The sequence below is a fragment of the Giraffa tippelskirchi genome, chromosome Y, assembly GCF_054371585.1.
Source record: "Giraffa tippelskirchi isolate mGirTip1 chromosome Y, T2T-mGirTip1v1.2.pri, whole genome shotgun sequence".
NCBI classification, from domain to species: domain Eukaryota; kingdom Metazoa; phylum Chordata; class Mammalia; order Artiodactyla; family Giraffidae; genus Giraffa; species Giraffa tippelskirchi.
The window spans coordinates 7,871,843-7,943,541 of record NC_137290.1 but is presented as its reverse complement, the minus strand read 5'-3'; the positions used below and the strand labels follow the sequence as shown (position 1 = coordinate 7,943,541).

The 71,699-nt window shown below is 50.7% G+C and overlaps 1 protein-coding gene across 1 annotated transcript; it reads right to left on the bottom strand.

Moving 5' to 3' along the window:
• Window positions 1–47,145: 47,145 nt before the first annotated feature.
• On the bottom strand, window positions 47,146–65,146 carry LOC145537672 (zinc finger imprinted 2-like). Its single transcript, XM_081568524.1, has 7 exons — window positions 65,115–65,146; window positions 61,782–61,941; window positions 55,706–55,795; window positions 55,048–55,095; window positions 51,550–51,676; window positions 51,263–51,355; window positions 47,146–49,832 (listed from the first exon to the last, which is right to left on the bottom strand). Exons 1-7 carry the CDS (start codon window positions 65,144–65,146, stop codon window positions 48,949–48,951), a joined length of 1,434 nt encoding a protein of 477 aa, XP_081424650.1. The 3' UTR covers window positions 47,146–48,948.
• Between the last annotated feature and the right edge of the window lie 6,553 nt (window positions 65,147–71,699).

Genomic DNA, 71,699 nt, shown 5'->3' with positions numbered 1-71,699 from the left:
AGAGCCAAATCAACAAAGATTTATTAGCATGTGTTTTGTCTAGTGTGAGACACAGGGAAGCACCCAGAGGTGAGTGCCTCAAAGAGGGGCCAGGATTTGCAGTCTACGTACCTATCTTACTTACGGGCTTCCCTGGTGGCTGAGACATTCAAGAATCTCTCCCTGGGGAGACACTGGCTGGCGGGGGAGGCTGGGGGCTGTTGCTCAGGTCTGTGCTGTGGATCAGCTTCAGGTGTACAGCGAAGGGCCTCAGTCAGACAGATAACGTGAATCCATTCTCAGAAAGGCCATTTTGATACCTGGCCCAGAGGTGGCAAACATGAGTTCCTTTTTCCCTCCCTTGGACACACCAAACCCAGACTGCCAGGAGGCTGGTGAAAGGAGTCCCTCCCCGGACTCCCTGGGGAGAGGAGACCGGCAGGTCCTGCAGGAGGGAGACCTGCGAGCACGTGAGCCCAGGCCCTCGTCTCCCCCTCGGGCCTCATTCCTCCCGAAAGCAGGGCGACATCGTTTCCGAAGGCCCGCGAGGATTTCCCCAGTCGTGACTTCGCATTCATCTCAGGAGGCTGTGCCTCTAGGTGACTTGAAACCCTGCACTGAACACCACCGTGAAGCGGATGGCATTGCTGAAACCAGGAGTCCCTAGTCCCTGTTTAAAAATACACACGTGGCAGCTGACGCCTGACGTAGGTTTTGCACCCGCTCTGCTTCCCCCGCCACCCTGTTTTCTGCTCCTCAGGGGGTTCAGCTCAAGGATTCAGGGTCCCGCTTTGGGTGACTGCACCTGGAACATCTCCGGCGGGAGTTAGAATGCAGCCGCAGTTCCTTGGCCGCCAATGCCTTTGCTGCCCCCTCCCGGCTTGGGAACAGAAACAGTGTGGCGCTGCGCCCACCCCCGCTGCGACGCCCTGCGGGACGTCAGAGCCGCCTCTGCTTCTTTGATACCTAGTTGCAACAGTGAAAACTTCTTCCTGAGTCCGTGTCACTCAGGCTTCGCCTGGGGCACGGGGCTGAAGACCCTGCTGGCTAATGCAGGAGACGCGGGCTTGGTCCCCGGGTGGGGAAGATCCCCCGGAGGAGGGCATGGCCACCCGCTCCAGTGTGCCTGCCTGGAGGAGCCCCTGGGCAGAGGAGCCTGGGGGGCTGCAGTCCACGGGGGTCACACAGAGTGGCACACGACTGAGCGACTACACGGCAATTGTATGGTTCTTAGGGGATGAGGGGCGGAAGACCTCGTCCACCACCCGCTCCGCGGGGTCTCCGAGTGCCTGCTGTGGCCCCGGGCCTGAAGCCCGCGCTGCCCGCTGGCCGGGAAAACACAGCCGCGAGGGCCCCTCCGCGCCGGGCGCCGCGGGCCCGGCCCCCGCCTCCCGCCGCTAGGTGGCAGCAGGCCTCCGCGGGAGCCCAGGCGGCCGGCGCGCCAGACCGGCCGAGAGACGCGGGCCTTCCCGCGCGCCCGCCCAGCCGGCCGGCCCCTCGAGACCACCCCGCACCCGCAGACGCGCTCCCAGGGCGCCCCCTCGCCTTCGCTCTGCGCCTGCAAGCGCCTCCCCCTGCATCCCCGGTCCGCTCGGCCCCCCAGCCCTGAGCACCGTCCCCTACCCTTCAGAGCCGCGGCGCGGGACTGCCCCCCCGCTGCCCCCAGCCCGGCTGTGACTTGGCACGGGTGCCCAGGGGCACGGAGTCGGGGTGGGGTGGGGCTTGGCGCAGTGCTGGACCGGGGCGTCCCGCGTGGGGCGGGGGTCCTCCAAACGTGCCTGCGAGCCGCCAGGGCAAAAGCGCGGAAGGAGCGGCTCAAGACCCCCCGCGCGCCCCGAGTCCACACGGGTGCTCAGATCGAGCGCTTAAAACTGCCTGCAGCAAGTTTGTGGTCATCAGGGTCGGAGGACTGGAAATTCTGGCCTCACACCCCCTCTGTGAGCCTAGCGTCCTGGCACCCCTGACTCCCTGGCGGGGGGGTTCCCCCTGGTACCCAAGCCCCGCCCCTCCCTCCCCTCCCCCACCTGGTCCCCGCCCGGGCCCAGGGCTTCCAGGAGCCGGGACGTGGGCTTGCCAGGGAAGAACCGTGTTCTACTGCCGAGCTGCAGAGACACAAGGGCCTGGACGCCCGGGGGTGGGGCCGGGAGGCCCGGGGGCTGAGGTCCCACCCTGCAGACTCACCAAATGCACAGTGACGCCCAGGCTCGCGCGGACCCCTCTCCCAAACACCCACACACTCACTCGTGCTCACAATGGCCCACTCGCAAAACCCCCAAGATGGTGGCAAGCGACAGTCTTTTGCAATGGGCGCGCACTTGCCGAAACACACCCCGCCTGGCCTGTGTGTGAAGGACACGCCTTGCCCTTAAGGACGGACTCTGGTCAGACCTTCATCCAGAGGATTCCTGGCCCCAAAGCTGAGAAATGCTCTAGACATCTGGGTAGCTGGCCCTTCGGGACCCTTAATGAATGGACCTGTTAGGAGCATGCTTTCTACATATGCAGGTATGTATATAAAGTTTATATGCATATATATATATATACATATATATATATATATATATATATATATATATATATATACAGGATGCCTGGGGAATGTTACTGCCGAAGCTGAAGCTCCAGTACTGTGGCCACCTGATGTGAGGACCTGACTCATTGGAAAAGACCCTGATGCTGGGAAAGATTGAAGGCAGGAGGAGAAGGGGATTGGAGGGGATGCGACGGTCGGATGGCATTACTGACTCAAGGCACACGAGTCTGAGTAAACGCTGGCCGCTGGTGGTGGACGGGGAGGCCTGACGTGCCTGGGGGTCGCAAAGACTCGGACATGACCGAGCAACCGAGCTGAACTGAAGATCTAATAAATACCCAAATCCATAGAAAAGCTGAACGTTCACATGGGTTGTAGAACGCATCCCACTCAGTCTACTGGAGGCCTCCTTAAGCGCAGAGCGTTGTTCACGGGGGCCTGGGTGACTAGGGGGCCGGCCTGGGCATCCCAGGCTGCTGGAAACAGCGTCTTCCGCCTCTCACCCATGGATCCCCTGTCCTGAAACTGCGATCAAATGCTGCCAGGCACCCTCCGGGGACAGACAACCACTCCCAGCTGAGACCCAGTGGGCAGAGCGCTGTGCAGCATATGCTTTTGTACAGTGTGATCGTCTAGTGCATGTCTTTGAACATGTATGAGCCCGAGCACATACACAGACACACACCACATCTGCAGGGCCGAGAGCCTAGGGATTGAGAATGTTGCTGCTGCTGCTGCTAAGTCGCTTCAGTCGTGTCTGACTCTGTGCGACCCCATAGACGGCAGCCCAGCAGGCCCCGCCGTCCCTGGGATTCTCCAGACAAGAACACTGGAGTGAGTTGCCATTTCCTTCTCCAACGTATGAAAGTGAAAAGTGAAAGTGAAGTCGCCCAGTCCTGTGCGACTCCTCCCGAGCCTGTTGAGCGGCCGATAGACAGCACCCTGACCTCCGGTAAGGAGAAGGCGGCACAGGAGATGGAATTCAATCAGGTCGCAAACGATTCAATCAACCAAGCCTCCATAATGAAACGCTAACACAGACCCGGGACCCCCATAATGAAACACTAAGAGAGACTCGGGACCCTCAATGCTTGAATGAGCCTCCCTGGAGACACTCCTGGAGGTGCAGGAAGAGGAGGCGCCCCGAGGACCACAAAGCGCAGTGCATCTCTGCATTGGAGCATCGCAGCGACTTCTCTGGTGGGCCCGAGATGGGGCCTCCCCGCTCCCAGTGCAGGGGGCCCGGGTTCCATCCCTGCTCAGGGAACTAGATCCCACGTGCTGCCACTGAGAGTTTGCCTTCTGCCACTTGGACCGGGCGCAGCCAAAGGAATAAAAATTGCTATTAATGTATATATTCATATATATACTATTACATTGTGAGCATGGGGCTTCTCTGAATTCGGTGAGCCCCTCTAGTGAATAGCAGAACTTGAGGGAATGGAGGAATCCCAAGCTTGTAGCCAATTGATCAGAAGTGTCGGCAGCCTGGGAATCCGCAGAAAACTTGTCTGGTATCTAGAGAGAGGGGAGTGTTCTGCCCTCCCCCAAATAAGTTAGGTTGATAGACCCCAACTTCTGTGAAAGGAACTGAGGCAAGACAGGTGAATGAGAGCCAAATCAACAAAGATTTATTAGCATGTGTTTTGTCTAGTGTGAGACACAGGGAAGCACCCAGAGGTGAGTGCCTCAAAGAGGGGCCAGGATTTGCAGTCTACGTACCTATCTTACTTACGGGCTTCCCTGGTGGCTGAGACATTCAAGAATCTCTCCCTGGGGAGACACTGGCTGGCGGGGGAGGCTGGGGGCTGTTGCTCAGGTCTGTGCTGTGGATCAGCTTCAGGTGTACAGCGAAGGGCCTCAGTCAGACAGATAACGTGAATCCATTCTCAGAAAGGCCATTTTGATACCTGGCCCAGAGGTGGCAAACATGAGTTCCTTTTTCCCTCCCTTGGACACACCAAACCCAGACTGCCAGGAGGCTGGTGAAAGGAGTCCCTCCCCGGACTCCCTGGGGAGAGGAGACCGGCAGGTCCTGCAGGAGGGAGACCTGCGAGCACGTGAGCCCAGGCCCTCGTCTCCCCCTCGGGCCTCATTCCTCCCGAAAGCAGGGCGACATCGTTTCCGAAGGCCCGCGAGGATTTCCCCAGTCGTGACTTCGCATTCATCTCAGGAGGCTGTGCCTCTAGGTGACTTGAAACCCTGCACTGAACACCACCGTGAAGCGGATGGCATTGCTGAAACCAGGAGTCCCTAGTCCCTGTTTAAAAATACACACGTGGCAGCTGACGCCTGACGTAGGTTTTGCACCCGCTCTGCTTCCCCCGCCACCCTGTTTTCTGCTCCTCAGGGGGTTCAGCTCAAGGATTCAGGGTCCCGCTTTGGGTGACTGCACCTGGAACATCTCCGGCGGGAGTTAGAATGCAGCCGCAGTTCCTTGGCCGCCAATGCCTTTGCTGCCCCCTCCCGGCTTGGGAACAGAAACAGTGTGGCGCTGCGCCCACCCCCGCTGCGACGCCCTGCGGGACGTCAGAGCCGCCTCTGCTTCTTTGATACCTAGTTGCAACAGTGAAAACTTCTTCCTGAGTCCGTGTCACTCAGGCTTCGCCTGGGGCACGGGGCTGAAGACCCTGCTGGCTAATGCAGGAGACGCGGGCTTGGTCCCCGGGTGGGGAAGATCCCCCGGAGGAGGGCATGGCCACCCGCTCCAGTGTGCCTGCCTGGAGGAGCCCCTGGGCAGAGGAGCCTGGGGGGCTGCAGTCCACGGGGGTCGCACAGAGTGGCACACGACTGAGCGACTACACGGCAATTGTATGGTTCTTAGGGGATGAGGGGCGGAAGACCTCGTCCACCACCCGCTCCGCGGGGTCTCCGAGTGCCTGCTGTGGCCCCGGGCCTGAAGCCCGCGCTGCCCGCTGGCCGGGAAAACACAGCCGCGAGGGCCCCTCCGCGCCGGGCGCCGCGGGCCCGGCCCCCGCCTCCCGCCGCTAGGTGGCAGCAGGCCTCCGCGGGAGCCCAGGCGGCCGGCGCGCCAGACCGGCCGAGAGACGCGGGCCTTCCCGCGCGCCCGCCCAGCCGGCCGGCCCCTCGAGACCACCCCGCACCCGCAGACGCGCTCCCAGGGCGCCCCCTCGCCTTCGCTCTGCGCCTGCAAGCGCCTCCCCCTGCATCCCCGGTCCGCTCGGCCCCCCAGCCCTGAGCACCGTCCCCTACCCTTCAGAGCCGCGGCGCGGGACTGCCCCCCCGCTGCCCCCAGCCCGGCTGTGACTTGGCACGGGTGCCCAGGGGCACGGAGTCGGGGTGGGGTGGGGCTTGGCGCAGTGCTGGACCGGGGCGTCCCGCGTGGGGCGGGGGTCCTCCAAACGTGCCTGCGAGCCGCCAGGGCAAAAGCGCGGAAGGAGCGGCTCAAGACCCCCCGCGCGCCCCGAGTCCACACGGGTGCTCAGATCGAGCGCTTAAAACTGCCTGCAGCAAGTTTGTGGTCATCAGGGTCGGAGGACTGGAAATTCTGGCCTCACACCCCCTCTGTGAGCCTAGCGTCCTGGCACCCCTGACTCCCTGGCGGGGGGGTTCCCCCTGGTACCCAAGCCCCGCCCCTCCCTCCCCTCCCCCACCTGGTCCCCGCCCGGGCCCAGGGCTTCCAGGAGCCGGGACGTGGGCTTGCCAGGGAAGAACCGTGTTCTACTGCCGAGCTGCAGAGACACAAGGGCCTGGACGCCCGGGGGTGGGGCCGGGAGGCCCGGGGGCTGAGGTCCCACCCTGCAGACTCACCAAATGCACAGTGACGCCCAGGCTCGCGCGGACCCCTCTCCCAAACACCCACACACTCACTCGTGCTCACAATGGCCCACTCGCAAAACCCCCAAGATGGTGGCAAGCGACAGTCTTTTGCAATGGGCGCGCACTTGCCGAAACACACCCCGCCTGGCCTGTGTGTGAAGGACACGCCTTGCCCTTAAGGACGGACTCTGGTCAGACCTTCATCCAGAGGATTCCTGGCCCCAAAGCTGAGAAATGCTCTAGACATCTGGGTAGCTGGCCCTTCGGGACCCTTAATGAATGGACCTGTTAGGAGCATGCTTTCTACATATGCAGGTATGTATATAAAGTTTATATGCATATATATATATATACATATATATATATATATATATATATATATATATATATATATATATACAGGATGCCTGGGGAATGTTACTGCCGAAGCTGAAGCTCCAGTACTGTGGCCACCTGATGTGAGGACCTGACTCATTGGAAAAGACCCTGATGCTGGGAAAGATTGAAGGCAGGAGGAGAAGGGGATTGGAGGGGATGCGACGGTCGGATGGCATTACTGACTCAAGGCACACGAGTCTGAGTAAACGCTGGCCGCTGGTGGTGGACGGGGAGGCCTGACGTGCCTGGGGGTCGCAAAGACTCGGACATGACCGAGCAACCGAGCTGAACTGAAGATCTAATAAATACCCAAATCCATAGAAAAGCTGAACGTTCACATGGGTTGTAGAACGCATCCCACTCAGTCTACTGGAGGCCTCCTTAAGCGCAGAGCGTTGTTCACGGGGGCCTGGGTGACTAGGGGGCCGGCCTGGGCATCCCAGGCTGCTGGAAACAGCGTCTTCCGCCTCTCACCCATGGATCCCCTGTCCTGAAACTGCGATCAAATGCTGCCAGGCACCCTCCGGGGACAGACAACCACTCCCAGCTGAGACCCAGTGGGCAGAGCGCTGTGCAGCATATGCTTTTGTACAGTGTGATCGTCTAGTGCATGTCTTTGAACATGTATGAGCCCGAGCACATACACAGACACACACCACATCTGCAGGGCCGAGAGCCTAGGGATTGAGAATGTTGCTGCTGCTGCTGCTAAGTCGCTTCAGTCGTGTCTGACTCTGTGCGACCCCATAGACGGCAGCCCAGCAGGCCCCGCCGTCCCTGGGATTCTCCAGACAAGAACACTGGAGTGAGTTGCCATTTCCTTCTCCAACGTATGAAAGTGAAAAGTGAAAGTGAAGTCGCCCAGTCCTGTGCGACTCCTCCCGAGCCTGTTGAGCGGCCGATAGACAGCACCCTGACCTCCGGTAAGGAGAAGGCGGCACAGGAGATGGAATTCAATCATGTCGCAAACGATTCAATCAACCAAGCCTCCATAATGAAACGCTAACACAGACCCGGGACCCCCATAATGAAACACTAAGAGAGACTCGGGACCCTCAATGCTTGAATGAGCCTCCCTGGAGACACTCCTGGAGGTGCAGGAAGAGGAGGCGCCCCGAGGACCACAAAGCGCAGTGCATCTCTGCATTGGAGCATCGCAGCGACTTCTCTGGTGGGCCCGAGATGGGGCCTCCCCGCTCCCAGTGCAGGGGGCCCGGGTTCCATCCCTGCTCAGGGAACTAGATCCCACGTGCTGCCACTGAGAGTTTGCCTTCTGCCACTTGGACCGGGCGCAGCCAAAGGAATAAAAATTGCTATTAATGTATATATTCATATATATACTATTACATTGTGAGCATGGGGCTTCTCTGAATTCGGTGAGCCCCTCTAGTGAATAGCAGAACTTGAGGGAATGGAGGAATCCCAAGCTTGTAGCCAATTGATCAGAAGTGTCGGCAGCCTGGGAATCCGCAGAAAACTTGTCTGGTATCTAGAGAGAGGGGAGTGTTCTGCCCTCCCCCAAATAAGTTAGGTTGATAGACCCCAACTTCTGTGAAAGGAACTGAGGCAAGACAGGTGAATGAGAGCCAAATCAACAAAGATTTATTAGCATGTGTTTTGTCTAGTGTGAGACACAGGGAAGCACCCAGAGGTGAGTGCCTCAAAGAGGGGCCAGGATTTGCAGTCTACGTACCTATCTTACTTACGGGCTTCCCTGGTGGCTGAGACATTCAAGAATCTCTCCCTGGGGAGACACTGGCTGGCGGGGGAGGCTGGGGGCTGTTGCTCAGGTCTGTGCTGTGGATCAGCTTCAGGTGTACAGCGAAGGGCCTCAGTCAGACAGATAACGTGAATCCATTCTCAGAAAGGCCATTTTGATACCTGGCCCAGAGGTGGCAAACATGAGTTCCTTTTTCCCTCCCTTGGACACACCAAACCCAGACTGCCAGGAGGCTGGTGAAAGGAGTCCCTCCCCGGACTCCCTGGGGAGAGGAGACCGGCAGGTCCTGCAGGAGGGAGACCTGCGAGCACGTGAGCCCAGGCCCTCGTCTCCCCCTCGGGCCTCATTCCTCCCGAAAGCAGGGCGACATCGTTTCCGAAGGCCCGCGAGGATTTCCCCAGTCGTGACTTCGCATTCATCTCAGGAGGCTGTGCCTCTAGGTGACTTGAAACCCTGCACTGAACACCACCGTGAAGCGGATGGCATTGCTGAAACCAGGAGTCCCTAGTCCCTGTTTAAAAATACACACGTGGCAGCTGACGCCTGACGTAGGTTTTGCACCCGCTCTGCTTCCCCCGCCACCCTGTTTTCTGCTCCTCAGGGGGTTCAGCTCAAGGATTCAGGGTCCCGCTTTGGGTGACTGCACCTGGAACATCTCCGGCGGGAGTTAGAATGCAGCCGCAGTTCCTTGGCCGCCAATGCCTTTGCTGCCCCCTCCCGGCTTGGGAACAGAAAGAGTGTGGCGCTGCGCCCACCCCCGCTGCGACGCCCTGCGGGACGTCAGAGCCGCCTCTGCTTCTTTGATACCTAGTTGCAACAGTGAAAACTTCTTCCTGAGTCCGTGTCACTCAGGCTTCGCCTGGGGCACGGGGCTGAAGACCCTGCTGGCTAATGCAGGAGACGCGGGCTTGGTCCCCGGGTGGGGAAGATCCCCCGGAGGAGGGCATGGCCACCCGCTCCAGTGTGCCTGCCTGGAGGAGCCCCTGGGCAGAGGAGCCTGGGGGGCTGCAGTCCACGGGGGTCACACAGAGTGGCACACGACTGAGCGACTACACGGCAATTGTATGGTTCTTAGGGGATGAGGGGCGGAAGACCTCGTCCACCACCCGCTCCGCGGGGTCTCCGAGTGCCTGCTGTGGCCCCGGGCCTGAAGCCCGCGCTGCCCGCTGGCCGGGAAAACACAGCCGCGAGGGCCCCTCCGCGCCGGGCGCCGCGGGCCCGGCCCCCGCCTCCCGCCGCTAGGTGGCAGCAGGCCTCCGCGGGAGCCCAGGCGGCCGGCGCGCCAGACCGGCCGAGAGACGCGGGCCTTCCCGCGCGCCCGCCCAGCCGGCCGGCCCCTCGAGACCACCCCGCACCCGCAGACGCGCTCCCAGGGCGCCCCCTCGCCTTCGCTCTGCGCCTGCAAGCGCCTCCCCCTGCATCCCCGGTCCGCTCGGCCCCCCAGCCCTGAGCACCGTCCCCTACCCTTCAGAGCCGCGGCGCGGGACTGCCCCCCCGCTGCCCCCAGCCCGGCTGTGACTTGGCACGGGTGCCCAGGGGCACGGAGTCGGGGTGGGGTGGGGCTTGGCGCAGTGCTGGACCGGGGCGTCCCGCGTGGGGCGGGGGTCCTCCAAACGTGCCTGCGAGCCGCCAGGGCAAAAGCGCGGAAGGAGCGGCTCAAGACCCCCCGCGCGCCCCGAGTCCACACGGGTGCTCAGATCGAGCGCTTAAAACTGCCTGCAGCAAGTTTGTGGTCATCAGGGTCGGAGGACTGGAAATTCTGGCCTCACACCCCCTCTGTGAGCCTAGCGTCCTGGCACCCCTGACTCCCTGGCGGGGGGGTTCCCCCTGGTACCCAAGCCCCGCCCCTCCCTCCCCTCCCCCACCTGGTCCCCGCCCGGGCCCAGGGCTTCCAGGAGCCGGGACGTGGGCTTGCCAGGGAAGAACCGTGTTCTACTGCCGAGCTGCAGAGACACAAGGGCCTGGACGCCCGGGGGTGGGGCCGGGAGGCCCGGGGGCTGAGGTCCCACCCTGCAGACTCACCAAATGCACAGTGACGCCCAGGCTCGCGCGGACCCCTCTCCCAAACACCCACACACTCACTCGTGCTCACAATGGCCCACTCGCAAAACCCCCAAGATGGTGGCAAGCGACAGTCTTTTGCAATGGGCGCGCACTTGCCGAAACACACCCCGCCTGGCCTGTGTGTGAAGGACACGCCTTGCCCTTAAGGACGGACTCTGGTCAGACCTTCATCCAGAGGATTCCTGGCCCCAAAGCTGAGAAATGCTCTAGACATCTGGGTAGCTGGCCCTTCGGGACCCTTAATGAATGGACCTGTTAGGAGCATGCTTTCTACATATGCAGGTATGTATATAAAGTTTATATGCATATATATATATATACATATATATATATATATATATATATATATACAGGATGCCTGGGGAATGTTACTGCCGAAGCTGAAGCTCCAGTACTGTGGCCACCTGATGTGAGGACCTGACTCATTGGAAAAGACCCTGATGCTGGGAAAGATTGAAGGCAGGAGGAGAAGGGGATTGGAGGGGATGCGACGGTCGGATGGCATTACTGACTCAAGGCACACGAGTCTGAGTAAACGCTGGCCGCTGGTGGTGGACGGGGAGGCCTGACGTGCCTGGGGGTCGCAAAGACTCGGACATGACCGAGCAACCGAGCTGAACTGAAGATCTAATAAATACCCAAATCCATAGAAAAGCTGAACGTTCACATGGGTTGTAGAACGCATCCCACTCAGTCTACTGGAGGCCTCCTTAAGCGCAGAGCGTTGTTCACGGGGGCCTGGGTGACTAGGGGGCCGGCCTGGGCATCCCAGGCTGCTGGAAACAGCGTCTTCCGCCTCTCACCCATGGATCCCCTGTCCTGAAACTGCGATCAAATGCTGCCAGGCACCCTCCGGGGACAGACAACCACTCCCAGCTGAGACCCAGTGGGCAGAGCGCTGTGCAGCATATGCTTTTGTACAGTGTGATCGTCTAGTGCATGTCTTTGAACATGTATGAGCCCGAGCACATACACAGACACACACCACATCTGCAGGGCCGAGAGCCTAGGGATTGAGAATGTTGCTGCTGCTGCTGCTAAGTCGCTTCAGTCGTGTCTGACTCTGTGCGACCCCATAGACGGCAGCCCAGCAGGCCCCGCCGTCCCTGGGATTCTCCAGACAAGAACACTGGAGTGAGTTGCCATTTCCTTCTCCAACGTATGAAAGTGAAAAGTGAAAGTGAAGTCGCCCAGTCCTGTGCGACTCCTCCCGAGCCTGTTGAGCGGCCGATAGACAGCACCCTGACCTCCGGTAAGGAGAAGGCGGCACAGGAGATGGAATTCAATCAGGTCGCAAACGATTCAATCAACCAAGCCTCCATAATGAAACGCTAACACAGACCCGGGACCCCCATAATGAAACACTAAGAGAGACTCGGGACCCTCAATGCTTGAATGAGCCTCCCTGGAGACACTCCTGGAGGTGCAGGAAGAGGAGGCGCCCCGAGGACCACAAAGCGCAGTGCATCTCTGCATTGGAGCATCGCAGCGACTTCTCTGGTGGGCCCGAGATGGGGCCTCCCCGCTCCCAGTGCAGGGGGCCCGGGTTCCATCCCTGCTCAGGGAACTAGATCCCACGTGCTGCCACTGAGAGTTTGCCTTCTGCCACTTGGACCGGGCGCAGCCAAAGGAATAAAAATTGCTATTAATGTATATATTCATATATATACTATTACATTGTGAGCATGGGGCTTCTCTGAATTCGGTGAGCCCCTCTAGTGAATAGCAGAACTTGAGGGAATGGAGGAATCCCAAGCTTGTAGCCAATTGATCAGAAGTGTCGGCAGCCTGGGAATCCGCAGAAAACTTGTCTGGTATCTAGAGAGAGGGGAGTGTTCTGCCCTCCCCCAAATAAGTTAGGTTGATAGACCCCAACTTCTGTGAAAGGAACTGAGGCAAGACAGGTGAATGAGAGCCAAATCAACAAAGATTTATTAGCATGTGTTTTGTCTAGTGTGAGACACAGGGAAGCACCCAGAGGTGAGTGCCTCAAAGAGGGGCCAGGATTTGCAGTCTACGTACCTATCTTACTTACGGGCTTCCCTGGTGGCTGAGACATTCAAGAATCTCTCCCTGGGGAGACACTGGCTGGCGGGGGAGGCTGGGGGCTGTTGCTCAGGTCTGTGCTGTGGATCAGCTTCAGGTGTACAGCGAAGGGCCTCAGTCAGACAGATAACGTGAATCCATTCTCAGAAAGGCCATTTTGATACCTGGCCCAGAGGTGGCAAACATGAGTTCCTTTTTCCCTCCCTTGGACACACCAAACCCAGACTGCCAGGAGGCTGGTGAAAGGAGTCCCTCCCCGGACTCCCTGGGGAGAGGAGACCGGCAGGTCCTGCAGGAGGGAGACCTGCGAGCACGTGAGCCCAGGCCCTCGTCTCCCCCTCGGGCCTCATTCCTCCCGAAAGCAGGGCGACATCGTTTCCGAAGGCCCGCGAGGATTTCCCCAGTCGTGACTTCGCATTCATCTCAGGAGGCTGTGCCTCTAGGTGACTTGAAACCCTGCACTGAACACCACCGTGAAGCGGATGGCATTGCTGAAACCAGGAGTCCCTAGTCCCTGTTTAAAAATACACACGTGGCAGCTGACGCCTGACGTAGGTTTTGCACCCGCTCTGCTTCCCCCGCCACCCTGTTTTCTGCTCCTCAGGGGGTTCAGCTCAAGGATTCAGGGTCCCGCTTTGGGTGACTGCACCTGGAACATCTCCGGCGGGAGTTAGAATGCAGCCGCAGTTCCTTGGCCGCCAATGCCTTTGCTGCCCCCTCCCGGCTTGGGAACAGAAAGAGTGTGGCGCTGCGCCCACCCCCGCTGCGACGCCCTGCGGGACGTCAGAGCCGCCTCTGCTTCTTTGATACCTAGTTGCAACAGTGAAAACTTCTTCCTGAGTCCGTGTCACTCAGGCTTCGCCTGGGGCACGGGGCTGAAGACCCTGCTGGCTAATGCAGGAGACGCGGGCTTGGTCCCCGGGTGGGGAAGATCCCCCGGAGGAGGGCATGGCCACCCGCTCCAGTGTGCCTGCCTGGAGGAGCCCCTGGGCAGAGGAGCCTGGGGGGCTGCAGTCCACGGGGGTCGCACAGAGTGGCACACGACTGAGCGACTACACGGCAATTGTATGGTTCTTAGGGGATGAGGGGCGGAAGACCTCGTCCACCACCCGCTCCGCGGGGTCTCCGAGTGCCTGCTGTGGCCCCGGGCCTGAAGCCCGCGCTGCCCGCTGGCCGGGAAAACACAGCCGCGAGGGCCCCTCCGCGCCGGGCGCCGCGGGCCCGGCCCCCGCCTCCCGCCGCTAGGTGGCAGCAGGCCTCCGCGGGAGCCCAGGCGGCCGGCGCGCCAGACCGGCCGAGAGACGCGGGCCTTCCCGCGCGCCCGCCCAGCCGGCCGGCCCCTCGAGACCACCCCGCACCCGCAGACGCGCTCCCAGGGCGCCCCCTCGCCTTCGCTCTGCGCCTGCAAGCGCCTCCCCCTGCATCCCCGGTCCGCTCGGCCCCCCAGCCCTGAGCACCGTCCCCTACCCTTCAGAGCCGCGGCGCGGGACTGCCCCCCCGCTGCCCCCAGCCCGGCTGTGACTTGGCACGGGTGCCCAGGGGCACGGAGTCGGGGTGGGGTGGGGCTTGGCGCAGTGCTGGACCGGGGCGTCCCGCGTGGGGCGGGGGTCCTCCAAACGTGCCTGCGAGCCGCCAGGGCAAAAGCGCGGAAGGAGCGGCTCAAGACCCCCCGCGCGCCCCGAGTCCACACGGGTGCTCAGATCGAGCGCTTAAAACTGCCTGCAGCAAGTTTGTGGTCATCAGGGTCGGAGGACTGGAAATTCTGGCCTCACACCCCCTCTGTGAGCCTAGCGTCCTGGCACCCCTGACTCCCTGGCGGGGGGGTTCCCCCTGGTACCCAAGCCCCGCCCCTCCCTCCCCTCCCCCACCTGGTCCCCGCCCGGGCCCAGGGCTTCCAGGAGCCGGGACGTGGGCTTGCCAGGGAAGAACCGTGTTCTACTGCCGAGCTGCAGAGACACAAGGGCCTGGACGCCCGGGGGTGGGGCCGGGAGGCCCGGGGGCTGAGGTCCCACCCTGCAGACTCACCAAATGCACAGTGACGCCCAGGCTCGCGCGGACCCCTCTCCCAAACACCCACACACTCACTCGTGCTCACAATGGCCCACTCGCAAAACCCCCAAGATGGTGGCAAGCGACAGTCTTTTGCAATGGGCGCGCACTTGCCGAAACACACCCCGCCTGGCCTGTGTGTGAAGGACACGCCTTGCCCTTAAGGACGGACTCTGGTCAGACCTTCATCCAGAGGATTCCTGGCCCCAAAGCTGAGAAATGCTCTAGACATCTGGGTAGCTGGCCCTTCGGGACCCTTAATGAATGGACCTGTTAGGAGCATGCTTTCTACATATGCAGGTATGTATATAAAGTTTATATGCATATATATATATATACATATATATATATATACAGGATGCCTGGGGAATGTTACTGCCGAAGCTGAAGCTCCAGTACTGTGGCCACCTGATGTGAGGACCTGACTCATTGGAAAAGACCCTGATGCTGGGAAAGATTGAAGGCAGGAGGAGAAGGGGATTGGAGGGGATGCGACGGTCGGATGGCATTACTGACTCAAGGCACACGAGTCTGAGTAAACGCTGGCCGCTGGTGGTGGACGGGGAGGCCTGACGTGCCTGGGGGTCGCAAAGACTCGGACATGACCGAGCAACCGAGCTGAACTGAAGATCTAATAAATACCCAAATCCATAGAAAAGCTGAACGTTCACATGGGTTGTAGAACGCATCCCACTCAGTCTACTGGAGGCCTCCTTAAGCGCAGAGCGTTGTTCACGGGGGCCTGGGTGACTAGGGGGCCGGCCTGGGCATCCCAGGCTGCTGGAAACAGCGTCTTCCGCCTCTCACCCATGGATCCCCTGTCCTGAAACTGCGATCAAATGCTGCCAGGCACCCTCCGGGGACAGACAACCACTCCCAGCTGAGACCCAGTGGGCAGAGCGCTGTGCAGCATATGCTTTTGTACAGTGTGATCGTCTAGTGCATGTCTTTGAACATGTATGAGCCCGAGCACATACACAGACACACACCACATCTGCAGGGCCGAGAGCCTAGGGATTGAGAATGTTGCTGCTGCTGCTGCTAAGTCGCTTCAGTCGTGTCTGACTCTGTGCGACCCCATAGACGGCAGCCCAGCAGGCCCCGCCGTCCCTGGGATTCTCCAGACAAGAACACTGGAGTGAGTTGCCATTTCCTTCTCCAACGTATGAAAGTGAAAAGTGAAAGTGAAGTCGCCCAGTCCTGTGCGACTCCTCCCGAGCCTGTTGAGCGGCCGATAGACAGCACCCTGACCTCCGGTAAGGAGAAGGCGGCACAGGAGATGGAATTCAATCAGGTCGCAAACGATTCAATCAACCAAGCCTCCATAATGAAACGCTAACACAGACCCGGGACCCCCATAATGAAACACTAAGAGAGACTCGGGACCCTCAATGCTTGAATGAGCCTCCCTGGAGACACTCCTGGAGGTGCAGGAAGAGGAGGCGCCCCGAGGACCACAAAGCGCAGTGCATCTCTGCATTGGAGCATCGCAGCGACTTCTCTGGTGGGCCCGAGATGGGGCCTCCCCGCTCCCAGTGCAGGGGGCCCGGGTTCCATCCCTGCTCAGGGAACTAGATCCCACGTGCTGCCACTGAGAGTTTGCCTTCTGCCACTTGGACCGGGCGCAGCCAAAGGAATAAAAATTGCTATTAATGTATATATTCATATATATACTATTACATTGTGAGCATGGGGCTTCTCTGAATTCGGTGAGCCCCTCTAGTGAATAGCAGAACTTGAGGGAATGGAGGAATCCCAAGCTTGTAGCCAATTGATCAGAAGTGTCGGCAGCCTGGGAATCCGCAGAAAACTTGTCTGGTATCTAGAGAGAGGGGAGTGTTCTGCCCTCCCCCAAATAAGTTAGGTTGATAGACCCCAACTTCTGTGAAAGGAACTGAGGCAAGACAGGTGAATGAGAGCCAAATCAACAAAGATTTATTAGCATGTGTTTTGTCTAGTGTGAGACACAGGGAAGCACCCAGAGGTGAGTGCCTCAAAGAGGGGCCAGGATTTGCAGTCTACGTACCTATCTTACTTACGGGCTTCCCTGGTGGCTGAGACATTCAAGAATCTCTCCCTGGGGAGACACTGGCTGGCGGGGGAGGCTGGGGGCTGTTGCTCAGGTCTGTGCTGTGGATCAGCTTCAGGTGTACAGCGAAGGGCCTCAGTCAGACAGATAACGTGAATCCATTCTCAGAAAGGCCATTTTGATACCTGGCCCAGAGGTGGCAAACATGAGTTCCTTTTTCCCTCCCTTGGACACACCAAACCCAGACTGCCAGGAGGCTGGTGAAAGGAGTCCCTCCCCGGACTCCCTGGGGAGAGGAGACCGGCAGGTCCTGCAGGAGGGAGACCTGCGAGCACGTGAGCCCAGGCCCTCGTCTCCCCCTCGGGCCTCATTCCTCCCGAAAGCAGGGCGACATCGTTTCCGAAGGCCCGCGAGGATTTCCCCAGTCGTGACTTCGCATTCATCTCAGGAGGCTGTGCCTCTAGGTGACTTGAAACCCTGCACTGAACACCACCGTGAAGCGGATGGCATTGCTGAAACCAGGAGTCCCTAGTCCCTGTTTAAAAATACACACGTGGCAGCTGACGCCTGACGTAGGTTTTGCACCCGCTCTGCTTCCCCCGCCACCCTGTTTTCTGCTCCTCAGGGGGTTCAGCTCAAGGATTCAGGGTCCCGCTTTGGGTGACTGCACCTGGAACATCTCCGGCGGGAGTTAGAATGCAGCCGCAGTTCCTTGGCCGCCAATGCCTTTGCTGCCCCCTCCCGGCTTGGGAACAGAAAGAGTGTGGCGCTGCGCCCACCCCCGCTGCGACGCCCTGCGGGACGTCAGAGCCGCCTCTGCTTCTTTGATACCTAGTTGCAACAGTGAAAACTTCTTCCTGAGTCCGTGTCACTCAGGCTTCGCCTGGGGCACGGGGCTGAAGACCCTGCTGGCTAATGCAGGAGACGCGGGCTTGGTCCCCGGGTGGGGAAGATCCCCCGGAGGAGGGCATGGCCACCCGCTCCAGTGTGCCTGCCTGGAGGAGCCCCTGGGCAGAGGAGCCTGGGGGGCTGCAGTCCACGGGGGTCGCACAGAGTGGCACACGACTGAGCGACTACACGGCAATTGTATGGTTCTTAGGGGATGAGGGGCGGAAGACCTCGTCCACCACCCGCTCCGCGGGGTCTCCGAGTGCCTGCTGTGGCCCCGGGCCTGAAGCCCGCGCTGCCCGCTGGCCGGGAAAACACAGCCGCGAGGGCCCCTCCGCGCCGGGCGCCGCGGGCCCGGCCCCCGCCTCCCGCCGCTAGGTGGCAGCAGGCCTCCGCGGGAGCCCAGGCGGCCGGCGCGCCAGACCGGCCGAGAGACGCGGGCCTTCCCGCGCGCCCGCCCAGCCGGCCGGCCCCTCGAGACCACCCCGCACCCGCAGACGCGCTCCCAGGGCGCCCCCTCGCCTTCGCTCTGCGCCTGCAAGCGCCTCCCCCTGCATCCCCGGTCCGCTCGGCCCCCCAGCCCTGAGCACCGTCCCCTACCCTTCAGAGCCGCGGCGCGGGACTGCCCCCCCGCTGCCCCCAGCCCGGCTGTGACTTGGCACGGGTGCCCAGGGGCACGGAGTCGGGGTGGGGTGGGGCTTGGCGCAGTGCTGGACCGGGGCGTCCCGCGTGGGGCGGGGGTCCTCCAAACGTGCCTGCGAGCCGCCAGGGCAAAAGCGCGGAAGGAGCGGCTCAAGACCCCCCGCGCGCCCCGAGTCCACACGGGTGCTCAGATCGAGCGCTTAAAACTGCCTGCAGCAAGTTTGTGGTCATCAGGGTCGGAGGACTGGAAATTCTGGCCTCACACCCCCTCTGTGAGCCTAGCGTCCTGGCACCCCTGACTCCCTGGCGGGGGGGTTCCCCCTGGTACCCAAGCCCCGCCCCTCCCTCCCCTCCCCCACCTGGTCCCCGCCCGGGCCCAGGGCTTCCAGGAGCCGGGACGTGGGCTTGCCAGGGAAGAACCGTGTTCTACTGCCGAGCTGCAGAGACACAAGGGCCTGGACGCCCGGGGGTGGGGCCGGGAGGCCCGGGGGCTGAGGTCCCACCCTGCAGACTCACCAAATGCACAGTGACGCCCAGGCTCGCGCGGACCCCTCTCCCAAACACCCACACACTCACTCGTGCTCACAATGGCCCACTCGCAAAACCCCCAAGATGGTGGCAAGCGACAGTCTTTTGCAATGGGCGCGCACTTGCCGAAACACACCCCGCCTGGCCTGTGTGTGAAGGACACGCCTTGCCCTTAAGGACGGACTCTGGTCAGACCTTCATCCAGAGGATTCCTGGCCCCAAAGCTGAGAAATGCTCTAGACATCTGGGTAGCTGGCCCTTCGGGACCCTTAATGAATGGACCTGTTAGGAGCATGCTTTCTACATATGCAGGTATGTATATAAAGTTTATATGCATATATATATATATACATATATATATATATATATATATATATATACAGGATGCCTGGGGAATGTTACTGCCGAAGCTGAAGCTCCAGTACTGTGGCCACCTGATGTGAGGACCTGACTCATTGGAAAAGACCCTGATGCTGGGAAAGATTGAAGGCAGGAGGAGAAGGGGATTGGAGGGGATGCGACGGTCGGATGGCATTACTGACTCAAGGCACACGAGTCTGAGTAAACGCTGGCCGCTGGTGGTGGACGGGGAGGCCTGACGTGCCTGGGGGTCGCAAAGACTCGGACATGACCGAGCAACCGAGCTGAACTGAAGATCTAATAAATACCCAAATCCATAGAAAAGCTGAACGTTCACATGGGTTGTAGAACGCATCCCACTCAGTCTACTGGAGGCCTCCTTAAGCGCAGAGCGTTGTTCACGGGGGCCTGGGTGACTAGGGGGCCGGCCTGGGCATCCCAGGCTGCTGGAAACAGCGTCTTCCGCCTCTCACCCATGGATCCCCTGTCCTGAAACTGCGATCAAATGCTGCCAGGCACCCTCCGGGGACAGACAACCACTCCCAGCTGAGACCCAGTGGGCAGAGCGCTGTGCAGCATATGCTTTTGTACAGTGTGATCGTCTAGTGCATGTCTTTGAACATGTATGAGCCCGAGCACATACACAGACACACACCACATCTGCAGGGCCGAGAGCCTAGGGATTGAGAATGTTGCTGCTGCTGCTGCTAAGTCGCTTCAGTCGTGTCTGACTCTGTGCGACCCCATAGACGGCAGCCCAGCAGGCCCCGCCGTCCCTGGGATTCTCCAGACAAGAACACTGGAGTGAGTTGCCATTTCCTTCTCCAACGTATGAAAGTGAAAAGTGAAAGTGAAGTCGCCCAGTCCTGTGCGACTCCTCCCGAGCCTGTTGAGCGGCCGATAGACAGCACCCTGACCTCCGGTAAGGAGAAGGCGGCACAGGAGATGGAATTCAATCATGTCGCAAACGATTCAATCAACCAAGCCTCCATAATGAAACGCTAACACAGACCCGGGACCCCCATAATGAAACACTAAGAGAGACTCGGGACCCTCAATGCTTGAATGAGCCTCCCTGGAGACACTCCTGGAGGTGCAGGAAGAGGAGGCGCCCCGAGGACCACAAAGCGCAGTGCATCTCTGCATTGGAGCATCGCAGCGACTTCTCTGGTGGGCCCGAGATGGGGCCTCCCCGCTCCCAGTGCAGGGGGCCCGGGTTCCATCCCTGCTCAGGGAACTAGATCCCACGTGCTGCCACTGAGAGTTTGCCTTCTGCCACTTGGACCGGGCGCAGCCAAAGGAATAAAAATTGCTATTAATGTATATATTCATATATATACTATTACATTGTGAGCATGGGGCTTCTCTGAATTCGGTGAGCCCCTCTAGTGAATAGCAGAACTTGAGGGAATGGAGGAATCCCAAGCTTGTAGCCAATTGATCAGAAGTGTCGGCAGCCTGGGAATCCGCAGAAAACTTGTCTGGTATCTAGAGAGAGGGGAGTGTTCTGCCCTCCCCCAAATAAGTTAGGTTGATAGACCCCAACTTCTGTGAAAGGAACTGAGGCAAGACAGGTGAATGAGAGCCAAATCAACAAAGATTTATTAGCATGTGTTTTGTCTAGTGTGAGACACAGGGAAGCACCCAGAGGTGAGTGCCTCAAAGAGGGGCCAGGATTTGCAGTCTACGTACCTATCTTACTTACGGGCTTCCCTGGTGGCTGAGACATTCAAGAATCTCTCCCTGGGGAGACACTGGCTGGCGGGGGAGGCTGGGGGCTGTTGCTCAGGTCTGTGCTGTGGATCAGCTTCAGGTGTACAGCGAAGGGCCTCAGTCAGACAGATAACGTGAATCCATTCTCAGAAAGGCCATTTTGATACCTGGCCCAGAGGTGGCAAACATGAGTTCCTTTTTCCCTCCCTTGGACACACCAAACCCAGACTGCCAGGAGGCTGGTGAAAGGAGTCCCTCCCCGGACTCCCTGGGGAGAGGAGACCGGCAGGTCCTGCAGGAGGGAGACCTGCGAGCACGTGAGCCCAGGCCCTCGTCTCCCCCTCGGGCCTCATTCCTCCCGAAAGCAGGGCGACATCGTTTCCGAAGGCCCGCGAGGATTTCCCCAGTCGTGACTTCGCATTCATCTCAGGAGGCTGTGCCTCTAGGTGACTTGAAACCCTGCACTGAACACCACCGTGAAGCGGATGGCATTGCTGAAACCAGGAGTCCCTAGTCCCTGTTTAAAAATACACACGTGGCAGCTGACGCCTGACGTAGGTTTTGCACCCGCTCTGCTTCCCCCGCCACCCTGTTTTCTGCTCCTCAGGGGGTTCAGCTCAAGGATTCAGGGTCCCGCTTTGGGTGACTGCACCTGGAACATCTCCGGCGGGAGTTAGAATGCAGCCGCAGTTCCTTGGCCGCCAATGCCTTTGCTGCCCCCTCCCGGCTTGGGAACAGAAAGAGTGTGGCGCTGCGCCCACCCCCGCTGCGACGCCCTGCGGGACGTCAGAGCCGCCTCTGCTTCTTTGATACCTAGTTGCAACAGTGAAAACTTCTTCCTGAGTCCGTGTCACTCAGGCTTCGCCTGGGGCACGGGGCTGAAGACCCTGCTGGCTAATGCAGGAGACGCGGGCTTGGTCCCCGGGTGGGGAAGATCCCCCGGAGGAGGGCATGGCCACCCGCTCCAGTGTGCCTGCCTGGAGGAGCCCCTGGGCAGAGGAGCCTGGGGGGCTGCAGTCCACGGGGGTCACACAGAGTGGCACACGACTGAGCGACTACACGGCAATTGTATGGTTCTTAGGGGATGAGGGGCGGAAGACCTCGTCCACCACCCGCTCCGCGGGGTCTCCGAGTGCCTGCTGTGGCCCCGGGCCTGAAGCCCGCGCTGCCCGCTGGCCGGGAAAACACAGCCGCGAGGGCCCCTCCGCGCCGGGCGCCGCGGGCCCGGCCCCCGCCTCCCGCCGCTAGGTGGCAGCAGGCCTCCGCGGGAGCCCAGGCGGCCGGCGCGCCAGACCGGCCGAGAGACGCGGGCCTTCCCGCGCGCCCGCCCAGCCGGCCGGCCCCTCGAGACCACCCCGCACCCGCAGACGCGCTCCCAGGGCGCCCCCTCGCCTTCGCTCTGCGCCTGCAAGCGCCTCCCCCTGCATCCCCGGTCCGCTCGGCCCCCCAGCCCTGAGCACCGTCCCCTACCCTTCAGAGCCGCGGCGCGGGACTGCCCCCCCGCTGCCCCCAGCCCGGCTGTGACTTGGCACGGGTGCCCAGGGGCACGGAGTCGGGGTGGGGTGGGGCTTGGCGCAGTGCTGGACCGGGGCGTCCCGCGTGGGGCGGGGGTCCTCCAAACGTGCCTGCGAGCCGCCAGGGCAAAAGCGCGGAAGGAGCGGCTCAAGACCCCCCGCGCGCCCCGAGTCCACACGGGTGCTCAGATCGAGCGCTTAAAACTGCCTGCAGCAAGTTTGTGGTCATCAGGGTCGGAGGACTGGAAATTCTGGCCTCACACCCCCTCTGTGAGCCTAGCGTCCTGGCACCCCTGACTCCCTGGCGGGGGGGTTCCCCCTGGTACCCAAGCCCCGCCCCTCCCTCCCCTCCCCCACCTGGTCCCCGCCCGGGCCCAGGGCTTCCAGGAGCCGGGACGTGGGCTTGCCAGGGAAGAACCGTGTTCTACTGCCGAGCTGCAGAGACACAAGGGCCTGGACGCCCGGGGGTGGGGCCGGGAGGCCCGGGGGCTGAGGTCCCACCCTGCAGACTCACCAAATGCACAGTGACGCCCAGGCTCGCGCGGACCCCTCTCCCAAACACCCACACACTCACTCGTGCTCACAATGGCCCACTCGCAAAACCCCCAAGATGGTGGCAAGCGACAGTCTTTTGCAATGGGCGCGCACTTGCCGAAACACACCCCGCCTGGCCTGTGTGTGAAGGACACGCCTTGCCCTTAAGGACGGACTCTGGTCAGACCTTCATCCAGAGGATTCCTGGCCCCAAAGCTGAGAAATGCTCTAGACATCTGGGTAGCTGGCCCTTCGGGACCCTTAATGAATGGACCTGTTAGGAGCATGCTTTCTACATATGCAGGTATGTATATAAAGTTTATATGCATATATATATATATACATATATATATATATATATATATATATATACAGGATGCCTGGGGAATGTTACTGCCGAAGCTGAAGCTCCAGTACTGTGGCCACCTGATGTGAGGACCTGACTCATTGGAAAAGACCCTGATGCTGGGAAAGATTGAAGGCAGGAGGAGAAGGGGATTGGAGGGGATGCGACGGTCGGATGGCATTACTGACTCAAGGCACACGAGTCTGAGTAAACGCTGGCCGCTGGTGGTGGACGGGGAGGCCTGACGTGCCTGGGGGTCGCAAAGACTCGGACATGACCGAGCAACCGAGCTGAACTGAAGATCTAATAAATACCCAAATCCATAGAAAAGCTGAACGTTCACGTGGGTTGTAGAACGCATCCCACTCAGTCTACTGGAGGCCTCCTTAAGCGCAGAGCGTTGTTCACGGGGGCCTGGGTGACTAGGGGGCCGGCCTGGGCATCCCAGGCTGCTGGAAACAGCGTCTTCCGCCTCTCACCCATGGATCCCCTGTCCTGAAACTGCGATCAAATGCTGCCAGGCACCCTCCGGGGACAGACAACCACTCCCAGCTGAGACCCAGTGGGCAGAGCGCTGTGCAGCATATGCTTTTGTACAGTGTGATCGTCTAGTGCATGTCTTTGAACATGTATGAGCCCGAGCACATACACAGACACACACCACATCTGCAGGGCCGAGAGCCTAGGGATTGAGAATGTTGCTGCTGCTGCTGCTAAGTCGCTTCAGTCGTGTCTGACTCTGTGCGACCCCATAGACGGCAGCCCAGCAGGCCCCGCCGTCCCTGGGATTCTCCAGACAAGAACACTGGAGTGAGTTGCCATTTCCTTCTCCAACGTATGAAAGTGAAAAGTGAAAGTGAAGTCGCCCAGTCCTGTGCGACTCCTCCCGAGCCTGTTGAGCGGCCGATAGACAGCACCCTGACCTCCGGTAAGGAGAAGGCGGCACAGGAGATGGAATTCAATCATGTCGCAAACGATTCAATCAACCAAGCCTCCATAATGAAACGCTAACACAGACCCGGGACCCCCATAATGAAACACTAAGAGAGACTCGGGACCCTCAATGCTTGAATGAGCCTCCCTGGAGACACTCCTGGAGGTGCAGGAAGAGGAGGCGCCCCGAGGACCACAAAGCGCAGTGCATCTCTGCATTGGAGCATCGCAGCGACTTCTCTGGTGGGCCCGAGATGGGGCCTCCCCGCTCCCAGTGCAGGGGGCCCGGGTTCCATCCCTGCTCAGGGAACTAGATCCCACGTGCTGCCACTGAGAGTTTGCCTTCTGCCACTTGGACCGGGCGCAGCCAAAGGAATAAAAATTGCTATTAATGTATATATTCATATATATACTATTACATTGTGAGCACGGCGCTTCTCTGAATTCGGCGAGCCCCTCTAGTGAATAGCAGAACTTGAGGGAATGGAGGAATCCCAAGCTTGTAGCCAATTGATCAGAAGTGTCGGCAGCCTGGGAATCCGCAGAAAACTTGTCTGGTGTCTAGAGAGAGGGGAGTGTTCTGCCCTCCCCCAAATAAGTTAGGTAGATAGACCCCAACTTCTGTGAAAGGAACTGAGGCAAGACAGGTGAATGAGAGCCAAATCAACAAAGATTTATTAGCATGTGTTTTGTCTAGTGTGAGACACAGGGAAGCACCCAGAGGTGAGTGCCTCAAAGAGGGGCCAGGATTTGCAGTCTACGTACCTACCTTACTTACGGGCTTCCCTGGTGGCTGAGACATTCAAGAATCTCTCCCTGGGGAGAGACTGGCTGGCGGGGGAGGCTGGGGGCTGTTGCTCAGGTCTGTGCTGTGGATCAGCTTCAGGTGTACAGCGAAGGGCCTCAGTCAGACAGATAACGTGAATCCATTCTCAGAAAGGCCATTTTGATACCTGGCCCAGAGGTGGCAAACATGAGTTCCTTTTTCCCTCCCTTGGACACACCAAACCCAGACTGCCAGGAGGCTGGTGAAAGGAGTCCCTCCCCGGACTCCCTGGGGAGAGGAGACCGGCAGGTCCTGCAGGAGGGAGACCTGCGAGCACGTGAGCCCAGGCCCTCGTCTCCCCCTCGGGCCTCATTCCTCCCGAAAGCAGGGCGACATCGTTTCCGAAGGCCCGCGAGGATTTCCCCAGTCGTGACTTCGCATTCATCTCAGGAGGCTGTGCCTCTAGGTGACTTGAAACCCTGCACTGAACACCACCGTGAAGCGGATGGCATTGCTGAAACCAGGAGTCCCTAGTCCCTGTTTAAAAATACACACGTGGCAGCTGACGCCTGACGTAGGTTTTGCACCCGCTCTGCTTCCCCCGCCACCCTGTTTTCTGCTCCTCAGGGGGTTCAGCTCAAGGATTCAGGGTCCCGCTTTGGGTGACTGCACCTGGAACATCTCCGGCGGGAGTTAGAATGCAGCCGGTTGTCATGGAGCCTGGCAAGGACAGGGGTAGGGCTCGTGATACCTGGGACTTACCCCCTCTACAACTAGAAAACCTGTGACATAAAGTGCTGGGGGCAGGAAGCTGCAGCTTGGCTAAGTGGGAATCAAAAGGGTCTCAGGAGTCTGGCATACAGCAGGCACTCAGTAATTGCACTCCTGGGGCATTCCCAGGGCTGTCTTTCAGCTCCTTCCCAGGGCTACCAGGCAGTCTGACCGAGGGTTTCAGACAGGCCCTCCCCTCCCTGTCCTCGGGGCCATCCAGGTCCACATCAGGACTGTGGTCAATGGGAGGGGCCGAGCCCCAGACCCCCCAGCACAGCCCGGGGGAGGGTCCGGCCCTGCAGGGAGGCTTCTCTGCACAGGCTCAGTGTTGGGTCCTCACCTCTGGCCAGCATTGCCCTGGGCAGGACTTGGGCCAGCATGTCTGGGGGTGAGAACTGGGGGGATTCCAGCCTGCCAGTCACTGGCTGAGAGAGCTCAAGGTTTACCAACAGCACAAGAAAGCACAGCACACTGAGATTTGAGTTTCAGACACACAGATCGTTTTTTAGAATAACTATCTCCAAACACTGCATGGGTCGTGTCCTACATGACATAAAAATTCATTTTGTGTTTATTCTGCTAAACTGTGTTTCAGTATTGGCATGTCCCATGGACTAATTTCGATGTACTTGTACTAAAAGGTAATTCATTGTTCACCTGAAATTTCAATTTAAGTATTTATCATGTGTTTTACCTGGGATGCCCCAGTTTGGGGGTATTTAACCTCTTGTGCTGTCAGCTTTCCCATCCACAACATGAGCAGAATGATGAAACGTGAGGATTACATAGAATTAAATGCATGTCAAGTGTTGAGAACACAGTCTGACCCAGACTCAGGCAGTCCCGTGTCGGATCCAACTCTATCGCTGTTGGTGGCGGGGGGTGGGTCAGGAGGCCTCCCCCCCACCGTCTCCCACGCACCTTCCCTGGATCACTGTCTCTAACCCTGGGACCCTCCAGCCTGACCTCTGACCTCTGATCTCTCCCTCATCAGTCCAGGGCCTCGTTCTGGGCCAGGCTGTCTGGGGGAGAGAAACCCTGCGGGAGGGAAAAGGCCCCTGGGTCACCAAGCAGCTGAGGCACAGGGACAAGGTGCTGGTCAGTAGGGCATGTGGGCTTCAGAACTGGGGCAGCCCTCCAGGACCCTCAGAGCTGGGACAACCCCCCAGGAACTGGGAGACCCCCTCCGGTCCTCTCACGCACTCTGGCTCTCCATGACGTGCTCCAGGCATCTGGGGCACCAGGTGCACCCAGAAGTTTATTGGAAAGAACCGAGAGCCGCAGGCAGACACACTGCCCTGCAGCCCCAGAGGGGAAGACATAAGAGCTGTGTGCCCACCGTCCCCTCCGGCTGAGCCTGGCCCCCCAGCCCCGGCGCCTCCCCCGGCGGCCGCCCCTCTGACACAAACTGCCCTGTGCCCACCGTCCCCGCCCACTGACCCCGGCCCACGCGGGCCTGGCCCCTCCCCCAGAGGCTGCCCCTCAGAGAGGCACCCTGACCCCCAAAACCAGACACGACCCCCCAAAGTCCCTGGAGGTCGCCAAGCCCATTTCCGACGGCTGTAGTTAGCAGCACATCATCACAGCCATCCTCCGAGGACCTCCGTATGCCTCCAGAAGTTTCTCTGTCCCTATTTGTCCCAACAGGCTCCCCCCAGAGACAATTTCTCAATCTTCTCTTTGGTCAGGGCTGTGCCTGGACCCGTGATTCCCACTGACCTCTCCTGTGTCCTGCACAAAGTCCCGCCTCCTCCCCCAAACTAACAAGTCCACAGGTCTGTCCCTTGCGCTCCCTAAAACCTGGGGACCAGGACCCAGTTCCCCCTCCGCTGTCCTGCGGGTGGTCACCGCCATCCCCTCTTGCAGATACCCCAGCCTCCTCTGACCACTGCAGTCATGGCTCCTCCTGGTGACCCCAGAAACACTCAGACTTGGGAGGGGCCGGGAGGCTCAGAAGGTGAGATGGCCCTCAGGGAGGCCTGGTTCCTCAAGGGGTGCCACCGCCCTCCCCATTGGGTCTCAGTGGCCCCCAGGTCGCGCCCCTGCACTCCACTCCCCAGGAGGCCCCTGCATATCCTCCCCGGGTGCCCCTACCCCATGCTCCCCGCGGAGACCCTGCAGCACCATCCTGCCTGAATGTGAAAGGTGGAGACCCTTCAGGACCGTGGCCAAGGAACTGACCTCGAGACTATCATTGCGACCTGGGTCTTCCACCCTGGGCGTAGACGGGATGGGTCCCAGTGCCTTTGCTTGACGCCCGGACAGGGCTGGCTCTGGGGATGCCCGCGGAGCCTGTGGACAAACGCGAGAGAATGAATGCGGCTGGATTGCCCAGTCACACAAGGCCCCCGTCCCCGCCCCAACCCCAAGATATTAAGTCAAGAGGTTAACAGGGTCTCTGACACCTGCACAGGCGCCTGAATGTTCACTGCAATTCCATTATTCGTGGGGAGGGTCCCGGGCCTCTTCCTCCAGGAAGACCCCCAGCCTGCCAGCATCACTGTCCCTCCTATGAGCTGTCCCTACTGGACCTCAGCGCCTGGCCCCTTGCCCAGCGCCGTTCCCCCACTGTGGGGCCAGGCCTTCCTGGGAAAGGCACAGAGGCTCAAGCTTCAGAGACCCAGGGGTGGGGGTCCTGCAGGATTACAGACACACAGTGACTCCCTCCCGTGAGCTGACCCCCTGCTCGGGACTCACAGGGGGACACTCTCAACAACTCCCAGCCACACCCCTGGCCCCAGAGTCCCACGAGTGCAAATAAAGACGCACTTTGCACTTGTAGATCCTGAAACACACGCAAATGGGCAGTAACACATCGTGAGGTTCAGGAACGCTCAGGCACGCATGCGCACACACACACACACACAGACGTGCAGATACACACAGCTTCAAATACTGGGCACTTCCAGGCACACACACTCAGGACACACATATTTGCACAATTCAATCTGAAAGGACACTCTATGGGACACCCAGACCACCTCTGTCTGACACCCCAGGCTCAACCCCCAGTCTCACCTGGGGACCCATCCCCCAGAGGCCTCCCCTCCCAGACCACCCCCACCCCTACCCGCAGGTTCACTCGCCTTTACACTCTCTCCAGATGGTGTTTTTAAACCTGACAATCACTCCTTTGGACTTACAGGCTTGGTAAACAGTGAAACCTACTAGGAAATCAAATCACACAGATAAGCAGAGAGAAACCCTGGTGTGTCTCTTTCAGACACCCTCGGAGACACACAGCCGTGCACACAGACACACACATACCCACACCCACACCACAGTCACAGACATTCCTGGAAAATCAGAGTCACCCCTTCAGCTCGCGGGCCTTTTGGAAACGCTAAGACCCGCTCACAGATCCACACACACAAACGTTCAGGTTTAGGTTCGTGGAGCTTGAAAGAGCAGACAATCCGGGCAGATACACACACAGACACACGCATGAACGGACTTGCAGAAACACCTATTTTCAAACAGACACTTTGGACACGGGGACATAAAGACACAGACGCCTTGGCAGACACGTTTGCAAAGCCGGAATCGGCTTCCAGACACAGGATCGCCTAGGGCTGGACCCGGGGCCCGACGCCCGGTCTCCCCCAGAGGTCGCCCCCCTCAGATGCGCGTCCCCGGCGCGCTCCAGGCACCCGGCGGCCGCAGGCGCGGGCGCGGAGACACACGAGGCTCCATAACGCTCTGGCAAGCACGCTTCTCGCCAGCTTGCTCTGGTGCCCCCGAAAGGCTCCGGAGGGGTTGCACGCCCCTCCGCACTCCCCCAGGCCCCCGTCTAGGCTCCCCCGAGTCAGCCTCCTGAGCTGCCTCCGGCCGTTCCGGAAGGAGGCCCCGGCCCTGCCGCCTCCCCAGAGCGCCTCGTCCCCCACGGGAGCCGCGCGGCCCGCAGACCCGCGCTCCTACCTCCTGGCGTCTTCGGGCCGGGCGCCTGCTCCTCCTGCACCTGCCCAGGGAGGAGGCCCAGCCAGGCCTTCACCCACAAGGCCCAGTCCTCCTCGCTGCCCTCCAGCCTGCTCTCTTCCCGGCGGCCCGAGGAGCCCTCGGACCACGAATCGCCCGCCTCGCGCCTCAGAAGGGTCTGAGGACTGCGGCCGCCCTCGGGGAGCCGCGGGCTCCTCGGGGGGCTCCTCGGCGCGCGCGCCCGCGCCCCGCCGCCGGAACGCACCCGCACCTCAGGGCGGGCCGCCTCCGCCCTCCCCGCGGCGACCCCGCAGCGCCAGCCCGCGGCCCGCCGCCCGCCGCCCTTCGCCCGCCGCCCCGCACTGCACACTCGCCCGGACGGCGCAGACCCTTCGGAACCCCGGCAGCGAGTCGGCTCTGGGCTGCCCAGAGGCACAGAGTCGGGGCGGGCCGGCCCCGGGCCGCTTCCTGGCGTCCCGCGGGGGCGGTGAGGGCGGTGGGTTCCCGGAAAACCCGCCTGGGGACACCCTGGACAAAAGCACGGAAGGAGCGGCTCCAGACCAACGACCCCGCCCGGGCCCACAGGGACTCAGATCGGGTGGGTACAACAGTGCTCAAAACAGACAGCAAGTGCTAGTGCTGGCTGTGGTTTTATTACCAGGGTTGGAGGGTTGGAAATGTTGCTCTCATACCTGCTCTGTGAGCCCAGCGTCCCTGGAATATTGTCTCCCTGGTGGGGGGTCCACCTGGGCCCCCCGCCCCCAGCGCCCCTTCCCCTCCCCGACCTCGACCCAGCCTGGGCCCATGTCTTCCAGGAGGCAGGTGGGGTTGACAGGGAAGAACCAAGAACCGTGTTATACTGCCGGGCCCAGGTCTTCCAGGAGGCAGGTGGGGTTGACAGGGAAGAACCAAGAACCGTGTTATACTGCCGAGCCACGGAGACCCAAGGGTCTGGATGCCTGGGGGTCGGGGGGGGGGCACTGATGTCTGGGACCTGGGGGCCTGCCCTGTGCCTACTTCAGATACACAGTGACCCCCAAGGCACACCCGCACACTCACTGCTGCTCACAGGGGCCTACTCTCAAACCCCCAAGATGTGTTTCTCCTCCATGGACCAGAATCTCCTCCCCTCTTTTTTGATATGCAGATAATTAGAATGAGGAAGTTATCTTGGGTATTGACCATGCAGTAGGCACCAACCCAGTGTCTTTACACATGTCGATCCCCTTAATGCTCACGACCACGTGGCCAATTCTGTTATTCTGTCTCTTTCTGAGATAAGAGAACAGAGGCACAGAGTTCCTGTCGCTTGCTTCAGGTCACACAGATCATAAGGAGCCAAGCCAGGATTCAAATCCAAGGAGGCTGACTCTAGAGACTGTGCCAACAGGACTTAGCAGTTAAACAACAACAACAAGCCTCTGTATCAGACTCCTTTGGTGGCAAGCAACAGAAACCCTGATTCAGGGCCTTTGCACTGGCTGTTTCCTCCCCCTGCAGCGCCCTTCCCCCAGGGTTTTTCTGTTGTTGATTCAATCAGCATCTTTTCCAGTTCTTCCTTGCATGCAGGTATTGTTGACTTCACCGCTTATGAGATATTTATGACAGTTCTTTGGTGCTGGCTGACTTTAAGATTATCACCAGTTTGCAGCCCTCTGTTACTTAGGAAAGCACCCACCCATTCCTGAGAAGTCAAATGATCACCCATCAGCTTCAGCACTTCAACAATTTAGAAGATTATAGAGCGAGTTTTCTCTTTAAGATAATACATGCATTTCACAAGAATCCCAAGTCGTAACAAGGTGTATTCATTAAAACAAACAAACAAAAAGCCTCTCTCTCTCTACCTTCTACTTTTGAAGTTTTAATTTTGTGGATATTTATAATCTATTCATCTTGAGAAATTTCTTTCAAAAGTTTTGCCTTCAAAAACCAGATTCCAGGGGTACAAGCACATAACCTTCCGACTGATTAAAGGAAAAGCAGGAGAGTCAGTGAGGCGGTGAAACCCCTGGAACTCCTGTGCATTGTTATGAAGTGTGAATTGGTGCTGCTCTTTAGAAGAGAAAACTGGTGGTTGGCATAACTGCACATATGCATGTCCAACCCCAACAACCCCATTCTTGGGTATATTCCCAGTAGAAATGTGTATTAAGCTAACAGAGGGTGTGTACGAAGATGTTTCACGACACCTCTCACACTGTTGGTGGGAATATAAACTGGTGCCGTCACTCTAGAGAACAGTGTGGAGGTTCCTTACAAACTAAAAATAAAGCTATCGTATGAGCCAGCAATCCCACTCCCAGGCATGTACCTGAAGAAAACTCTACTAGGAAAAGACCCATTCATCCTTATGTTCTGAGCAGCACTGTTTACAACAGCCAAGACATGGAAGAAACCTCAGGGTCCATCAGCAGACGAACGGATGAAGAAGAAGTGGTACATATACACAACGGAGTATCACTAAGCCATCAAAAAGAATGAAATTATTCCATTTGCAGCAACATGGATAGACCTCGAGATTATCATACTGAGAGAAGTCAGGCAGAGAAAGACAAATATCTTATAATATAACATATAGATGGAATCTCATAAAAATGAACTTAGAAGAAACAGAAACAGACTTGCAGACATAGAAAACACACTTATACTTACTGAAAGGGAAAGGGGTTGGGGAAGGGATAAATTAGGCCTTTGGGATTAGCAGATACAAACTGCTATATACAAAAATACATAAGGTCCTGCTGCATAGCCCAGGGAGCTCTATCTGATATCCTGTAATGAAAACCAATCTGAACATTCATATTTCTATCCGAATTACTTTGCTGTGCACCAGAAACTAATACAACATTGTCGTAAATCCACTATACTTCTATAAAACAAAACCAAAAATTAACTCATGTATATACACGTGCTGTCGCTTCGGTATCACTAAGCCATCAAAAAGAATGAAATTATGCCATTTGCAGCAACATGGATAGACCTAGAGATTATCATACCGAGTGAAGACAGGCAGAGAAAGACAAATACCTTATGATATAACTTATAGATGGAAATTCATACAAATGGACTTAGGAAACAGAAACAGACTCGCAGACATAGGAAACACACTTATACTTACTGAAAGGGAAAGGGATTGGGGAAGGGATAAATTAGGCCTTTGGGATTAGCAGATACAAACTGCTATATACAAAAATACATAAGGTCCTGCTGCATAGCCCAGGGAGCTCTATCTAGTATCCTGTAATGAAAACCAATCTGAAAAACCCTACATACTTTTATCTGAATCACTTTGCTCTGCCCCAAAAACTAATACAACACCTTAAATCCACTATACTTCTATAAAGCAAAAACAGAAATGAACTCATTATATATATATATATATATATACATATATATATATATATATATATATGTGCTGTTGCTTCGGCAGTGTCTGCTCTTTGTGACCCTATGGACTGCAGCTTGCCAGTATATATAGGCTTCCCTCATGCCTCAGACAACAAAGAATCTGCCTGCAAATCTATAGGTTAACTCATGTATATATCCGTTCAGTTGAGTCTAGTCACTCAGGCATGTCCAGCTCTTTGCAACCCCACAGACTGTAGCATGCCAGGCCTCCCAGTCCACCACCAACTCCCAGGGTTGACTCAAAGTCACGTCCATCCAGTTGATGATGCCATCCAACCATCTCATCCTCTGTCATCCCATTCTCCTCCCACTTTCAATCTTTCCCAGCATCAGGGTCTTTTCAAATGAGTCAGTTATTCACATCATGTGGCCAAAGTATTGGAGTTTCAGCTTCAGCATCAGTGTTTCCAATGAATCATATATATACACACACACACATATATATATATGTAAACCTTACATATATACCTGCACAGGTATAAAGAATGTTCCTAACAGGTCCATTCATAATAGTCCCAAAGTGCCAGCTACCCAAATGCCCACAGCATTTCTCAGCTTTTGTGCTGGGAATCCATTTGTTTAAGGTCTGATGAGAGTCCATCCTTAAGGGTAAGGACCATCCTCAACACACAGGCCAGGCGGGGTGTGTTTCGGCAAGTGTGTGCCCAATCCAAAAGAGTGTCATTTGCTACCATCTTGGGGGTTTTGTGAGTAGGCCATTGTGAGCAGCAGTGAGTGTGTGGGTGTCTGGGAGAGGGGTGACCGCGTGCCTGGGGGTCACTGTGCATTTGGTGATTCTGCAGTGTGGGACCCCAGCCCCCGGCCCTTCCTATCCCCACCCCCAGGCATCCAGGCCCTTGTGTCTCCGAAGCTTGGCAGTATAACATGGTTTTCCCCTGTCAACCCCACTTCTGGCCTCCTGGAAGACCTGGGCCCGGGCAGGGACAAGGTAGGGGAAGGGAGGGATGAGGGTGGGGGCCCAGGGGGAACCCCCCACCAGGGAGACAGTGATGCCAGGATGTTAGGCTCACAGAGTGGGTGTGAGGCCAGAATTTCCAGTCCTCCAACCCTGATAACAACAAACTTGTTTCAGGCAGTTTTAACCGCTCGATCTGAGAAACCGTGTGGAGTGGGGGTGTTCGGGGGTTGTGAGCCGCTCCTTCCCCGCTCTTGTCCTTGTGGTCCCCAGGCACCTTTTAGGAAAAAGGTCCCTTTTCCTAAATAATTGAAGCAGATGTACAATGCATATCAGTTCAGTTCAGTTCAGTCGCTCAGTCGTGTCCGACTCTTTGCGACCCCATGAATTGCAGCACGCCAGGCCTCCCTGTCCATCACCAACTCCCAGAGTCCACCCAAACCCATGTCCATCGAGTCGGTGCAATGCATATAAGGGAGGCCAAAAAGATGCTATTTTAGTTAGTTCGAGTTTGCTCAAACTTATGTCCATTGAGTCGGTGATGCCATCCAACCATCTCATCCTCTGCTGTCCCCTTCTCCTCCCGCCCTCAATCTTTCCCAGCATCAGGGTCTTTTCCAGTGAGTCAGTTCTTCCCATCAGGTGTCCAAAGTATTGGAGCATCAGCTTCAGCATCAGTCCTTCCCATGAATATTCAGGGTTGATTTCCTTTAGCATAGACTGGTTTTGTCTCCTTGTGTTCAGGGGACTCTCAGGAGTCGTCTTCAGCACCATGTATGAGACCTCGGCAAATTGTTCAACCTCTGTGCCTCAGTTTTTCTATCTGTGAAAGGAGGAATGATAAAATGGGTCCTGCCTCCTGTGGTGGTTGGGAGAATTAAGTGTGTCATGTGCAAAAGAACTCACTCAGATTGGTATCTGGCTTTCAAGAACCAATATTTATCTTTTAAACATTTTTTAAAATGTGGACCATTTTTTAAATTTTTTACTGAGTTTGTTTTACAATATTAGTTCTCTTTTATTGTTTGGTTTTTTTTTTTTTTTTTTTGGAACAACGCATGTGGGATTTTATCTCCCCGAACAGTGATTGAACCTGCACCCCTACATTGGAAGGGGCAGTCTTAAGAAATGATATTTAAATCCTCATTATCATTCTGCTGATGTAGTATCAGGTTAACCCATGTATGAGCCAGAATGGCTTCCCTAGATCTCAATATGTGAAAACTTCTTTATTTCCAAAAGCCACAAGGAAAATGTGAGGCCTGTGACGCTGAGTTTCTGGATCCCTCCCCTGTCCTGGGGCTACCCATGTGGCCCAGTGGTAAAGCATCTGCCTGCCAGTGCAGGAGATACAAGTTTGATCGCTGGGTCGGGAAGAATCCTGGAGGAGGAAATGGCAACCCACTCCAGTATTCTCGCCTGGAGAATCCCCTGGACAGGGGAGCCTGGTGGCTACAGTCCTCGAGGTCTTAAAAAGTCGGAGGCCTCTCAGCATGCCCCCTCACACACACACACAAAAAGGAAACTGAAATCAGCCATCCTCTGTAACATAGGCAGGACTGAATTAAAGATTAGTATGGCTAGGCTCCTAAAAAACAAACAAAAAGAAACAGACAGACAAAACCATACATGCGTGATTTGTGGTCCCTGGAAGTCTGAAAATCTAATATCTGCAGAGTCTGGGCAAAGACATCCAGCGAATTATTAGTGAATTAGTGAATCCAGCCAATTGATAGAACAGGGAGTGATGGGGGCCCTGGAGAAACGGAATCTGTTGCAATGAGGTGGCCGCTCCAAGCTCCTGCCAACTGGTGGTGGTGGACCAAGCACTGCCAGATTCTCTGATACTTTTCAAGAGAAACCAAATTCCAGGTTGTTATTTAAACTTCTTGACTTGGCAGTTAACTCAACTATCAAGGGCTTCTCAGGTGGTGGTAAAGAACCTGCCAAGGGCTTCTCAGGTGGTGGTAAAGAACCTGCCCGCCAATGCGGGAAGACAAAAGAGACTCGGGTCCATTCCCTGGGTTGGGAAGATCCTAACCAACCAGAGGGAAGAAGAAAAGGAAATGGCACTGTGCATGTCAAATACCCACCTCCAAGGCTCAATCCTAGCCCAGCCACGTACCTGCTGTGTGATGTTAGGCAAGTTGCTTAACCTCTCTGTGCTTTGGTTTCTTTATCTGCAACATGTAGGAATAACAATGTCCCCTCACCCACCATAGAATTGTCATCCTGCTGCTGCTGCTAAGGCGCTCAGTCGTGTCCAACTCATGGACCGCAGCTTACCAGGATCCCCCATCCCTGGGATTCTCCATGCAAGAACACTGGAGTGGGTTGCCGTTCCCTTCTCCAATGCATGAAATTGAAAAGTGAAAGTGAAGTCGCTCAGTCCTGCCCGACTCTTAGAGAGCCTGTGGACTGCAGCCCGCCAGGCTCCTCCGTCCATGAGATTTTCCAGGCAAGAGTACTGGAGTGGGGTGCCATCGCCTTCTCTGAGAATCATGAGGATTAAGTAAAGTTAGTACAGGTGTAACTGTGAGAATTCTCCCTGGTATGTAAAGCCCTGTGTCTCTACTGCTTTCTCCAAATGGGTGAGTCTGTGTTTCTCAGAAGTGTGTGGGACGGTCTCTTCATGGATATAAATAACAATGCTGCAAACATCATGATTGGGGACTTCCCTGGGGGTCCAGTGGTGAAGAATCCGCCTGCCAATGCCGGGGGCCCGGGTTCGATCCCTGGTCTGGGAAGATTCCACATGCTGCAGGGCAGCTGAGCCCGTGCGCCAGCCACGACTGCTGAGCCCGTGTGCTCTAACTACTGAAGCCTGTGGACTCTGGAGCCTGTGCTATGCAACAGAGAAGCCGCCGCCATGAGAACGCCACACATCGCAACCCCAGGATAGCCCCCGTTCGCTGCAGCTCGAGAAGGCCCTTATGCAGCAACGAAGACCCCGTGCAGCCAAAAGCAAATACATAACTTAAGAAGCATCACAATCTGAAGCAGTGGAGAGGAGCAGACACCCTGGGTTTGAGCCATCGGCCAACGCGACACGTCAGCTCGGCTGCTGAGTGGCATGGAAGCATCGCTTCGGGGGTAGGATGAGATTTTAGCAACTGCCTCTCCATGAGCACTGCCCGCAGTATTTCCATCCTGCCGTCTCACAGCTCTGGCTGACATGACTCCACTCACGGGGATCTCACGTAGAACAGTGCTTATTCAGACAAGGATGGCCATGCTCCCCTAAAAGGGATCTGTGGCACCATCTGGGGACACTTTTGGGTAGAGACAGGGGATGTTGGTCAACCTCCTGCAGTGCACAGGACCACCCCCCAGCAAAGACGGATCCAGCTCCCATGCAACAGAAGCACCAAGCTGGCCGCTTTGACCCCTCAGTCTGGAATCCCTGATGCTGCATCAGCAGAGTGACAACGAGGATTTAAATATCCTTTCCTAAGAATTCCCCTTCCCATGTAGGGGGTGCAGGTTCAAGGCCTGGTCAGGGAGAGAAAATCCCACACGCCTTGTGACCAAAAAAACCCCATAAAACAGAACCAATATTGTAAAAAAAAAAAATCAATAAAAATGGTCCACATTTAAAAAATCTTTCAAAAAATAAATAAATATTGCTTCCTGAGAGCCAGATACCAGCCTAAGTGAGTGCTTTTGCATATGAGACACTTAATTCTCCCAACCACCCCAGGAGGCAGGACCCATTTTTTCATTCCCCCTTTCACAGATTGAAAAATGAGGCACAGAGGTTAAACAATTTGCCGAGGTCTGATACATGGTGCTGAAGGCGACTCCTGAGAGTCCCCTGAACAGCAAGGAGACCAAACCAGTCCCTCCTAAAGGAAATCAATCCTGAATATTCATTGGAAGGACGGACGCTGAAGCTGACGCTCCAATACTTTGGTCATGTGATGCGAAGAACTGACTCACTGGAAAAAGACCCTGATGCTGGGAAAGATTGAGGGCAGGAGGAGAAGCGGAAAATAGAGGATGAGATGGTTGCATGGCATCACCGACTCAATGGACATGAGTCTGAGCAAACTCGAACTAACTAAAATAGCATCTTTTTGGTCTCCCTTATATGCATTGTACATCTGCTTCAATTATTCAGGAAAAGGGCACCTTGACCAGAAATAATGTCCATGTTAAAAATAAAGATTAAGGACCCTCATTCTGGGTCACCAGTGTTTGTTCTTCTTTGATAGGAAGACTCCCTTCCCAGGTGCCAGGTCCACACTGACTCGATATGTATGTGCTGGTCTCTCTTTTAACACTGAAGAAATATAACCCGCCTGACTCGTTTAATGTTTTTGTTCTGTTGTTTTTCAGTGGCTGAGTTATGTCTGACTCACTGTGACATCATGGACCACAGCACACTAGGCTTCCCTGTCCACCATCTTCCCGAGTTTGCCCAAACTCACGTCCATCGAGTTGGTGATGCCATCCAACCATCTCTTCCTCTGTCGCCCCCTTCTCCTCCCGCCTTCCATCTTTCCCAGCATCAGGGTCTTTTCCAGAGAGTCGGTTGTTCACATCAGGTGGCCAAAGTATTGGAGATTCAGCTTCAGTCCTTCCAATGAATACTGAGGGTTGATTTCCTTTAGGATTGACTAGTTTGATCTTCTTGCGATCCAAGGGACTCTCACGAGTCTTCTCCAGCAACACAGTTCAAAAGTATCAATTCCTCAGCACTCAGCCTTCTGGCAGCCTTTGTTCTGACAATACATAAAACTGTGCTGAAAACTTGGAGCAGCTTGTCAGAATAATCTGGGAAGATGACTTTCAGGTTGGCCATGTTTGCCTTATAGAAATCAACACTTTTTTCTATCATAAGTAAACACAATTCTTCTCTCTTCTTATTATAGGCTAATATTATTTTCATTGGTGCTGCTTGGCATACACAGCAGGATATCCGAAAAGCCCACCTGAGTTCACCTGGAGTCTACTTTGGACCAGTGCTCGGTACCAAGCACGGGACCCTTGAGCCCCTTCGGCATCAAGGCGCCCTCAGGTGACTCTGTGAGTTTCCCCTTGTATCTGTTGTTCAGTTGTTAAGTCGTGTCCGACTCTTTGCGACCCCATGGACTGCAGCAAGCCAGGCTTCCCTGTCCTTCACTATCTCCCAGAGTTTGCTCAATCTCATGTTTGTTCAGTTGATGATGACATTCAACCCCCTCATGTGCACTCACCTCCTTCTCCTCCTGTAACATCTGGATCTCCTTATATTAAGTGATGGTCCACTGAAGCGAGAGATGGTCCTTTTTTCTAGGCAAAGGACCTAGGCGGAAGTTCCAGGTAGGAAGGCCTGGAATTTTGGTGTGAACCGGGTTGGCGTTGTTTTTTTTTTTTAATGTGGCTTAAAACAGGAAATCTAATTTTTGATTTGCATTCTATAATAGAATGAAACTAAAAGAAAGCAGGAGACAGTGCTACCCAGTGAGGCGCCACCCTCTGGAGCACCAGCTGGCTTCTACAATTCGTAGGGAGAACTAAGATCCCGTAGGTCATGTGGTATGGCCAATCCTGCCCCACCCCACAAGAAAAACCAAAGCCCAAGTAAACAAACGACGAAGCCTATGGTCAACTGATCCAAACCAGTCTTCTGTCTGAAAGGCTGAAGTGGGCCAGGTATCATGCCAGTGGGTCCTGTACTTCTTCCCTCTTTCAGGGTCCCCCCTGGAGGAGACCTGAGAATCAGATGGCCTGGTCCCAGCACTGGAACCAGAGTGAGAGGAGATTCACAACTGAGGCTGGGCGCGGGGTATGGGGGTGGTATTTGTAAGTTGTGTCTATACCTGTGCTCACATACTTAATGCTATGCTTTTCCTGCATTTTCCTTCGGAGAATCTGTGGCCCCCACCTGCCTCTGGAAGCACAGGGTTTGGCTAGCTTGAGTGCATGCAGCGGGGCAACACTAGGAATAGTAACCCCATTCCTAGGATGCTGGCGTTTGGGGGAATTATAACCAACGAGAAAAAGCCTACACAACGAAGCCTACAACTGCAACAGTATGTGGGAATAACTAAGGAAAACTGATGAGAAAAACGAAAGCTTTGTTGAGAACACAAAGCTTTACCAGTTGATAAGAATGCTTGAATATATAAAAGAACATCATATTCCTGGATGCTAATAAATGTAACAATGATAATTCTTCCTGATTTGTGAAGTTCAACTTCAATAATCATCAAAAAGCTGTTTTTAGTTGGTAAACAAATTTTTCATCCAGAAGAGTAACCATCATATCTTTCTCATATAAGTACACATACATATAAATACACTTTTAAAGGTACAATGACAGAAAGCTCACCTAAGACGATATACAAGTTAAAAACATAGATCTAGGATGCGTAAAGGGTGACAAAACAATTTGGATGATACAGATATACAACTGTACTATAAAATAACATATTATGACTTGATGTGTCACTTATTAAAATTGATGTTGCGGCAGTTAATGGGAGACCATTTTTATTTTCACATAATACATTCAAAGTAAATTCAGTAACAGTTAAAGTATATTTTATAAGTAATAAAAACTGCAGAATAAAACATTAATGTTTAGAGGTGGTTAGATTTTGTAGGTTTAGAAAAGATAGCAGAAGAATTGAGCTATATAAAAATTGAAACCTTCTGAAAAAAATTATTGAAACAAACTGGGGGAAAATGTTTATGGCCAAAATGAAGACAGTTAATATCCTTATTATATAAAGAGACTGCTCAAATTGATTGGAAGATATTAAAGCCACACAGACAATGAATGCAAAGAGGAGAAATATAATTGCTTAAGAAGCTCAGAGGAAACTATTCAGTGTCCTTAAAAATGAAATAAATAAAATTAAATTAGATGTCCCTTCTCTTGTTAAACTAGCAAAGGTGAAAAGCACCATCATGAGTTAATGGCGGCAGTGCAAATCGATATGTTTTTGAATGAAAACTTAGATGTGTATCAGGAACCTTAGACAAGTATACCCCTTCCCATACAATGAATCCCCTTCTGATACAGGAACTCCCTTTTGGCAAAATCTTAAAAGACTCCTAAGTTTAGAAAAATATTTTAAGGACCAAAATGTTCATCACAGTATCCTTTACAATTGTGAAAAACCAGAACTAAATGAAACATTCAAACAGAGGGAGGGCCACACAGATAAATCTCTGGGCATACTCTGCAGCTATCAGCAAGGTGAAAACGACTTCCCGGGGACAGAGCAGTGTGTGAGGTGTACGGTTACATGGAAAAAACATGCCATGCACACATGGGATGATCACAGCTAAATGAAAACTATAACCATCTTAAAATAGGTAACACGCCCACATGTGTCAGTAGGTGAGACCAAACAGAGGTACCACGGAAGCCAGACTTCCTCCCCACTACTCCCTACAGGCAAGCACCTCCTTAGTCTGGTGATTAGTTTTAAATTATAAGAAAACAAGAGGACTTCCGTGGCGGTACAGTGGTTAAGACCCTGTGCTTCCCAACACAGGGGACTCAGGTTCAATCCCTGTTTGGGAAACTAAGATCCTGCATGCAGTATGTGCAGCCAAAAAAAAAGAAAACAAACCAAAATGACCAAAATGTTAACGCTGTTTATGGTGTATTGGAGTCGGGGGCAGGAGACAGCAAGGCAGAGAGAGAGAGAGATCTCAGTTCAGTTCAGTCGCTCAGTCGTGTCTGAGTCTTTGCGACCCCATGAACTGCAGCACGCCAGGCCTCTCTGACCATCACCAACTCCCAGAGTCTACCCAAACCCATGTCCATCGAGTCGGTGATGCCATCCAACTATCTCATCGTCTGTCATCCCCTTCTCCTCCCGCCCTCAATCCTACCCAGCATTAGGGTCTTTTCCAATGAGGTAGAGAGATCTACCTTTTCATAAAACTGAAATTGTTTTTAATGAGTCAAGTTAGTGCTCTCAAATGAACAATAGGACTCCTTTTAAAAATCCTTTAAAAAAAAGGAAAACCAGTTTGTGCAAATCAGTAAAAAAGAAAAAAAGCACAGACACAATAGTAAAATGGGCAAAAGGCCTAGATTATACACAGAAAAGTTTAAAAGCATACACGGGCAGGAGGGAATTCATGAGGTAGCAAGAATCACTTTTTTGGCTTATCAAACAGGCAAACGTTTTCTTGGTTTAAGTAATAAATATCCAATGCTGGTAAATGTTGTTCAAAGGCTTCTTTATACCAGGCATGGGAAAGCCATTTCTTTGCAAATATGAACTGCTCAGTCTGTCTGATAAGGAGTGCTATGCTGAGAAAGGTTGTGGGCCAGTCTTCAGGTTCAGGGCCAGCGTGACTGATTAGCTATACACATCTCTGCCCACTCACCTCCTGCCCTGCCTGTAGCTGGTGGCTGTGAGTGCTGCCCCTCAGGAAACAAATTCTGCACCATCTTTTGAGAACCACAGAAATGCTATTCCTGTCTCATCTGGTAATACCACTTTTTGGAAATCTATCTTCAGAAAACAACTACAAATACAATGCTTTATGATCTGTTCACCCAACCTTTATATCACTGCCATTTTTAAATTGGCATTACAAATTAGTGAGAAAAAGAGAACTCCAAATCTGTAATTATACGAAAAATGTTTACTCAGAAAAATTATTTAAAGTACAGTGAATACTCCAATGTGCTAAGGTGTGGTTGTATCTGACATATGGCTGTGGTCTGTAATTCTGTGGTTTAGCAACTGTCACTAAGAGAACTTTAAGAACACCCCCTGAGTGCCTACTATGTACAAGGCACGGTTAGGCTCTGTTGTACGGATGAGCTCCAGGCCTTTCAAGAGTTCCAAGGGGAGGCACTGTTACCGCATTTCCTGAGAAAGTGAGGTTAAGCGGCTTCTGAGGAGGGAGCTGGCTCTGGCTTCAGGTCAGCCCGGCTCCAAAGCCCACACTCTCCCTACCCTACCAAGGGGCTCCTCAGCCAGTGAACACAAGCATGGTCCTGGGTGTGTGCTCTGATGAGAGCACCCCGGGGCGGGGGAGTTTATTAGCCTGCTGTGTTTCTGAATTTTTTTTTTTAATATGCTTACTACTGTTTAATGAGGAAAGTAAACCTAACACAACTGGTAAAATGAGGGTGTGGACAAACTACTTCATCTGTGGATCTTTCCAGGCCTGACATTAGGCCTCTTAATTCCCTAAGCGGGGTTAAGAGTGCAAATTCTTCACAGAGGAACTGTAGTAGTTCTTCACAGACAGTTGAGTAGTTCACTTGCTCCCAAGAGAAAAAAAAACAAGTGTACACATCTTTTTGACCTTGAGGAGAGAAGGCCAGGGGTGCTTCCAAAGCCTTCAAGATACATATACCTTTTGGCCCAGAAGGTCTACTGCTGGGAACTTCTCCTTGGGGAACACAACCACATGCAAAGACATCAGAGCAAGTTGCTGATGGAAATTCCAAGACTCAGGAGGTAATGGGGAAGCAGCGCACATGTACAAGATAAGTTTCAGGTGTACAACACAGGGAGTGAGCATTCTTACACATTCAGCAACAATCACCACAATCAGCACAGTTACCATCCGCCACCACAAAGCTGTCACAACAGTACTGACTATATTCCCTATTTGTACATTACATTCCTGTGACTTATTTTATAGCTGGAAGTTTGTACTTCTTAATCCCCTCACTTTTCTGGTCTATCCCCCCATCCTCATATAATACAGTATGTTAATTATAACTAAATAAAAAAAATAAAAGGTTTGCAATGGAATAAAAAAAAGAGATAAAGAACAGTAACCCCATTTTCCAAACCTAGAAGTCTAGTGAAATAAATTAGGCCAAATCTATGCAACCAAGTATGAGGTAGTCCTGAAAGATGAAACTGGGGGATACATTTAGGAATGTGGGAAGATGTTCATGATATATTACAAGAAAATTGCCACCTTTAAAATAGTATGTATTTTCTTTAAAAATCTATAGAAACCTATACACAGGAAAAAATGTCTGAACAGTGTATACCTCTTCTGGCAGCAAGTATATCTAAGACAGGGAAATACAAATATTAAAAAAAAAAAAAAACCAAATCCTCAAAGATGATAGTATTTTCTAATCATCTTCAACAGATAGGTATTACTTGCATAATCAAAGAAAGCTTACAACATGAGTGTTTCTACATTAAAAAAAATAGCCTGAGTATAAGACCAGTGCTCAAACTGTCTGATGCATCAGGAATTGGTTGGGAAAAGCCACGAATAATAGTATTATCCTTGGGGGCCCACTAGAATACGAGCAAGAAAAGCAGCAAGGTGAAAGATAACAGGCTGAGGTACCTGCCACCACAGGCAACTAGAGCTCAGCTTGAAAAGTATGGAGGCAGTGGCTTATGCATATTTTATAAATTCCAACTAGTCCAGGGATGACCGGCAGAGTTAACTACCCACGTTGTCACCGCTGCCATCTGTGGTATGAAAGCAGCATCAGAACAGAGTCAAGTCTGATGCTCCCTGGCTTTCTAGAGTTAAGGTCTCTTAAGAAGCCTTGGCCCAGGGCCCTCGACAAATGTTCCACAGCAGACCCCCTCGAGGAGTCTCTATCACCTCTTAATCCAAATATCTAAAGACCAGGATGGAGTAATGGGGGGAGACACGTAAAGAAAAATCTAGAAGAGGTGGTGAAGAAGGAACATGCAGCTGGATCATGAAGAGTCCATGGATGGTGAAAACTCTAAAACCTTCCTGCCTGTGAATGGTGCAAGCTTGGAGAATGGTGCAGTGGCTTCGAGAATGACTTCAAGAGCCTAGACCTTTGGCAGGGGCAAAAAACTTGACCGGGATATGATATAAAGTACACAAAACCACCTACGAGGTATTCCTGCCAAAGCAGCTGAAGACGAATCAAACTAAATTCTCCAGAGTTTAGCACTAACTTCCATTTACAGAAAATACAGGCAGAGAGGGACAAGTTAAGGATACCACAGGAAGCAAACAGACACATTTACAAGGGGGGACATTCCACAGGACAACTGACCTAGTTTCTTTCAGGACTACTGGCTTAATCACACAAAGCTTTAAAAAAATGAGAGCCTCATTACCTATAAGAGCCCCATGGAGTCAGCCAGCTCTGACATGAGAGGCAGAAGTCAGTTCCTAGAGAAGAGCTAGATGGCACGTCTGAGTCCAGAGGCCCCTCAGCTTGACGCCTGTGCTGTTGCTTCCTAGGAGGATCACAGGATGGAGGCCACATTTGGTGGGCCGGGATAGGTGGTTCTAGAGCCCGGGCCTTTTTCGAGTGGGAGAGATAGAGCCAGAGACGGGAAGGCTGGAGCATTATGAGTAGGGAGATTGGAATCTTGTGTCTGAGTTATGAGCAGTAAAAGAGAGAGAGAGATGGCTGCACAGGGACCCTTCAGGTGACCAAGTGATAAATCCCACTGGATTTGGGGCAAGAGACATTCCATGACCTTGAAGAGACGGAAAACATAAGTGATATGTTTAGAAGATATGGTTAGAAGATAGGTATCCAGGGGCAGAAGTTCTTGTTGGCAAATGGTTCAGGAAAGACTGAAGAAATAGATGAGAACTAGGTAAAATAGCTCAGTTAGGCCAAGCACTCACCTTGTGAAAGAATTTTACTACTGCCGCTGTCAGAAAAGGGCATGGTCACTGTTTATAATAGCCAGGGCAGGGAAGCAGCCTAGATGTCCATCAACAGACGAATGGATAAGGAAGCTGTGGTGCACATACACAATGGAATATTACTCAGCCATTAAAAAGAATACATTTGAATCAGTTCTATTGAGATGGATGAAACTGGAGCCCATTATACAGAGTGAAGTAAGCCAGAAACAAAAACACCAATACAGTATACTAATGCATATATATGGAAGTTGAAAGATGGTAACGATAACCCTATATGCGAGACAGAATAAGAGACACAGATGCACAGAACAGTCTTATGGACTCTGAGGGAAAAGGTGAGAGTGGGATGTTCTGGGAGAATAGCATTGAAACATGTATATTATCATATGTGAAACAGAACACCATGCCAGGTTCGATGCATGAGACAAACGCTCAGGACTGGGGCAATGGGATGACCCAGAGGGATGGGATGGGGAGGGAGGTGGGAAGGGTGTCCAGGAAGGGGAACACATGTAAACCCATGGCTGATTCATATCAATGTATGGCAAAAACCACTACAATATTGTAAAGTAATTAGCCCCCAACTAAAATAAATAAATTTATTAAAAAAAAAAAATGAGAGCCAGAAAGATGGCTGCCATGGCTGGAGGGACGGGGAAATGGGGAGTTCTTGTTCCATGGATACAGAATTTGAGTTTTTCAAGATGAAAAGTCCTGAGTATCCACTGCACAATAATGTGGCTCTACTTAACACTACTGACCACTTAAAAATGTCTGAGATGGTTAATTTTATGTCATGTGTTTATCAGAATTAAAAATAAATTAAAAAATGAGTGCTTCTAAATTTAAACAGTTAAACCTTAATATAAGGAATATAAAAGCTGTTAGCTATACTAGGAATTGGGTGGAGAGAGGAGGGAAATATATTTCTACATTATTCTTGGGGTCACACAAGGCATTAAGAAAAAGTGAGAAGAGATTGCTTTAGATTAAGAGAAACTTGAAATCAGACAACCAAATGCAATTAATAGAGCACATTTGGATCCAGGTTCAAACAAGCCAGCTATAATAGGACATCTCGGCAATGACTAGGAAAATCTGATTACGGTCTGGGTAAGACACTTTTTCTGAGTTGATTTAAAATTTTCCTTTTTAGGTAGATATACTGAAGTTTAAAGAACAGAGATGACACAATTGAAAGAAAGTGTGTTAAGCTAATAATAATTGAGGTAGTATGGAGATTTAGCAAAAATGGTGAAGGAAGAAATGGGATGGCAGACTGATGAAGGGTGTGAGTAAAGCTATGATCCCAGGGAAAGCAGCAGATTTCACAAGGTAGTGGTGAGGTAGAAGTTACCATAAAGAAATGACAGGGTCTTCCTGGAGTGCATGGAGGTTACAGTTACAACCATTCAGAAAAAGGATGGGGTCTTTTCGAAAAGGCACAGGAGCCAACTCGGAAGGACTCCCAGTGGCCAGAGCTGGAACAATTCTAAAATAAGTAATGGTCATGTTGAATTACAGCCCATGCCACAAATCCATGCTACATAAATAAATTACTGAATAAAAATCTAGAGGAGCAACTTTTCCTCACAGAATTCTAATTACTAAACGTAGAAGGGATGAGAAAAATGAAAAAATCACTAGTATGACAGAGTAAAAATGGCTGTAGGTAAAACCCACTTGCTAGATTCTAGAATTCAGTAGGTAAAAGTTGGAGGAGAAATTGGAAGCTCTCCTGAAACTTTCTCCTGAGAGATATTTATTAATCACCAAGAGAAACAAATGAAGGTTAATTAACAACATCAACAATAAGCCATACTGACATTATCTTCCCTTCAGGTAGTGGTGGCAGGATCAGAAACAAATATACAGTGGGTGGGAGGGTGGTCCATGGGAGGAAACAGGGCCAGTCAGTGCGGGCTGTTCCACCAGGAACTTGGGAAACAAGGACGAGGGGCTGTGTAGTGAGCGCTCATGTGGATCAAGTGCTCATTTGGCTGGTGCAGGCCCTAATGACTCATGTTGGTTTTTAAGTTCATGACTTTGGAGCCACACATCATAGGTCAGAAACGGCAGGATGAGAAAAAGCACGGCAGTGAATAACGACAGACACAACCCACCCTGCCAGGCCAGGAGTCAGATTCTGAGACACTAGGTCACCTGGTTCCCAGGTGTGTTTGCATCTGACCATCATTCAAGTCAGTGATGCAAAACCTTTACATTAGAACACTATGGCATAAGAGATTTTTAGTGCAACTCGTGGCTCGTACTTTTGAGTGAGGTCTGCTCAGCACAGAAAAAGGACTTTAGGTGAAGCTGGCTGTGCTGATGACGCCCGAGTCCTACAACAGAAACCGTTTTCAAATACTCCTTCTTTTTTTCAAAAATGCAAAACCCCAAACCCAACCCTCACATATAAAACTACTAAACATGCTACTTGATCAGCAGCAGATTTACGATCTACAAGACCAATTATAAGAAAGTGTTTAGCAAAAATATTCTTCCCTGATCAGTGTCCCCAAAATTCATCTAATCCTAAATTGTAAGAGAAATGGCTATCTGAACTTCACTTTAACAATCTCTTTGACCGCCTAATTCCACCAGTGTCCCATCTGATTTAACATGAAATAACACTGAAATTATGAAAAAGAAAGGTGGCTTCGGTCAGTACAGATGTTACTTTTCTTCAGAGAGAATGTGGCAGGAAGAAAACAAACCTGGGTTGAGCATCAAGATTTAAAACAAGTATCTCAGGGACTCTCAAAAACCAAACAAGCGAACCAAACCAAGCTGGGGTTCAGTTTTTGCCTCATCACTTACAACCCAGGTCAAATCAAATGACAACCTGGAGTTTCAAGTTTGCTCTATCTGTACATATGAAATAAATATCCTCAACACAGGTGCAGTGCAGCATTCCTTAACAGATCAAATAATATACATGGCAATGTTTTCAAAATTATGAACGTCTATGTAAGCACATTACCAATTACTTCAGCTTTGTGGATTATCACCATAGGTACACCTCACACACCTTTTTACGATGCCCTTTGCTGATGCATCCCATGTGGTAAAGATATTGTATGTCAACACTTCTGTAAAAATTCAGGCAACAAAGTTCCTGTCTGGAGCACACCTGCCAGTCACACATTTTTTGTCGGGATGTCAAAATCAAGGTTCTCTATTCTATGGACACCACCAGAGAAGGACAAAATCTATCGGCTTCTTTCCCAAAAATACTCTGTAAGGTTTTTTACTTCAGTGACTGGCACACGTGCTGACTGTCCGTCTGCAAAAAGACTGTTCTATCCCCTTGCAACCGCTTGCTGTTTTCTGACTACACCATGACACGTTTTCAAGTTGTTAACAAGGTTGGAGGGCTGGTGCAAGACCTTCTTTCATTCAGAGCGCTCCAAGGGTCTCTCTCCAGGAGAAAGCCTAAGAGGTTGAGAATGTTCTGACTGGACGTGTTTCAACAGTAATGGCACTCCAGGGGCTTCTCTTGAGAATGCAGTTGGTAATGTTGAGTGAGGCAGGAGGGTCAGCTGAAACACTTCCCACACAGCTGGCACTGGTAAGGCCTCTCCTGAGCGTGAATCCTGTAGTACTGGATGAGGTGTGATCTTTGACGCAACCTTCTGCCACAGTCACAACACTGATGGGCTCTTTTTCCAACGCAGTCGTGCTGCCGCTTACATCCAATCAAATACATCTTGTCTCGGGGTAACTCACGTGGCAGGGCTCTTGCTGCTTCGTGGGCTTTGAGATGCTGGAGACGATGCACAGCCTGGATGACAGCTTTGCCACACTCGAGACGCTCATGGCAGTCCTGCCTCTGAACGCTGACGCGGCCGTAGACATCTGCACGCTGGGTCAAGGACTTCCCATCCCAGTGAGTCTTCTGATGCCTGCTGAGGTGCGGCATGAGGTAGAAGGCCTCCCCACACCGTTTACATACAAAGGGCTTCTTCCCCGTGTGGATTTGCTGGTGCTTCTCCCGGCCTCCTCGGGTACCGAAGTCTCTCCCACAAAATTCACATCTATAGTGTTTGTTCTGTCGGAGGAAAAACGAGTTGTGGGCCAGGCAGGACCTGGTGCAGGCTCCAAGAGTACTGTGCTCCCGGGGACCATTTCCTAGCAGACTCTCCGATGGTTTCTTAAGTTCTGAGTTTTTCTCTAGTTGATCACCCTCGTGGCTTCCTTCCTTCCTGAGGGTCTTGGGTTCACTTATTTTTATGGGACTCAAAACTTCTGCCGGCTTGACCTGGTGCGACTCCAGCGGATCATCAGCACAAGACTCTCTCGTGTGGGCACACAAGGAGTCACCTGCCTCCAAATCCTCTATTCTTGCCCCCGAGGATGATTTCTCTACAGGCAGGCTTTGCTCTGGAGTTAGATCTTTGGTTTCAGATTGGTCCTTGCAACCTAAAAGAAATGTAAAAGGTCCTCTACTATTTTTTACTCAGAGAAAAACATCATTATAGTAGAAACAGAAGAAAGAGACCAATCATTACAGACACATTAGTACAGAGGTTTGAGAGTTTTCCAGGAACCTAAGGAGAGAGTGGGAGAAGGATGCAGAAGACAGCAAGCAAGGATAGGTGAGGGTGAGGCAGCAAAGACCATCTAGGAGGACTGAACATTGACAAAGATGCCAGAGGCACTGACAAGAGAATGAGAAGGAAACCAGAGAAAGAGGGGGGACTGGGGTTTGGCTGCAACTTCCAGACCATGCTTGGTACATCACTGCGCTTTGGAGGAACTAATACAACTGTGGCCATAAAGGGATTCTACTGTCAGGTCAATCCGGGAGATACCGTATGATGCAAGTCAGCTTTCACTCTTGTAGGACTCTTGAGATCCCTTAAGCAGCGTCTCAGATCTCAAAGAGGGGAAATGTAAGAGGTAGCATTTCTCGAACTGATCTTGTTAGGCAACACTTTTGGGTTTTTTTTTGTAAAGAACCCCGATTATCATAATTCTGTAGGACTATTGGGGAAACACTGGAGTACACCAGTCAACACCTTCTCACTCAGAATAAAGCAAGAGAACTCCAACTCTTTTCTTGGCTCCCAATGTCTCGTTTTACCCATTCAATTCATCATTTACTAAACGCTGATTCCGAGCAAAGCATCATCCACCTGGATGTTCGTAAGTCTGTACAAAGACTCTAATCAGGCTATAAATGTACAAAAGGAGAGTTTGGGGAATTTCATCTGGGAATGGAAAAAGATCAGGCAGGGGAAGGCATTAGGGCTCAGAAAGCAGTGAAATTGGCGGCAATCTTATTCTGAGCAGACACTGACTATGGAAGTACACAGTCCTGGGGAGCAGCAATATAGGGTTCTACTAGGAGTATGTATGAGAGATGAAGCTGTATGAGAGATGTGACTTTTGGGCCAGGCTGGGACGGATTTAAATGTTTTGCTAGAAGTCTGGATTTTCTTTTGGGAGTGGTAAGAACCTGATGTGTGCTTTATAATGTCAACTCCCTGAGGGCTGGAAAGAGCAGTGGTATCACTGGTATCACACCAAGGTTTTCGCTTGTCTCAGTGACAGAGGAAAGACCTCTGATTTCTAGCTGTCAGGGGAAAGGCACAAATGAATGCAGGGGCTTGAACATTAGAGGATAGGGAAACTGGCCTCCCTGGAGCTAAGCAGGAGAGGAAGAGATGAGCTTCAGAGAGGAGATAAAAGAAGTACTGAGTGAGCATGATGTGGTGTGACCACACGAGCCCCTAAGGTGAAAGCACCTACCGGCCCTCTGCCTAAGCTGAGTGGGCTCTGAGGACCAGCTCCCAGTCCCTGCTCACTAAGCAGGGTTGTCTCCCCAAGATCCCGGTCTCACTGCTCACCTTGACATGTCACTGCACTCCCGTCTTCCTCCCTAGCATGTGACTCCTCCTCTTCCAGCTGTGAGATAATGTCAGGTTTAGGGAACTGGTACCCTGTTGAAGAAGGAGACTTATAACTTGGGGGTTCTGTCCTGTACCCTCAGGAACTCCCAGCCTGGTTTCTAAAGGCTCTGAGATAACAGGCAAGTGCAAACTTACACACAAGAAAAATAAAGCCTGTTTCCAAAGATTCTGCCACTAGGGACATATGCCAATGTCTGGAAACAATTTTGGTCATCACAGCTTACCGAGGGAGACCAGGTTCCTGTAATTTTCCAGCATCACCTCCCGGTAGAGCTTCCTATGAGAAGCACTGAGGTAGGGTAATTCTTCTGGACTGAAGTCCACAGCCACATCCTCGAAAGTCACCAATTCCTGAAATACCAGATATACTCCTAAATGATTGAAATCCGGAATTATCCCAAAGAGGGGGAAAGGTGCCTGATAAGAGGGGACTGACCATGAAGCACACATTCAGACAAGCAGAAAGACTCTAATCCAAAGGTTTCAGGGACCTACAAGGGTTTCTTTCCTTTAAGTCTTTCTCATTAAAATGTTTTCTTCTCTGCAATCACCCTCTTGTTTTTTTCAGCCTTCTAACTTTATAGAGGCTTTCAATGGCTAAGTCAAAGATCTCTCTTGGGAAATGTCACACTGCACTTGAAAATATGTGGGTTATTTTCCAATATCTTTTGGTATTAACTTCTAACATAATTCCACAGTGATAGGAGAACAGACTGTATATGATTTCAATACCTTCAGGCCATGAAACTTTTGCACTTAATGTCCCTGGATATGTTCCATGGTCTCCTAGTTTATAGTCTATGGGAACTTGAACAGAATTTGGATTCTCTTGTTGTGTGAAAACTATATAAATCTGAAGTTATGTTCAATTGGTTCATACTGCTTTTCAGATCTACTATAGACTTCTACCTTTATTCATTCCATTAATTTTTTGAGTTTGATATTGGAAGTCCAACTAAAAATTGTAATTTATCTACTTAAAAATAATTGTAATTTATAGTAGAACTTCCCCCATAGCTCCCTCATAGCTCAGTTGGTAAAGAATCTCCCTGCAATGCAGGGGACTTGGGTTTGATTCCTGGGTCGGGAAGACCCCTGGAGAAGCAAATGGCAACCCACTCCAGTATTCTTGCCTGGAGAATCCCATGGACAGAGGAGCCTGGCAGGCTACAGTCCATGCAGTCACAAGAACTCGACATGCCTTAGCGACTAAACCACCAACCACCACATAGTGGAACTATATGTAACTTTGTTGTGAACTCTCCAAGCCTCCTGTAAATGTGTTATCATAGTTTCATAATTTAAAACATAAAAAAGAAAGAGAAAAAATAAGTATATCTTTCTTTTGATTTGAACTCTGAGAGAAGTAGGAATATTTCTAAGACAGCTCCTACTGCGAATTTCTAGAGATCTGTGTGGGAGGAGAAAGATCCTTTTAAGTTCCTTAATAAAGAGAGAAAAATGCAAATAAAAGCTGAGCAGTATACCCCAATCCCAGGAAAAAGAGACAGTTGGGTTTACGTTCTGGTTCTCTCTTACAAGCTCTGTGAGTGTGGATAGGTTAAGCCTCAGTGACTCATCCACAAAACACAAACAGCTCATAAATATGCAGAGATGGCCAATCTTATAATAAGAAAATGCATTTCAAAATGACAAAGTATGACTTTATACTCATTCAACTGACAAAAATTAAGACGTTGGACAATACCAAGTACTGTCGAGAAGGGGGACTCTTGGTGGTGGTGGTGGTGTAGTTGCTCAGTCGTGCCTGACTCAAAATTTTGAGAGCCATCCACTGTGGCCAAGCTCTTTTGTCCATGGGATTTCCAAGGCAAGAATACTACACAGCAGGTTCCCATTTGTTTTCCAGGGGATCTTTCTGACCAAGGATTGAACCTCCATCTCCTGCACTGCAGGCAGATTCTTTACTGACTGAGCCACCAACGAAAATCTTAGAATGTGGGCTTTTGAGACCTCTTAAAAGATGCTAAAAGTGAAGTTGCTCAGTTGTGTGTGAGCTCAGTTGTGTGTGACTCTTTGCGATCCCGTGGACTGCAGCCTACCAGGCTCCCCCATCCATGGAATTTGCCAGACAAGAGTACTGGAGTGGGTCGCCATTTCCTTCTCCAGGGGATCTTCTCGATCCAAGGATTGAACCCAGGTCTCCCGCGTTGCAGGCAGATGCTTCATCGTCTGAGCCACCAGGGAAATGTAAATTGGTAAACCACTTTTGGGTCCAGAAATATACCTATTCCTAGGTGTATCTGCTCATGTGTACTGTCTTATAACCTCCAAAATCTAGGCAAGACCCAAACACTCATTTATGGTAGAAGAGATAAATGTATGATGATATTGGGGCTCCCCTGGTGGCTCAGATGGTAAAGAATCTGCCTGCAATGCAGGAGACCCAGGTTCAACCCCTCAGTCATGAAGATCCCATGGAAAAAGGAATGGCAACCCACTCTAGTATACTCACCGAGAGAATTCCATGGACATAGGAGACTGTCAGGCTACAGTCCCTGCGGTTGCAATGAGTCAGACACAACTGAGCGACTCAGTTCAGTTCAGTTCAGATCAGTCACTCAGTCGTGTCCGACTCTTTACGACCCCATGAACTGCAGCACGCCAGGCCTCCCTGTCCATCACCAGCTCCCGGAGTTTACCCAAACTCATGTCCATGGAGTTGGTGGTGCCACCCAACCATCTCATCCTCTGTCATCCGCTTCTCCTCCTGCCCTCAATCTTTCCCAGAAACAGGTTCTTTTCCAGTGCATCACCTCTTTGCATCAGGTGGCCAAAGGACTGGGGTTTCAGCCTCAACACCAGTCCTCCCAGTGAACACCCAGGACTGATCTCCTTTAGGATGGACTGGATGGATCTCCCTGCAGTCCAAGGGACTCTCAAGAGTCTTCTCCAACACCACAGTTCAAAAACATCCATTCTTTGGCACTTGGCTTTCTTTACAATCAACTCTCACAATCATACATGACTCCTGGAAAAACCATAGCCTTGACTAGATGGACCTTTGTTGACAAAGGAACATCTCTGCTTTTCAATACACTGTCTAGGTTGGTCATAACCTTCCTTCCAAGGAGTAAGTGTCTTTTAATTTCATGGCTGCAATCACCACCTGCAGTGATTGGGGAGCCCCCAAAAATAAAGTCAGCCACTGTTTCCACTCTTTCCCCATCTATTTGCCATGACGTGATGGCAACAGATGCCATGATCACTGGGCGACTAACACACACAATAATCACACCTCAGAATAATCCAGTAATACAAACTAAGTAATTACAATTACATGCAACATTCTTGGTAACAGAAAGGTGAATGTAAGAAGCAGGTATTGGAAGACTACCGAAGACGATGATACCCATTTTACTAACATACGTCTTTTGTGTTTTCATGGAAACATTATGCAGATCAACGAACTAGAGAGCATGTACTGACTGCCCAGCTTTTATAGAGGGGTTTATTTGGCTCACATGTGTTCTTTATTCTTTCTTCAAAATTTGTTAGTTGCCAACACCAAAATATTAGTATAATTCATATTATTAGCTGGATTTTTTGACTTCACTTTAAAAAATCAGAAGATCTAGGGATCAGGGTCCACATTCTCACATGGCGCCATCAGCTGATGCTGAAACATAGCTGCCCCTTAGATGGGGCAGATGCCCCCCATGTTGTCACAATCCACCCACTTACAAATTCTCTTTTATTACCTCACTCATCTCTGAGGGCATCTTCACTTGAGATCCTAGACACAGACACTGTAAGGAAAGAGGGCTATTCTCAGGAACAGATCACCTGGAACAATGTTTCTCACCTCTCTTCCCCTTAGCTCTTCCTCAAGGAGCATTTGTAAACACTTTCTTTTCCTAGCTGTCAAACGCCTTCCCCTCACCCATGAATTTTTTTCTAAAGCAAGTGCAACACATTAGCTTCTTCTAGGTTTCAAAACATGATTTAACAAGAACATTAAGGAGCAAATTTTTAAAAATTCACAACAGTTATTTCATCTATAAAAAGGAGCATAATAGTAGTACAAATCACATGAGGGTTGCTTTGACTAAGTCAAAAGTGGAGAGATAATGGAACAATAAACAATGAAAAATTAATTCAAGAGACAGGAAAAGAGAGAAAATATTAAAGATGTGGTATGTGGTGGTGGCAATAAGTGTGAGAAAAAGCAGGAAAGCAAATACAAAGAGTCAGAAGAAAATTCTGATACAGAAGCCTGGGAAAGAAAGGCTCAGTTAGGTAAAGTTTACATAAAGACTTTAAGGAAATGAGGATGTTTAATTAGATAGAGGAGGTCTAGAAATCAGAAAGGGGAGCTCCTCACACTGCAGAACTAAGTCAGAAGAAAACCTGACTCACCTGAGATCTAACAAATGGCTTCCTGTCAGACATCTTTGTGTCCTTCTTTTGGTGGTGTTTTGTGTTTCTCTCTTCTGCAAGGACACAGTTCTGAGCAGAGAAACATAGAAGGGAGAAGGAATAACCACAGAGTTGAGTCCAGTCTGGCAGCACCCACAGACACAGAGAGTAGCCTGCCAACCCCTCACCTGCCATGGGCAGAAGCAGCACTTCCTATGACAAGAGAAAAACCAAAAAAAATCATTTCTCAGCTCACTGTGGCAATTCCAGAAAAGAGGTTTGGTTACCTCCCACCTCTAAATGCTTCCATGGATTTTCAGTGCCTTCCAAATAAAGTAAACCTTCCCTCTACATTTGTATCAATGGTCCTAGCTTCACCATCTATTTAGTCACCAAAGAACATCAGTTTCTCAATTGTAACATGAAAATTACAAAGATCTCTCTAATTCTACAGGCACCTATAAGGGTTAAACATTACCTGCTGTGTGTGGGGCACAAAGCAGGTAGTAAAAAAAAAAAAAAGACCACAACTCTTATTACTACATCTTTTTCACTCAGGGATCTAGAAGACAACCACCACCTTCCCTCAGGAAACCTGAAGTCCTTCCTTGTTTGTGGTCTCTTTCCAAGAGTACCTTTCACTATTCTATAGTTTCTTCTCATACCCTAGCAAGCTCTTTCCCCTCTCTTGAATTTCAGCTCCATCAAAGGCTGTGTCTTTGACCAAGTTTAAAAATTCTGTGGGACCATATGCCCTATGTCCGATGGAGGCAGTATTAACAGCCACGATTAATAAGATGACAGACTCTGGAGCCAGCCACGGAGGTCGGAATCCTGACTGCCAATTACTATTAATAATTGTGGACCACAGGCAAGTTGGGCTTCCCTGGTGGCTCAGACGTAATCCCTTGGAGAAAGAAATGACAACCCACTCCGGCCTTTTTGCATGGAGAATTCCACTGGCAAGGAGCCTGGCAGGCTACAGTCCATGGGGTCAAAAAGTCAGACACAACTGAATGACGAACACGTTCACAGGTAAGTTATTCAATCTCCCTGTGCCTCTGTCTTCTCATCTGTGGAAGGAGGGTAATACCTATCTCAAGAACTACTAAGAGAGGTAAAACACTATTATAAAATATTTACAATGTAGTACATTTTAAGTGTCCAACATGTTTACTATTCAGTTCAGTTCAGTCGCTCAGTCGTGTCCGGCTCTTTGCAACCCCATGAACCGCAGCACAACAGGCCTCTCTGTCCATCACCAACTCCTGGAGCCCACCCAAACCCATGTCCGTCAAGTCGGTGATGCCATCCAATCATCTCATCCTTTGTCGTCCCCTTCTCCTCCCACCCCCAATCCTACCCAACATTAGGGTCTTTTCCAATGAGTCAACCCTTCGCATGAGGTGGCCAAAGTATTGGAGTTTCAGCTTCAACATCAGACCTTCCAGTGAACACCCAGGATTGATCTCTTTTAGGATGGATTGATTGGATCTCCTTGCAGTCCAAGGGACTCTCAGGAGTCTTCTCCAACACCACAGTTCAAAAGCATCAATTCTTCGGCGCTCAGCTTTCTTCACCGTCCAACTCTCACATCCATACATGACCATTGGAAAAACCATAGCCTTGACTAGATGGACTTTTGTTGGCAAAGTCATGTCTCTGCTTTTAAATACGCTATCTAGGTTGGCCATAACCTTCCTTCCAAGGAGTAAGCGTCTTTTAATTTCATGGCTGCAATCACCATCAGCAGTGATTTCAGAGCCCAAAAAATAAAGTCTGACACTGCTTCCACTGTTTCCCCATCTATTTCCCATGAAGTGATGGGACCAGATGCCATGATCCTGCTTTTCTGAACGTTGAGCTTTAAGCCAACTTTTTCACTCTCCTCTTTCACCTTCATCAAGAGGCTCTTTATTCTTCTTCACTTTCTGCCATAAGGGTGGTGTCATCTGCATATCTGAGGTTATTGATATTTCTCCCGGAAATCTTGATTCCAGCTTGTGTTTCTTCCAGCCCAGCGTTTCTCATGATGTACTCTGCATATAAGTTAAATAAGCAGGGTGACAATATACACCCTTGACGTACTCCTTTTCCTATTTGGAACCAGTCTGTTGTTCCATGTCCAGTTCTAACTGTTGCTCCCTGACCTGCATACAGGTTTCTCAAGAAACAGGTCAGATGGTCTGGTATTCCCATTTCTTTCAGAATTTTCCACATTTTATTGTGATCCACACAGTCAAAAGCTTTGGCATAGTCAATAAAGCAGAAATAGAGGTTTTTATGGAAATCTCTTGCTTTTTCGATGATCCAGCGGATATTGGCAATTTGATCTCTGGTTCCTCCGCTTTTTCTAAAACCAACTTGAACATCTGGAAGTTCACGGTTCACGTATTGCTGAAGCCTGGCTTGGAGAATCTTGAGCATTACTTTACTAGCATGTGAGATGAGTGCAACTGTGCTTTAGTTTGAGCATTCTTTGGCATTGCCTTTCTTTGGGATGGGAACAAAGACTGACCTCTTCCAGTTCTGTGGCCACTGCTGGGATTTCCAAATTTTATTAGCCTCTTCAAAATTCTTTTAATGAATGCAGGTGCACAAAACTGGACTAATCATAATCCTTGATACACCACCATTCAGCCATACATGACCCTCATGTTTATTTCAAATTTAATTCTTTATATTTTTCAATGTAATCAACCCATCCCACTGGTCCACATCCCCATCTTGTTCCCTTGCCTTTCTCTCCTTGTCTATATATATATATATATAAACATATATAAGTATATATGTATATATATATACATACACACACACAAACAAAGCTTTGGTTTTAGTATCAATATCATCCAAACAGCTATCGGGAGTGAATGGCTTTCTTCTATCACCAGTGAGATGCCCTTAGTTCCAATCGAGTAACTTTGAGTTTCTAAGAGACCAGTCAAATTTTGACAGAATTGAAATTTCGGGCCTCCTATCTCCCACACTGCATGCCCTCTTTTTTTTTTTTTTTTTTTGACTGTGTATTGTTTTGTGTTGACACTAAGGTTTAGGCTCAAAATGAAAAGTGGAAGGGTGGGGAACAGAGCAGAGAGAAGGCATACTCTCCGAAAATAGCATGAAAAGCAAAAGCCAAATCTCAAGTTTCTTTCATTTCACATAGGATTAGGCAGATTAGACTGGAGATTACAAAATTCATTCATTCATTCATTGAACAAGTTTTTATTTAGCTCCCTCTTACACGCCAGGCATACAGCAAAAGTTCAAAAAATCCCTCTCTCACCTTCCTCCTCACATGCTTGGATCAAGTCTGCCACCAGGTCACCTGCTTCCTTGCTGCTCTTGGGCTGCTTTGACCTCGCTCATGTCTGAACCTCCCCTGGCAACGTGTTCAGAAACTGCTCCAGCACCAGCTGCTCCATCATCTGCTCCGTGGTGCGGCTCTTTGGCTGCAGCCATCGCCAGCAGAGCTCCTGAAATTAGCTCACAGCTTGGTGAGGTCCTGTAACCGACAGGGGCTGAAAAGACCTAAAGTTTTGATGAGAAACTCTTGGAGCCTCTGGGTTTCTTATGGGGGTGGTTTCTCAATTTTCTTCTTGATCACATAGATGAAAGAGCTGGGTATTCCTCGAGATATCCAAAACTTCTTTCACATGGAGCATTTTTACAGCTTGACCCTTCAAAGGATGGAGATACTCTAAAAGGCAGGCTGCTTCAAAGCACACTGTTGTGGAAGATGGTGGGCTGAGTTTTATCAGATGAAGAAGAGAGTCAGAAACCTTAGGATCTGCAGAAACTACACAGAGAGACTCACAAATGGCTTGCAGAGTTTAACTGGACAGTAGAGGTTATGCGAATCAAAGGAAGTTAGCTCATTTCACACAAATGCCTAAATGAATATTCACACAGATTTGCATATCTACAGACCGGCTGTTGCCTCAGTCACAGTGTCAGGTCTAGAAGATGCACAGACACGGGCTAGAAAAATCTCAGAAATGGCACTGAAGGGGAGAGACTTGAACTCCAAACCACAACGAACTGAACAAATTCATGAACCACCTAAGAAGATCCTTTTAAAAATGAGTTAATACAAATGAGGAAAGATCATTACAATACATTCATCCTACAAAGGACTGCATCCCTATGCAAAAAAATATAAAGAAATCAAACAAGCCTGTAACAAAAAGGCAGAGATCACTTAAAAATGCAAATTTATTTTCTTATTTTTTATTTAAACATTTTAACTCTTTAGCTAGAAGTTAGACTGGGATAATGTATGAGAAGACTGTGATTTTTTCTTAATACTTATCCGCCTACCATCAATTTAAAATTTGCTATTACTTCCTTTTTTTGGATGTACGATACCCCCACTGAATTTCCATCTCTACAGGCTGCAGCATAAGATTCTGACAAAGGAGTAGCAGAAATGACTGTGAAATCCTGGCAACCTGCTTCTCTAGGCTAGCCAGGTCCCAAGCTAGAGCAAAGAGTCACAATCCCTTCTCCTCGCCCAGAGAAGGAAAAGTAGGCATAAAAGCAGCTAATGTTAAACACTTGGGGGGAAAAAAGCGAAAGAGTCCCTAAAAAACGTGAGTGGTGGTGGGTTCCTTGATTTCAGAGTAGGGAAGAAAGTTCAGAGAAATGGGAATAAGTGCTGGGAGAAGGGAGTGGAGGCCAAGAGATTCCAGGTGAGCTGAGGCTGTGGGAGGAGGAAGCAGGGACTGAAGGGAGCCACCAAAAGAGAAGTGCTGAGGAATGGGGAAAGGAGGAAAGCAAGGCCAGGCAGAATGCAGAGCTGGACCAGAGGTGGAGGAGGGGGGCAAGGTAAAGAGGAAGAACCAGTCTGGGCTAGGAGAGGTGTCCAGGGAGTAGGCGCCCAGAGAGAAGGGGTGGGACTGAGGCAGAGGAGCAGAAAGGAGAGGCAGAACTAAGGAGAGGAAGGGGGCCAGGACTGAGCGAAAGGATATAGAGAGGAGAGGTGTGATGGAGGGAGGAGGTCTGAGGCAAGAGGGGCAGGAAGGAGGGACCAGGGCCAGGGCAGAAGTGGGGGACCGCAGGAAGGCTGAGGGAGGGTAAGGGCTGGGAGAGGAGAGGTGGGCCAGAGCCAGGGGGAAAACACAGAGGAAGGTGGGACAGGAGGTAAAGGGGGAGCTGAAGGAAGGAGCGCCTCTGACATAAAGGGGGTGGAGCTCGGAGAGAGGCAGGAGCAGGACAGAGGGGAGGGATAATGGCAGGGCCAAGGCTGAGGGCACTGTGTTGAGGGGAGAGGAGGGGTCCTAAGAAAAAAGGGGGAGTTTGAATGTGGGGGAGGCTGGGGGGAGGGGCCAGGGGGTCTGGAGAGGAACGGGGGGTCTTCAAAGGCGAAGAAGGGTGGTTCTGGTGGGGGAGAGCGAGAGTGGGGTCCTAGAAGAAGAGGGCTGAGGGGCATCGTCGAAGGGGAGGGTGGAGGTCCTCATGGAGGAAGGAAGCTGTTCTGAGGGGAAGGCAGGGGGTCTCTGAGGGGGTAAACTGGGGGCCCCTCCAAACGGGGGGGGGTGAAGGGAAGGGAGGGGTCCTCGAGGGGGAAGAAGGGTTTTCTAGGGCGGGAGTCCTTGAGGAGGCCAACAGGTGTGTCTGAAGGAGAAGGCCCGTGGGGGTCCTCGAAGGGGAGGGCAGGGGTCCGAGAGGAGGACGGGGAGGGTCCTCGGGGACCAAGGAACGCGTTCTTGGGGGTGAGAGCGGAGAGGCCCTAAAAAGGGAGGGTCTGTGGGGTCCTGGGACGGGGAGGAAGGTGCGACGCGGGAGGAGGAGGGCGGGTGGAAGGCCTTCCGGCCAGGGAAGCATTGGCAGGAAGCCGGGGCGTGAGCAACAGGGAGGCTGCCGCGTCCTCCTCAGAGTTGACTTGGCCCGCGCGGCCTCCCGCACCCCTTCCCCTCAGGGCCGCTACTTCGCGCCTCCCTTTCCGTCGACTTCCCCGCGAAGAGGAGCGTCTGCCCCGGCGTCCCTGAGAGGACGCCCCTGCCTCCTTGCCCGCGAGCCGGGCCCTCACCCCCAGGGCCCCTCCCTCGCGTTCGGGCCCTGGCCGCCGCGCGCTCACCTCGCAGACGGACACCCTCGCCTGGTCGAACCTCTGCACCTCGGTCTTACAGCGCAAACCCGCCAGGCAGGCGCTACCAGCGGTCTGCGCATGCGCCCTGTGGGACGGCCGGTGCAGAAAGCGCCGCGCAGAAAACGCAGGCCGCTTCTGGCCGGTTCCGCTGGGCGGGCCAGCGAGGACCACGCGGCCTAGAGAGGGCTGGGAGGGGCCGGAGGACTACTTCCTTTAGATGCTTTACGAGTTTTGGCAGTAGTTAGCACGTGGTTTAAAACTGTTTCAAAATAAACAGTATGCAGTGAAAAGCCTTCTCACTTTGTGTGTGCCACCGACCAAATTCTCATGCTATAAAACCACGGAACACTCAGGTGACCGGTGCAATTATTTGAATACGTATGATTATTAAACTGAATAATTATGCAACTGTGAATAATTATGAAAGCATGAACATGTTTTCAGTGTCCTTCCACAGTGTCTTTGTGTATATGAAAATAGAGATATATGCGTATATACATATGTGCGTTATACACACATATATGTCATTATCATTGATACGTATTATACATATCTATACTATAAATTCGGTAGATATTTACCTGTAATAGATATAAATAGTTTAAAATATAAAATATATTTTCTAAATAAGAAGTGTGACGATGTAACACAACCTATAATGTGACACAGTGTGGTACATACTGTAGCTTAAAATGTGTACTTAAGTAATATAATTACTCCCTTGATAGCAATATAAGGCTTCCCTGGAAGCTCAGTTGGTAAAGAATCCCCCTGCGATGCCGGAGAGTCTGGTTCGATTCCTGGGTCAGGAAGATCCGCTGCAGGAGGGATAGGCTACCCACTGCAATGTTCTTGGGATTCCCTTGTGGCTCAGCTGGTGAAAAATCCACCCTCAACGCAGGCAGACATGGGTTCGATCCCTGGGTAGGGAAGCTCCCCTGGAGACGGGCACAGCTATCCACTCCAGTATTCACACCTGGAGAATTTCATGGACTGTCGAGTCCATGGGGTCTCAAAAAGTCAGACACGACTGACCAACTATAACAAGTATATCATGATGCCACACAGATTCATATTATATGTAACTATATGTTTGTATAAATAGAGTAGAAACATTTTTAGTTTGCAAAAATACTCATAGTCTCATTTCCTACCTTTTTTATACAAAAGGTGGCAGACTGTACCCATTGTTCTATGCCTTCATTTTTTCCTATCTCAGAGACCTTTTCATATCAGTACAAAGAGAATTTGCCTACTGTTTTTGAACAGCTGTTTGAATTCTGTTGTACTGTTGTTGTGACTTGATTTATTTACCCCATCCCTGACTACTGGGTGGTTGAGTTGTTTTCAGCCCTTTGCTACCAGTATTCTGTGCAAAACTATGAGCTTCAGCAGTTCTGCTGCTGTGTGAAACCTTCTGGGAAGAAAAATCCCATGCAGTGGAATTGTTGAGCCACGGTGCACATGTGTGTGTCATTTTGACAGAGATTTCTAAGCTGCCTTCCATAGACGCTTGCCTATCAGACCCCCACCAGCCTGTGTGAGCAAACCTGCATTCTCAGTGTTATAGGATGATTTTTCAGTTTTTCCAAAACTAGGGTCGAAAAATTTTTCAGGAGCAAGGTAGAATATGTTTTCCTGTGTTGAGGAGCCATTTGTGTTTAACTAAAGAACATTTATCAGGGCCTCGAGATATGTAGGGAAAGTATAGTGAAAGGTGCAATAAGTATTTTAGTCATTGTGATGTTGATTATGGTGATGATGGCATAATGGTTAATATTCTTGACACTGGTCTTATACCTGTGACAAAAACTAACTCAAAGTGGATCAGACACCCAAATGCAACACCAAAACTAGAAAACTCCAGGAAGAGAACTTAAGAGAAAACTTATGACCTGAGATTTGGTGATGGCATTTTAGGTATACATGTGCAGCTCACAAACCCCTGGTGTGGGGGATTCCCCAGAAGTGCCCTTCTATGTATTGTATCTGAAAACCTGCAATTTGGAGGTCATTCAAGCTCTCTGAGCCTCAGTCTGTCCTTCTAGACTAAAAGGACAGCAAGTTACTAAATGTAAGGATTAAAATATGTAGAGGTGGATAATGTTTTCTTCCACGTGCTGAGGGTCGCTGGGTGCATCTGAAAATGAATCAACAAAGACACATTAACTGGAGACAAGCTTACAACTTATTTTAATATGTTTTAAGTGACACAGGAGCCTTCCTAAGGAAATGAAGACCTAAAGAAACAGACCTGAGTATTTCAAACTAGGTTTGATGAGGTGTGGACAGTTGTGGAAGAATATGATCGGTTAAGGAATAAGAGGTGAGTGTAATAAGCTGGCAGAAACTTAGCAAGGCCTGTGTGTTAGGCTTCCTCTTGGAAGTGTTCCTCACCCTTTGGAGATAAGAATGCTCCTTTGCTCCTGCTATAGGCAGGGTACCTCTCCCATGATGGGATTATGGCTTGTTTCATGGAAGGGGGAAGGGGAAGAGAGTGAACCTCTTCCTTCCGCTGTTTTCTCAAACTGCTTCACCTTCATTATGCCAGGTGCCATATTTTGGGGTGAGGTATCCTGAACCCCATCACATGTCAAATGATTAAAGTGGTGTCTGAGATCCATACAGGCAGTTTATATCTGTTGGCTTCAATTTTATTAGAAGACTCTTGAGAGTCCCTTAGACTGCAAGGAGATCAAAGCAGTCAATCCTAAAGGAAATCAACTCTGAATATTCATTGGAAGGACTGACATTGCAGCTGAAGCTCCAATACTATGGCCACCTGATGCGAAGAGCGGACTCCTTGGGAAAGACCTGAGGCTGGGAAAGACTGACAGCAAGAGAAGAAGGAGGTGGCAGAGGATGAGATGTTTGGATGGCATCACCGACTCAATGGACATGGGTGTGAGCAAACTTTGGGAGATGGCGAAGGAGAGGGAAGCCTGGCGTGCTGCATCCGTGGGGTAGCAAAGAAGTGAACGTGACTTGGTGACGAACAACAACAGCACCCAAAAAGTAAGAAATAACAGTGGTTGAGGGAGGAATGGAGATAAAGGGGAAGCAACAAGGACGTTCCCAACAGGGATCGCTGATTCCGGATTAGAAGTCAGTGAGGAGTTAACACAGCTTGGGGTCCAGAGGAAAAATAGGTCAACAACCCAGCTTGGAGGGTCCCAGGGAGTCATGCACTAAATGTCAGACTTGATGCAAAGCTCTCTGTTGTGTACATTTCCATCTAATTAAAGAAGCAGACATTTTTCTCAGAATCCACATGAAACATCCAGAGGTCAGGAGACTCCCACCTCTAAGTCACACACATACCTTAAGTGCACGTCAACTTCTTGGAAATTCATATCTTGTCCTGGATCTTGTTTTTCTCCCTTGTTCTTATTTGCTAGGCTGAAGGTAACTCACAAATATTTTCTTAGGTGTGGGTGTCTTGTCCAGGGTGCCTGCCAGGGGCGCGACACAGAGTCAAGTGTGAAAAAGCTGTATGTTCAACATATGGTTGCTGAGGGGAAGGATGCAGGGAAGGGATGGTTAGGGAGCGTGGGACAGACATGTACACACGGCTGTATTTAAAACGGAGAACCAACAAGGACCTGCTGTGGAGCACAGGGAACTCTGCTCAGTGTTCAGTGGCAGCCTGGATGTGAGGGGAATTTGGGGGAGAATGGATATGCGTGTATCTGTAGCTGAGTCCCTTTGTTGTCCGCCTGAAACTATCATGGCATTGTTAACTGGCTATACTCCAATATAAAATAAAAAGTTAAAAACTTCATGTTCGATTTATTAGCAGCACCTCTTAAGAGAGCATATGTAGGAGGTTACATTGTCTTAAATGGTTTTCTAACTCCTTATGTTAAAATCAGAGCAGCAAGAGTAGATAAAGGGATTATATATTCATACATATTAAGATGGCACAATACGTAATCATATAAAAGCAATTTATGCACATTTGAATCTTGATTTTCGTTTGCTGAAAGAAAATATTATTAAGACAAAAAGGAAAATCATCCCCCTGAACATGGCATTACCCCCGTGGTTCTTGGTCCCATGCAAATATTTTACTCAGTCATCATACCTTTATACAACTTAAAAAAAAAAAAACCAAAAACTTTTTGTTTGTATTGAGGTACAGCCAGTTAAAAATGTTGTGATACTTTCAGGTAAACTGTGAAGGGACTCAGCCATATGTATATATTTATCCATTCTCCCCCAAATTCCCCTCCCATCCAGGCTGCCAGGGAACACTGAGCAACGTTTCCTGTGCTGTACAGTAGGACTTTGTTCGTTATCTGTGAGTTTATCCATAAGAACAAACCATAAGTTTGCTCTCTAAGTCTGAGAGTCTTTCTGTGTTGTAACTTCATTTATATGATTTCATTTTAAATTCCACATAGGAGGGATGCCATATGATATTTCTCCTTCTCTGTCTGATTTACTTCACTCGCTATGACAATCTCTAGGTCCATCCATGTTGCTGCAAATGGCATTATTTCATTCTTTTTAATGGCTAATATTCCATTGTACTGTGTACAACTCTTATTGTATGTGTATATTTTATGCTTTGCACAATTTATTATGTTGTCTCGTTAAAATTAGTATCCCTAAGATCTAATAAGAGTACATCCTGAGAAATGCCAGGCTGGATGAAGTACAAGCTGGAATCCAGATTTCTGGGAGAAATATCAATAACCTCACATATGCAGATGACACCACCCTTATGGCAGAATGTGAAAAAGAACTAAAGAGCCTCTTGATGAAAGTGAAAGAGGAGAGTGGAAAAGTTGGCTTAAAGCTCAACATTCAGAAAACAAAGATCATGGCATCCGGTCCCATCACTTCATGGAAAATAGATGGGGAAACAGTGGAAACAGTGTCAGACTTTATTTTTGGGGGTTCCAAAATCACTGCAGATGATGCCTGCAGCCATGAAATTAAAAGGCACTTACTCCTTGCAAGGAAATTTATGACCAACCGAGACAGCATATTTAAAAGCAGAGACATTATTTTGCCAGCAAATGTCCATCTAGTCAAGGCTATGGTTTTTCCAGTAGTCACATATGGATGTTAGAGTTGGAGGGGGAAGAAACCTGAGTGCTGAAGAATTGATGCTTCTGAACTGTGGTGTTGGAGAAGACTCTTGAGAGTCCCTTGGCCTGCAAGAAGATCCAATCAATCCATCCTAAAGGAGATCAGTCCTGGGTGTTCATTGGAAGGACTGATGTTGAAGCTGAGACTCCAATACTTTGGCCACCTCATGTGAAGAGTTGACTCATTGGAAAAGACCCTGATGCTGGGAAGGATTGGGGGCAGGAGGAGAAAGGGATGACAGAGGATGAGATGGTTGGATGGCATCACCGACTCGATGGACATGGGTTTGGGTAAACTCCGGGAGTTGGTGATGAACAGGGAGGCCTGACGTGCTGTGATTCATGGGGTTGCAAAGAGCCGGACACGACTGAGCGACTGAACTGAACTGAACTGAATGAACACAGAAAAGATGCTCAACATCACTCATTTTCAGAGAGATGAAAGTCAAAACCACAATGAAGTGGCATCTGACACTGGGCACAATGACCATCACCCAAACATCTCAAACATGAAATTCTGGAGAGGGAGTGAAAAGGTAAGGGTCTTACACTGTTTGTAGGAATGCAAACAAGCATAGCCACAATAAAGCATATGAGTTCTTAAAAACCTGGAAACAAAACTGCCATATGAGCCAGCAATCCCACTGCTTACATACACCCCAAGGAAAGTAGAACTGAAAGAGACACGTGCACCCCAATATTCATCTCAGCACTATTTACGATAGCTAGGACATGGAAGCAATATTGCTAGATATCCATTGCAGATGAATGGATAAGGAAGTTGTGGTATATATATACAATGGACTATTACTCAGCTGTGAAAAGGAATGCTTTGGGTCAGTTCTAATGATGTGTGGAAACAGGAGCCTGTTCTACAGAGTGAAGTAAAGTCAGAAAGAGAAATACAAATGCTGTATAGTAATGTATATGTATGCAATTTAGAGAGATGGTCACGGGGATCCTTCATGCAGGGCAGCCAAAGAGACAGACATGGGAAGAACAGACTTTTGGACTCTGTGGGAGAGGGCAATGGTGGGACAATTTGAGAGAATAGCATTGAAACATGTACATTACCGTACAAAATCAGATGGCCATTCCAAGTCCAGTGCATGACGCAGGGCACCCACAGCCAGTGCTTGGGACAACACAGAGCAATAGGCTGGGGAGGAGGGTTCAGGGCGCGGGAATATGTGTGTACCAGTGACTGACTCCGGTTGATGTAAATTTAATATCTTACAGTTAAAATAATTTTAAAATATGAAAGTTTGCTTTCTGAAATTGCAGTGTTGGAGTTCATGGTCCTGCATATCTTCTGAACCTATGAAACAAAGTCTGATTTGAAGGAGGGTAGTGTCAAATTATGTTGCCAAGAACTGTGTTCCCGCACTCTAAAATCCTACAAAATGGACCTGTCAAGTTTCCACTAAAATATTACTTTGTTTTCCCTTCCGGGGCATCTTACGGAATGTTTCAAGTGACTGGAGAGGAAGCAAAAGAGATCACCCTCTTTGAAGCACCAAGTAACATGGGGCATCCAATTTTGAATAAATTTCCTAGGCACCCCCCCCACAAATTTTACCTATACAATTTCTACATGAGATGTATCAAAATAATTCTTCCATGGAAAATTGTACAGAAGAAACTCAAGATGAAACACTGTGCCTCACAGTTACTAAACAGAGAGAAAAAAATGTGTTGTCACCAGTGTTTCCCTTCATTCAAGTTCTTACATCAAAATACTACAAACTGGCTTCTCAACAACAGAAAGTTTCACTTCCAGACATGGGAAGTCTAGGATCAGTGTGCTGGTAGGGTTAGGGTTCTGGTGAAGAGCCTCCTCTGATTTGCAAACTGCTGAGTTCTTGCTGCCTCTGCTCAGGGCAAACCCTCTGAGGTCTCCTTCATAAGGGTAGAAACTCCTTTCCTAAGGGTTCCCCCACAGTGGCATAATGACATCCTAGAGGGCCTGCTTCAAAATACTATTATCTTCTGAGGTTAGGGTATCAGAACACAAGTTTTAGGAAAATAAAAACAGAAATCAAGAAACAAACAAGAGTAAAACAATCAGACCATGAAAACTAGCAAACACAATGTAAGTGTAGATTAAATCTTTGGACAAGCCCGTGTTTGTTTGAGAACATCCGCAGAGAAGTTTTTCACTATGTCATGTGCACAGATTCTGGTATTTTTGGCAAAGGCTTGAAGAAAGATACGTAAAAAGACTAAATAACCAGGAAGTTTTGATTATCAATGAAGTCAACTTCTCAAGTTTGTTTCTTCAGACTATTAAAACTAGTCCTCCATCTCAAATATGTTCAGCATATAAGTGCTCAGGAACTCCACAGATGAAGCACCAAAAAACACATCCATGAACTTTTTTCTCGGATTTAACTATGTACACACTCAGTGTACAAACTTGGGAAAGAAAACTCTAGCAAAGTGAAATGAAACCATCCAAATGTTTACTCCCATTTTTTATATTACAGAAACCAGCTAAATGTATATTCCCTATAAATTCTCCAAAGGAATATGTTTCAGAAATTACTTGATGAATGGTCTCTCACTACACATGAGTAAAATTTTATTGAGGTCATTGAACAAGCCCTGAATTTCATTTCATTCAGAGGATACATTCAAAGCACACTGTTAAAAAGCAAGATTAGTGTCTAAATTTGCAGTAAAATATGCACACACACACACAAATACACCAGTGACACAAAGCAAGACCAAAATATATTGAATGCAACACTTTCTTGTATTTTTCAGTGGCTGTTCCTTCCTTTCCCTTATCACAGCTAAGGGACAAATTTATGAAAGTATTAGTTTATAGAAATTACTTATGAAATGAGATTTTCACGCATACAATGTGATTATTTTACTCAGCAAATTCAGCACTATATTGTTACAATGCATATGACTTTTGAGAATGAAAGGACAAATAACCTACTTTATCTGTAAAGGTTCATCTATTTACTTTATTCTTAATGGTGGTTGTACTTGAGAAATATTTAAAATGCTAAGTAAAAATACTCTCCACAAACAGATCAAAACATTCAATGTTAATAAAATTGAGTGTTACTTAGTGTAGAATTTCTGCAACTTCTAATCACATGAATTGAACATTATGACTCCAACCTGTCTTCTGAAGGCTTCACTTTGGAAATGCCATTTTTATATATAGTGGCAACACAAAATGATGAAAAGAGTATATGTTACCAAACAGAATAAAACTACACTTGAGCATCATATGTAAGAAAATAGCCCTTTTTCTTAACTTCAAATGCATACTTCTGCTTTCTTTATATTCAATCAAAAATCTCAAGAAAACCTCTAGGTAAGTGGAATGTATAGAAAGACTCTGCAAACAAACGAGTTCACACGAGCGCTTATGATGGTGAGGCAATTTATTCAAAACATCCGTTGACTGGAGGTAAAACAGGAGAGGAATCTTTCCTCTTCTTTCTTTGTCCCCAGTGTTTTGGCAGCAGATATTGAGGTCTTTACCCCTAAAAATTCCATTACATTGAAAGAAGCAAGTGTTAACATTTTACTCAAAATAATTCAGCTTCATCTGTTTTTAAAAGGAATATGATACCAAAACCTTGAATAGCCAAAGCAATGTTGAGAAAGAAGAATGGAGATGGAGGAATCAACCTGCCTGACTTCAGGCTCTACTACAAAGCCACAGTCATCAAGACAGTATGGTACTGGCAAAAGGACAGAAACATAGACCAATGGAACAAAAGAGAAAGCCCAGAGATAAATCCATGCACCTATGGAGACCTTATCTTCGACAAAGGAGGCAAGAAGATACAATGGAGAAAAGACAATCTCTTTAACAAGTGAGCTGGGAAAACTGGTCAGCCACTTGTAAAAGAATGAAACTAGAACACTTTCTAACACCATACACAAAAATAAACTCAAAGTGGATTAAAGATCTAAACATAAGACCAGAAACTTAAAACTCCTAGAAGAAAATATAGGCAAACCACTCTCCCACATAAACCACAGTAGGATCCTCTATGACCCACCTCCCAGAATATTGGAAATACAATCAAAAATAAGTGGGGCCTAATTAAAATTAAAAGCTTTTGCACCACAAAGGAAACTATAAGCAAGGTGAAAAGACAGCCTTCAGAATGGGAGAAAAGAATAGCAAACGAAGCAACGGACACACAATTAATCTCAAAAATATCCAAGCAATTCCTGCAGCTCAATTCCAGAAAAATAAATGACCCAGTCAAAAAGTGAGCCAAAGAACTAAACAGACATTTCTCCAAAGAAGACATACAGATGGCTAACAAACACATGGAAAGATGCTCAACGTCACTCAGTATCAGAGAAATGCAAATCAAAACCACAATGAGGTACCACTTCACACCCATCAGAATGGCTGCTCTCCAAAGTCTACAAGCAATAAATGCTAGAGAGGGTGTGGAGAAAAGGGAACCCTCTTACACTGTTGGTGGGAATGCAAACTAGTACATCCACTATGGAGAACAGTGTGGAGATTCTTCAAAACACTGGAAATAGAACTGCCATATGACCCAGCAAGCCCACTGCTGGGCATACACAGAATTGAAAGAGACACGTCTATCCCAATGTTCATCGGAGCACTGTTTATAATAGTCAGGACATGGAAGCAACCTAGAAGCCCCTGAGCAGACGAATGGATAAGGAAGCTCTAGTACGTATACAGAATGGAATATTACTCAGCCATTAAAAAGAATACATCCGAATCAGTTCTAATGAGGTGGATGAAACTGGAGCCTATTATACAGAATGAAGTAAGCCAGAAAGAAAAACACCA

What these genes read in the sequence shown, in the direction of transcription:
- LOC145537672 (XM_081568524.1), bottom strand. Translation starts at nt 65,146, where the DNA reads ATGAATTTCCAAGAAGTTGACGTGCACTTAAG. An exon ending in AGCCATTTGTTAGATCTCAG is followed by an intron (nt 55,096 to 55,705) that starts GTGAGTCAGGTT and finishes CTTTCCTTACAG; the next exon opens with TGTCTGTGTCTAGGATCTCA. An exon ending in CAGGAACCTGGTCTCCCTCG is followed by an intron (nt 51,356 to 51,549) that starts GTAAGCTGTGAT and finishes CTTCTTCAACAG; the next exon opens with GGTACCAGTTCCCTAAACCT.